The sequence below is a fragment of the Aristolochia californica genome, unplaced genomic scaffold, assembly GCF_029961685.1.
Source record: "Aristolochia californica isolate CCGP_79_NKW_82.1479 unplaced genomic scaffold, dmAriCali1.0.hap1 SCAF_8, whole genome shotgun sequence".
In the NCBI taxonomy this organism is placed as follows: domain Eukaryota; kingdom Viridiplantae; phylum Streptophyta; class Magnoliopsida; order Piperales; family Aristolochiaceae; genus Aristolochia; species Aristolochia californica.
In genome coordinates this window covers 16,489,391-16,561,479 of record NW_027182279.1, presented here as the reverse complement: position 1 = coordinate 16,561,479, position 72,089 = coordinate 16,489,391, and positions in this window count along the sequence as shown.

The following is a 72,089-nucleotide window of genomic DNA, read 5'->3' as shown; positions in this document are numbered from 1 at the left end:
TTATAATTGTTCAACACTAATAGCTCGGAATTTCATAAGAAATAGATTTTTCTAGACATGTTTTAAAAAATATATTTGCTTGCTTGAAACTTGTTAAAGATGCAAATGACCTATGGAACCAAAACTTTTAAAGAGAATAACATTAAATTCTCAAGGGAACGTGCGGTGGGATATTTACTCGAGTCAAACAAGCCATTATTTTCCCCATTTACAAAAAGTGGACCTAATGATCATAGATGATTGTAAAGTGATCTATCATGCATAACGGGCTATTTTTTTTAAGGAATGACTTATATATTTGGAGTCAACACTCAGTTAAAAATCCCCTGTGTCCGCCTTTTCCCGACGATTGTAGAACCTGATAAATAAAAACTAAAAAGAGTTTACTATCCCTAAATATTACAGACACTTTTTGGAATTATCTCTCTCTACATTTGTGCATTGTGCATTTCCATTTTCGATGTATACTTTTTTTCTAAAATCAAAACTTGAGTTTTTACTTTCCCTTCATCTCATAAAAAAAAAGATATAAAAGGCAAATAGATTTCAACAAAATGAAAATTTTAGAGTTTAACTGTGAAAAGAATTTAATACAATAAAAAAATGTAAGTCAAGAAAATTTATTCACACACCACAAATGAATACAAAAGTTTTGTTATCAAAGTTTGGGAAATTCCACTAGTTCAAACCTAATAGCATGGAATTTTACAAGAAAGAGATTTTTCTACACAAGTTTAAAAAAATGTATATGCATGCTTGAAACATGTTAATGATGCAAATGACCAATGGATCCAAGCCTTTTAAAGAGAATAACATTAAATTCTCAAGTGAACGGGCGGTGGGATATTTACCCAAGTCAAACAAGCCATTATTTTGCCCATTTACAAAAAGCTGACCTAACGATCATAGATGATTGAAAAGTGATTTATCATGCGTAACGGGCTATATTTTTTTAAGGAATGACTAATGGATTGGGAGTCAACACTCAGTTAAAAATCACCGCCTCCCCCTTTTCCCTACTATTGTAGAATCTGATATATAAACACTAAAAAGAGTTTACAGTCCCTAAAAATTAAAAACACTTTTTGGAATTATCTTTGTCTACATTTATGCATTGTGCATTTCCATTTTAGATGTATAATTTTTTAATAAATAAAAACTAGAGTTTTCACTTTCCCTTTATCTCGTAAACAAAAAAAAAGAGATAAACGGCAAATAGATCACAACAAAATGAAAATTTTAGAGTTGATGTATTGAAAGAATTTAAAGCAATAAACAAATGTAAGTAAACAAAATTTATTCATACACCACAAAGGAACACAAAAGTTTTGTTATCCAAGTTTGGGAAATTTAACTTGTTCTACCCTAATAGCTCATAATTTTATACGAAAGGGATTTTTCTACACATGTTTTAAAAAATGGATATGCATTCTTGAAACATGTTAAAGATGCAAATGCCCTACGGATCCAAACCTTTTAAAGAAAATAACACTAAATTCTCAAGTGAACGTGCGGTGGGATATTTTCCTGAGCTAAACAAGCCATTATTTTGCCCATTTACAAAAAGCTGACCTAACGATCATAGATGATTGTGTAGTGTTTTATCATGCGTAATGGGCTATATTTTTGTAAGGAATGACTAATGGATTGGGAGTAAACACTCAGTTAAAAATCCCCTGCATCCTCCTTTTCCCAACTATTACAAAACCTGATATATAAACACTTAAAAGAGTTTACAATCCCTAAAAATTACAGACACTTTTTGGAAATACTCTCTCTACATTTGTGCATTATGCATTTCCATTTTAGCTGTATACTTTTTCGTTAAATAAAAACTTGAGTTTTCACTTTCCCTTCATCTGGTAAACAAAAAAATGAGTTGATGTATGGAAAGAATTTTTTGCAATAAACATATCTAAGTAAAGAAAATTTATTCACATACCAAAAATGAACAGAAAAGTTTTGTTATCCAAGTTTGGGAAATTCCACTAGTTCAACCCTAATAGCTCGGAATTTTATAAGAATGAGATTTTTCTACACACATTTTAAAAAATGGATATGCATGTTTGAAATATGTTAAAGATGCAAATGACCTATGGATTCAAACCATTTAAAGGGAATAACAATAAATTCTCAAGTGAACGTGCGGTGGGATATTTACCCGAGTCAAACAAGCCATTATTTTGGCCATTTACAAAAAGCTGACCTAACGATCATAGATGATTGTAAAGTGATTTATCATGCGTAACGGGCTATATTTTTGAAAGGAATAACTTATGGATTGGGTGTCAACACTGAGTTAAAAATCCCCTGCCTCCCTCTTTTCTCGACGATTGAAGAACCTGATCTATAAAAACTAAAAAGAGTTTACAATCCCGTAAAATTACAAACATGTTTTGGAATTATCTCTTTCTGCATTTTTGCATCGTGCATTTTCATTTTGGACGTATATTTTTTCTTAAATCACAACTTGATTTTCACTTTCCCTTCATCTCTTGAACCAAAAAAAAAAAGATAAAAGGCAAATAGATCACAAAAAAAATAAACTTTTAGAGTATATGTATGGAAATAATTTAAAGGAATAAACAAATGTAAGTAAAGAAAATTTATTCACACTCCACAAATGAATAGAAAATTTTTGTTATCCAAGTTTGGGAAATTCCACTAGTTCAACCCTAATAGCTCGGAATTTTATAAGAAAGAGATTTTTCTACATGTGTTTTAAAAAATTGATATGCATGCCTGAAACATGTTAAAGATGCAAATGACCTATGGATCCAAACCTTTTAAAGAGAATAACATTAAACTCTCAAGTGAACATGTGGTGAGATATTTACCTGAATCAAACAAGCTATTATATTGCCCATTTACAAAAAGCTGGCCTAATGACCATGGATGATTGCTAAGTGATTGATCATGCGTAACGGGCTATATTTTTGTAAGGAATGGCTAATGGATTCCGAGTCAACACTCAGTTAAAAATCCCCCGCCACCCCCTTTTCCCAACGAGTGCGGAACCTGATATATAAAAACTAAACAGAGTTTACAATCCCTAAATATTACAGACACTTTTTGGAATTATCTCTCTCTACATTTGTGCACTGGGCATTTCCATTTAAAATGGATAGTTTTTTCTTAAATAAAAAATATAGTTTTCACTTTCCCTTCATCTCGTAAACAAAACAATGAGATAAAAGGCAAATAGATCACAACAAAATGAAAATTTTAGAGTTGTTGTATTGAAAGAATTTAAAACAATAAAAAAATATAAATAAACAAAATTTATTCACACACCAAAAATGAACACAAAAGTTTTGTTATCCAAGTTTTAAAAAATCCACTAGTTCAACCCTAATAGCTCGGTATTTTATAAGAAAGAGATTTTTCTACACATGTTTTAAAAAATCGATATGCATGCATGAAACATGTTAAAGATGCAAAGGACCTATGGATCCATACCTTTTAAGGAGAATAACCTTAAATTCTCAAGTGAACGTATGGTGGGATATTTACCTGAGTCAAAGAAGCCATTATTTTGCCCATTTACAAAAAGTTTACCTAACGATCATAGATCATTGTAAGGTGATTTATCATGTGTAACAGGCTATATTTTTTTAAGGAATGACTTATGTATTCGGAGTCTACTCTCAGTTAAAAATCCCCCCCCCCCCCCCCCCCCCCCCCCCCTCCCCCTTTTCCAGACGATTGCAGAACCTGATATATAAATACTAAAAAGAGTTTACAATCCCTAAAAATTACAGATAATTTTAGGAATTATCTCTCTCTACATTTGTGCATTGTGCATTTCCATTTTATATGTACACTTTTTTCTTGAATCAAAACTTGAGTTTTCACTTTACCTTCATCTCGTAAACAAAAAAAAAAAAAAAAAGGCAAATAGGTCTCAATAAAATGAAAATTTTATAGTTTCTATATGGCAAGAATTTAAAGCAATAAAAAAATATAAGTAAAGAAAATTTATTCAAATGCCTCAAATAAACACAAAAGTATTGTTATCCAAGTTTGGGTAATTCCACTAGTTCAACCCTAATAGCTTGGAATTTTCTAAGAAAGAGATTTTTCAACAAATATTTTAAAAAATGGTTACGCATGCTTGACAAAAGTTAAAGATGCAAATGACCTATGGATCCAAACCTTTTAAATAGAATAACTTTAAATTCTCAAGTGAACGAGAGGTGGGATATTTACTCGAGTGAAACATGGCATTATCTTGCCCATTTACATAAAGCTAACCTAACGATCATAGATGATTGTAAAGTGATTTATCATGCATAATGTACTATATTTTTTTAAGGAATAACTTATGGATTGGGAGTCAACACACAGTTAAAACTTCCCCGCCTCCCCCTTTTCCCAACGATTGCAGAACCTAATAAATAAAAATTAAAAAGAGTTTACAATCCCTAAAAATTACCGACACTTTTTGGAATTATCTCTCTCTACATTTGTGCATTGTGCATTTCCATTTGATATGTATGCTTTTTTCTTAAATCAAAACTTGAGTTTTCACTTTTCCATCATCACAAAAACAACAACAAAAGAGATAAAAGGAAAATATATCACAACAAAATGAAAAATTTTCAGTTTATGTATGGAAAGAATTTAAAGCAAAAAACAAATAAGTAAAGAAAATTTCTTCACACACCACAAATTAACACAAAAGTTTTGTTATCCAAGTTTGCGAAATTCCACTTGTTCAACCCTAATAGCTATGCATGCTTAAAACATGTTAAAGATGCATGCTTGAAACTTGTTAAAGATGCAAATGACCTATGGATCCAATCTTTTTAGAGAGAATAACATTAAATTCTCAAGTGAACATGCGGTGGGATATTTACCCGAGTCAAACAAAAAGCCACTATTTTGCCCATTTAAAAAAAGCTGACCTAACAATCATAGATGATTGTAAAGTGATTTATCAGGCGTAACGGGCTATATTTTTGTAAGGAATGACTTATGGATTGGGAGTCAATACTCAGTTAAAAATACCCCGCCTCCCCCTTTTCCCGACGATTGAAGAACCTGATATATAAAAACTAAAAGAGTTTACAATCCCTAAAAATTAGAAAAACTTTTTGGAATTATCTCTCTCTAAATTTGTGTATTGTGCATTTCCAGTTTAAGTGTATACATTTTTCTTAAATAGAAACATGAGTTTTCACTTTCCCTTCAACTCGGAAACAAAAAAAGAGATAAAAGGCAAATAGATCACAAAAAAATGAAAATTTTATAGTTTATGTATGGAAGGAATTTAAAGCAATAAACAAAATATAAGTAAAGAAAGTTTATTCACAAACCACAAAATGAACACAAAAGTTTTGTTATCCAAGTTTGGAAAATTGCACTAGTTCAGCCCTAATAGCTCGGAATTTTATAAGGAAGAGATTTTTCTACACATGTTTTAAAAAATGGATATGCATGCTTGAAACATGTTAAAGATGCAAATGACCTATGGATCCAAACCTTTTTAAGAGAATAACATTAAAATCTCAATTGAGTGTGCGGTGGGATACTTACCTGAGTCAAATAAGCCATTATTTCGCCCATTTACAAAATGCTGCCCGACCGATCATAGATGATTGTAAAGTGATTTATCATGCATAACGGGCAAATTTTTTGTAAGTCATGACTTATGGATTGGGAGTCAACACTCAGTTAATAATCCCCCGCCTCCCCCTTTCGTGATGATTGCAGAACCTGATAAATAAAAAAAAAAGAGTTTACAATCTCCAAAAATTACAAACACTTTTAAGAATTATCTCTCTCTACATTTGTGCATTGTGCATTTCCAATTTAGATGTATGCTTTTTTCTTAATTCAAAACTTGAGTTTTCACTTTCCCTTCATCTCGTCAACAAAAAAATGAGATTAAGGGCAAACCGATCACAACAAAATGAAAATTTTAGAGTTGATGTATGGAAATAATTTAAAGCAATAAAAAAATAAAAGTAGAGAAAATTAATTCACACACCACAATTGAACACAAAAGTTTTGTTATCCAAGTTTATAAAATTCCACTAGTTCAACCCTAATAGTTCGGAATTTTATAAGAAAGAGATTTCTCTACACTTGTTTTAAAAAATGGATGTGCATGCTTGAAACATTTTAAAGATGCAAATGACCTATGGATCCAAACCTTTTAAAGAGATTAACATTAAATTCACGAGTGAACATGCGGCGGGATAATTACCCAAGTTAAACAAGCCATTATTTTGGACATTTACAAAAACCTAACTTAACGATCATAGATGATTGTAAAGTGATTTATCATGCATAACGGACGGACTATATTTTTGTCAGGAATGACATATGGATTGGGAGCCAACACTTAGTTAAAAATCCTCCACCTCCCCATTTTCCCGACGATTGCAGAACTTGATATATAAAAACTAAAAAGAGTTTACAGTCCCAAAAAATTACATAAACTTTTTGGAATTATCTCTCTCTAAATTTGTGCATGGTGCATTTCTATTTTAGATGTATACTTTTTTCTTAAGTCAAAACTTGAGGTTTCACTTTCCCATCATCTCGTAAACAAACAAAAGAGATAAAAGTCAAATAGATCACAAAAAAATGAAAATTTTAGAGTTGATGTATGGAAAGAATTAATTGCAATATACAAATGTAAGTATAGAAAATTTATTCACACACCAAAAATTAACACAAAAGTTTTGTTATCCAAGTTTGCGAAATTCCACTTGTTCAACATTAATAACTCGGAATTTTATAAGAATGAGATTTTACTCCACATGTTTTAAAAAATGGATATGCATGTTTGAAACATGTTAAAGATTCAAATGACCTATGGATCCAAACTTTATAGAGAGAATAACATTAAATTCAGAAGTGAACGTGTTGTGGGATATTTACCCAAGTCCAACAAAAAGTCACTATTTTGCCCATTTACAAAAAGATGACCAAACGATCATAGATGATTGTAAAGTGATTTATCATGGGTAACGGGCTATATTTTGGTAAGGAATGACTTATGAATTGTTAGTCTACAATTAGATAAAAATCCCCCACCCTCTCCCTTTTCCCGACGATTGCAAAACCTAATATATAAAAACTAAAAAGATTTTACAATCCCTAAAAATTACTAACACTTTTTGGAATTATATCTCTCTACATTTGTGCATTGTGCATTTCCATTTTAGATGTATACTTTTTTCTTAAATCAAAACTTGAGTTTTCACTTTCGTTTCATCTTGTAAACAAAAAAAAGAGTAAAAAGGAAAATAGATCACGACAAAATGAAAATTTTAGAGTTTATGTATGGAAAGAATTTAAAGAAGTAAACAAATGTAAGTAAAGAAAATTTATTCACACACCACAAATGAACACAAAAGTTTTGTTATCCAAGTTTGGGAAATTCTACTAGTTCATCCCCAATTGTTCGAAATTTTATAAGATAGAGATTTTTCTACACATCTTTTAAAAAATGGATATACATGCTTGAAACATATTAAAAATGCAAATGACCATGGATCCAAACCTTTTAAAGAGAATAAAATTAAATTTTTAGGTGAATGTGCGGTGGGATATTTATCCGAGTCAAACAACCCATTACTTCGCCCATTTTCAAAAAGCTTACCTAACGATCATAGAAGAATGCAAAGTAATTTATCATGCGTAACTGGCTATATTTTCAGAAGAAATGACTTATGGATAAGGAGTCAACATTCAATTAAAAATCCCCCGCCTCCCCCTTTTCTTGTCGATTGTAAACCTGATCAATAAACTCTAAAAAGAGTTTACCATCCCTAAAAATTACAGATACTTTTTGGAATTATCTCTCTCTTCATTTGTGCATTGTGCATTTCCATTGTAGATGTATACTTTTTTCTATAATCAAAACTTGAGTTTTCACTTTCCCTTCATCTCTTAAACAAATAAAAGAGATAAAAGGCAAATAGATCACAACAAAATGAAAATTCTAGAGTTGATGTATGGAAAGAATTTAAAGCAATAAACAAATGTAAGTAAAGAAAATTTATTCACACACCAAAAATGATCACAAAAGTTTTGTTATCCAATTTTGGGAAATTCCACTAGTTCAAGCCTAATAGCTCAAAATTTTATAAGAAAGAGATTTTTCTACATATGTTTTAAAAAATGGATATGCATGCTTGAAACATGTTAAAAATGAAAATGGCCTATGGGTCCAAACCTTTTAGAGAGAATAACATTAAATTCTCATGTGAACGTACGGTGGGATATTTACCAGAGTCACACAAGCTATTATTTCGCCCATTTACAAAAAGTTGACCTCACGATCATAGATGATTTTAAAGTGATTTATCATGCATAACGGGCTATATTTTTGTAAGGAATTACATATGTATAGGGAGTCAACATTCAGTTACAAATCCCACACCTCCCCCTTTTCCAGACGATTGGAGAGCCTGATATATAAAAACTAAAAAGAGTTTACAATCCCTAAAAATTACAAACACTTTTTGGAATTATCTCTCTCTAAATTTGTACAATGTGCATTTCCATTTTAGATGAATACTTTTTTCTTAAGTCAAAACTTGAGTTTTCACTTTCCCTTCATCTCATAAACAAAAAAAAGAGATAAAGAGGCAAATAGATCACAACAAAATGAAAATTTTAGAGTTTATGTATGGAAAGAATTTTAAAAAATAAACACATGTAAGTAAAGAAAATTTATTCACACACCACAAATGAACACAACAGTTTTGTTATCCAAGCTTGGGAAATTCCACTAGTTCATCCCAAATTGCTCTAAAGTTTATAAGAAAGTCATTTTTCTACAAATGTTTTAAAAAATGGATATGCATGCTTGAAACATGTTAAAGATGCAAATGATCTAAGAATCCAAACCTTTTAAAGTGTATAACATTAAATTCTCAAGTGAACATGCAGTGGGATATTTACCGGAGTCAAACAAGCCATTATTTTGCCCATTTACAAAAAGCTGACCAAACGATCATAGATGATTGCAAAGTGATTTATCATGCGTAATATGCAATTCTTTTTTAAGGAATGACTAATGGATTGGGATTCAACACCTAGTTAAATAACCCCCGCCTCCCCTTTTTCCCGATGATATCTGAACCTAATATATAAAAACTAAAAAGAGTTTACAATCCCTAAAAATTTCAGACACTTTTTGGAATTATCTCTCTCTATATTTGTGCATTGTGCAATTCCATTTTAGATGAATACTTTTTTATTAAATCAAAACATGAGTTTTCACTTTCCCTTCATCTCGTAAACAAAAAAAAAGCGATAAAAGGCAAATAGATCACAACAAAATGAAAATTTTAGTGTTTATGTATGGAAAGAATTTAAAGAAAAAACAAAAGTAAGTAGAGAAAAATTATTCAAAAACCACAAATTAACACAAAAGTTTTGTTATCCAAGTTTGGGAAATTTCACTAGTTGAACCCTAATAGCTCGATATTTTATAAGAAATAGATTTTTCTACACATGTTTTAAAAAAGGGATATGCGTGCTTGAAACATGTTAAAGATGAAAATACCTATGGATCCAAACCTTTTAAAGAGAATAACATTAAATTATCAAGTGAACGTGTGGTGGGATATTTCCTTGAGTAAAACTAGCAATTATTTTGTCCATTTACAAAAAGCAGACCTAACGATCATAGATGATTGCAAAGTGATATATCGTGCGTAATGAGATCTATTTTTTTTAACTAATGACTAATGGATTAAGAGTCAACACATAGTTAAAAAACCCCCGCCTCCCCCTTTTCCCCACGATTGCAGAACCTGATATATGAAAACTAAAAAGAGGTTACAATCCCTAAAAATTACAGAGACTTTTTGGAATTATCTCTCACTAAATTTATGCATTGTGCATTTCCATTTTAGATGTATACTTTTTTATTAAATCAAAACTTGTGGTTTAAAACACTCAGTTAAAATTACCTCGCCTCCCCCTTTTCCCAACTAGTGAAGAAGCTGATAAATAAAAACAAAAAAGAGTTAACAATCCCTAAAAATTATAGACACATTTTGGAATTATCTCTCTCTACATTTGTGCATTTCCAGTTTTGATGTATGCTTTTTTATTAAATCAAAACTTGAGTTTTCACTTTCCCTCATCTCGTAAACAAACAAAAGAGATAAAAGGCAAAAAGATCATAACAAAATGAAAATTTTAGAGTTGATGTATGGAAATAATTTGAAGCAATAAACAAATTTAAGTAAATAAAATTTATTCACACACCACAAATGAACACAAAAGTTTCTTTATCCTAGTTTGGGAAATTCTACTACTTCAACCCTAATAGCTCGGAATTTTATAAGAAAGAGATTTTTCTACCCATGTTTTACAAAATAGATATGCATTCTTGAAACAAGTTAAAGATGCAAATGACCTATGGATACAAACCTTTTAAATAAAATAACATTAAATTCTCAAGTGAACATGCGGTGGGATATTTACCCAAGTCAAACAAGCCATTATTTTGGCAATTTACAAAAAGCTGACCCAACGATCATAGATGATTATAAAGTGATTTATCATGTGTAACGGGCTATATTTTGGTAAAGAATGGCATATGGATTGGGAGTCAATACTGAGTTAAACATCCTCCACATTTTCCCCATAATTGCAAAACCTGATAAATAAAAACTAAAAAGATTTTATAATCCCTAAAAATTATAGAGACTTTTTGGAATTATCTCTCTCTAAATTTGTGCATTGTGCATTTCCTTTTTAGATGTAAGCTTTTTTCATAAATCAAAACTTGAGTTTTCACTTTCCCCTCATCTCGTAAAAAAAAAAAAAAAAAGAGATAAAAGACAAATAGATCACAACAAAATGAAAATTTTAGAGTTGATGAATGGAAAGAATTTAAAGCAATAAACAAATGTATGTAAAGAAAATTTATTGACACACCACAAATGAACACAAAAGTTTTGTTATCCAAGTTTGGGAAATTCCACTAGTTCAACCCTAATAGCTTGGAATTTTATAAGAAAGAGATTTTTCTACACATGTTTTAAAAAATGGATATGCATGCCTGACACATGTTAAAGTTGGAAAGAACCTATGGATCCAAACGTTTTAAAGAGAATAACATTCATTCTCAAGTGAACGTGCTATGGGATATTTACCCAAGTCAAACAAGCCATTATTTCGCCCATTTACAAAAAGCTGACCTAATGATCATAGATGATTGTAATGTGATTTAACATGCATAACGGACTATTTTTTGGAGTCAACACTCAGTTAAAAATCCACTGCCTCCCCCTTTTTCCGACGATTGCCGAACCTGATAAATAAAAACTAAAAAAAGTTTAAAATCTCTAAAAATTAGAGACACTTTTTGGAATTATCTCTCTCCACATTTGTCCATTGGGGGTATTCCATTTTAGATGTATGCTTTTTTTCTTAAATCAAAATTTGAGATTTCAATTTCTGTTCATCGTAAACAAAAAAAAGAGATAAAATGCAAATAGTTCACAACAAATTGAAAATTTTATAGTTGATGTATGGAAATAATTTAAAGCAATAAAAAAATGTAAGTAATAAAAATGTATTCACACACCACAAATGAACACAAAAGTTTTGTTATCCAATTTTGGGAAATTCCACTAGTTCAACCCTGATAGCTCGGTATTTTATAAGAAAGAGATTTCCCGAGACATGTTTTAAAAAAAGGATATGCGAGCTTGACACATGTCAAAGATGTAAATGACCTATGGATCCAAACTTTTTAAAGAGAATAACAGTAAGTTCTCAATTGAACGTGTGGTGGGATATTTACTAGAGAAACAAGCCATTATTTGGCCCATTTATAAAAAGCTGGCCTAACGATCATAGATGATTGTAAAGTGATTTATCATGCATCACGGGCGATATTTTTGTAAGGAATGACTAATGGAATGGGAGTCAACACTTAGTTAAAAATCCCCCCGCCTCCCCCTTTTCCCGACGATTGCAGGACTTGATATTTAAAAACTAAAAAGAGTTTACAATCCCTAAAAAGTAGAGAACCTTTTTGGAATTATCTCTCTCTACCTTTGAACACTGTGCATTTATATTTTAGATGTTTACTTTTTTCTCAAATTAAAACTTAGTTTTCACTTTCCCTTCATCTCGTAAACAAAAAAAAGAGAAAAAGGTAAATAGATCACAACAAAAGGAAAATTTTAGAGTTTCTATATGGAAAGAATTTTAAACAATAAACAAATGTGATTAAAAATAATTTATTCACACACCATAAATGAACCCAAAATTTTTGTTATCCAAGTTTGGGAAATTCCATTAGTTCAACCCTAATAGCTCATTATTTTAAAAGAAAGAGATTTTTCTACACAAGTTTTAAAAAATGGATATGCATGCTTTAAACATGTTAAAGATGCAAATGACCTATGGATCCAAACCTTTAAAAGAGAAGAACGTTAAACTCTCAAGTGAATGTGCGGTGGGATATTTACCCGAGTCAAACAAGCCAATATTTTGTCCAATTACAAAAAGCTGACCTAACGATCGTAGATGATTCCAAAGTGATTTATCATGCGTAACGGGCTATATTTTTGTAAGGAATGACTAATGGATATGGATTCAACACTCAGTTAAAAATCGCCCACCTCCCCCTTTTCCCGAGGATTGGAGAACATGATATATAAAAACTAGAAAGAGTTTACAATCCCAAAAAAATTACAGACACTTTTTGGAATTATCTCTCCATACATTTGTGCATTGTGTATTTTAATTTTAGATGAATAATTTTTTTTTAAATCAAAATTTGAGTTTTCACTTTACCTTCATCTCGTAAACAAAAAAAAGAGATAAAAGGCAAATAGAACACAACAAAATGAAAATTTTAGAGTTTATGCATGGAAATAATTTAAAGCAATAAACAAATGTAAGTAAAGAAAATTTATTCACACACCACAAATGAACACAAAAGTTTTGTTATCCAAGTTTTGGAAATTCCACTAGTTCAACCGTAATAGCTTGAAATTTTATAAGAAAGAGATTTTTCTACACATGTTTTAAGAAATGAATATGCTTGCTTGAAACATGTTAAAGATGCAAATGACCTATATATCCAAACCTTTTAAAGAGAATAACATTAAATTCTCAAGTAAACATGCAGTGGGATATTTACCCGAGTCAAATAAGCCATTATTTTGCCCATTTAAAAAAAGCTAACCTAAAGTTCATAGTTGATTGCAAAGTGATTTATCATGCATAACGAGCTATATTTTTGTAAGCAATGACTAATGGATTGGGAGTCAACATTCAACTAAAAATTCCCCACCTCCCCCTTTTCCTGACGATTGTAGAACCTGATATATAAAAACTAAAAAGATTTTACAATCCCTATAAATTACAGATAGTTTTTGGAATTTTCTCTCTCTACATTTGTGCATTGTGCATTTCCATTTTAGATGTAATCAAAACTTGATTTTTCACTTTCCATTCATATCGTCAACAAAAAAACAGAGATAAAAGGCAAAATGACCACAAAAAAATGAAAATTTTAGATTTGATGTATGGAAAGAATTTAAAGCAATAAACGAATGTAAGTAAATAAAATTTATTCACACACCAAAAATGAACACAAAAGTTTTGTTATCCAAGTTTGGGAAATTCCACTAGTTCAACCCTAATAGCTCAGAATTTTATAAGAAAGTGATTTTTCTACCCTTGTTTTAAAAAAATGGATATGCATTCTTGAAACAAATTAAAGATGCAAATGACCTATGGATCCAAACCTTCTAAAGAGAATAACATTAAATTCTCAAGTGAACATGCGGTGGGATACTTACCCGAGTCAAACAAGCCATTATTTTGGCCATTTACAAAAAGCTGACCTAACGATCATAGATGGTTATAAAGTGATTTATCATGTGTAATGGGCTATATTTTTTTAAGGAATGGCATATGGATTGGGAGTCAATACTGAGTTAAACATCCTCCTCCTCCCCATTTTCCCCATGATTGCAGAACTTGATAAATATAAACTAAAAAGATTTTACAATCCCTAAAAATTATAGAGACTTTTTGGAATTATCTCTCTCTAAATTTGTGCATTGTACATTTCCATTTTAGATGTAAGCTTTTTTCTTAAATCAAAACTTGAGTTTTCACTTTCCCCTCATCTCGTAAACAAAAGAAAGAGATAAAAGACAAATAGATCAAAACAAAATGAAAATTTTAGAGTTGATGTATGGAAAGAATTTAAAGTAGTAAACAAATGTAAGTAAAGAAAATTTATTGACACACCACAAATGAACACAAAAGTTTTCTTATCCAAATTTGGGAAATTCTACTAGTTTAACCCTAATAGCTTGGAATTTTATAAGAAAGAGATTTTTCTACACATGTTTTAAAAAATGGATATGCATGCTTGAAACATGTTAAAGATGAATTTGACCTATGGATCCAAACCTTTTAAAGAGAATAACATTAAATTCTCAAGAGAGCGTGGGGTGGATGTTTACCAAAGTCAAACAAGTCATTATTTTTCCCATATACAAAAAGCAGACGTAACAATCATAGATGATTACAAAGTGATTTATCATGCGTAATGGGCTATATTTTTGTAGGGAATGACTATTGGATATGGAGTCAACACTCAGTTAAAAATCCCCCGCCTCCCGTTTTTCCCGACGATTGCAGAACCTGATATATAAAAACTAAAAAGAGTTTACAATTCCAAAAAATTACTGACACTTTTTGGAATTATCTCTCTCTACATTGGTGCATTGTGAATTTCCATTTTAGATAAATAATTTTTTATTAAATCAAAACTTGAGTTTTCACTTCCCTTTCCTCTCGTAAACAAAGAAAAGAGGTAAAAGGCAAATAGATAACAAAAAAATGAAAATTTTAGAGTTGATGTATGGAAAGAATTTAAATCAATAAACAAATATAATTAAAGAAAATTATTCACACACCACAAATGAACTCAAAAATTTTGTTATCCAAGTTTGGAAAATTTCACTAGTTCAACCCTAATAGCTCAGAATTTTATAAGAAAGAGATTTTTCTACAAATGTTTTAAAAAATGGATATGCAAGCTTGAAACATGTTAAAGATGCAAATGACCTATGCATGCAAACCTTTTAAAGTGAATAACATTAAATTCTCAAGTGAACGTGCGGTGGGATATTTACCCGAATCAAACAAGCCATTATTTTGCCCATTTTCAAAAAGCTGACCTAACGATCAGAGATGATTCGAAAGTGATTTATCATGTGTAATGGCCTATATTTTTATAAGGAATGACTAATTGATTTGGAGTCAACACTCAGTTATAAACCCCCCACCTCCCCCTTTTCCCGACAATATCAAAACCTGATATATAAAAACTAAAAAGAGTTTACAATCCCTAAAAATTACAAACACTTTTTGGAATTATCTTTCTCTTCATTTGCGCACTATGTATTTGAATTTTAGATGAATACTTTTTTATTAAATCAAAACTTGAGTTTTCACTTTCCCTTCTTCTCGTAAACAAAAAAATGAGATAAAAGGCAAATAGATCACAACAAAATGAAAATTTTAGAGTTGATGTAGGGAAATAATTTAAAGCAATAAACAAATGTAAGTAAAGAAAATTTATTCACAAACCACAAATGAACACAAAATTTTTGTTATCCAAGTTTGGGAAATTCCACTAGTTCAACGTAATATCTCCATAGTTTATAAGAAAGAGATTTTTCTACCCTTGTTTTAAAAATGGATATGCATGCCTGAAACATGTTCAAGATGCAAATGACCGATGGATCCTAACCTTTTAAAGAGAATAGCATTAACTTCGAAAGTGAACATGCGGTGGAATATTTACCCGAGTCACACAAGCCATTATTTTGGCCATTTACAAAAAGCTAACCTAACGATCATTGACGATTGGAAAGTGATTTATCATGCATAACGGGCTATATTTTTTTAAGGAATGGCATATGGATTGGGAGTCAACACTTAGTCAAAAATCCTCCCCCTCCCCATTTTCCCGATGATTGAAGAACTTGATATATAAAAAATAAAAAGAGTTTACAATCCCTAAAAATTATAGACGCTTTTTGGAATTATCTCTCTCCAAATTTGTGCATTGTGCATTTTAATTTTAAATGTATACTTTTTTCTTAAATCAAAACTTGACGTTTCACGTTCCCTTCATCTAGTAAACAAACAAAAGAGATAAAAGCCAAATAGATCATGACAAAATGAAAATATTAGAGTTGATATATGGAAAGAATTAAAAGCAATAAACAAATGTAAGTAAAGAAAATTTATTCACACCCCACAAATTAACACAAAAGTTTTGTTATCCAAGTTTGGGAAATTCCACTTGTTCAACCCTAAAAGCTCAGAATTTTATAAGAAAGAGATTTTTCTCCACATGTTTTAAAAAATGGATATGCATTCTTGAAACATGTTAAAGATGCAAATGACCAATGGATCCAAACCTTTTTGAGAGAATAACAATAAATTCTCAAGTGAACGAGCGATGGCAAATTTATCCGAGTCAAACAAGCCAATATTTTGCCCATTTACAAAAAGCTGACCTAACGATCATAGATGATTGTAAGTGATTTATCATGTGTTACGGGCTATATTTTTGTAAGGAATGGCTTATTTATTTGGAGTCTACACTCATATAAAAATTCCCCGCCTCTCCCATTTCTCGACGATTGTAGAACCTGATATATAAAAGCTTAAAAGAGTTTACAATCCCTAAAAATTATAAACACTTTTTGGAATTATCGCTCTCTACATTTGTGCATTGTGCATTTCCATTTTAGATATAAAATTTTTTCTTAAATCAAAACTTGAGTTTTCACTTTCCGTTCATCTCGTAAACAAAAAAAAAAAAAAGAGATTAAATGCAAATAGATCAAAAAAAAAAAAAGTGTTTATGTATGGAAAAAATTTAAAGCAATAAATAATTGGAAGTACAAAAAATCAATTAACACACCATAAATGAACACAAAAGTTTTGTTATCCAAGTTTGGGAAATTCCACTAGTTCAACCCTTATAGCTCGGAATTTTAATAGAAAGAGATTTTTCTACACATGTTTTAAAAAATGGATATGCATGCTAAAAACAAGTTGAAGATGCAAATGACATATGGATTCAAACCTTTTAAAGAGAGTAACAATAAAATCACAAGTGAACGTCCGGTGGTATATTTACCTGAGTCAAACAAGCCATTATTTTCCCCATATACAAAAAGCTGACCTAACGACCATAGTTGATTGTAAAGTGATTTATCATGTGTAACGGGATATATTTTTTTAAGGAATGACTTATGGATTGGGAGTCAACACTCAGTAAAACATCCCCCGCCACCCCCTTTTCCCGACCATTGCAGAACCTGATATATAAAAACTAAAGAGAGTTTACATTCCCTAAAAGTTACAGACACTTTTTGGAATTATTGCTGTCTACATTTTTTCATTGTGCATTTCCATTTTAGATGTATACTTTTTTCTTAAATCAAAACATGAGTTTTCACTTTAGCATCATCTCGTAAACAAAAAAAAAGAGATAAAAGGCAAATAGATCACAACAAAATGAAAATTTTAGAGTTTATGTATGGAAAAAATTTAAAGCAATAAAAAAATGTAAGTAAAGAATACTTATTCACACACCACAAATGCACACAAAATTTTTGTTATCCAAGTTTGGGAAATTCCACTAGTGCAACCCTAATAGCTTTAAATTTTATAAGAAAGAGATTTTTCTACGCATGTTTTAAAAAATGGATATACATGCTTGAAACATGTTTAAGATGCAAATGACCTATGGATCCAAACCTTTTAAAGAAAATAATATTAAATTTTTAAGTGAACGTGTGGTGGGATATTTACCCGAGTCAAACAAGCCATTATTTTGCCCATTTACAAAAAGTTGACCTAACGATCTTAGAAGATTTTAAAGTGATTTATGACGCGTAACTGGATATATTTTTGTGAGGAATGACTTATGGATTCGGAGTCAACACTTAGTTAAAAATCCCTCGCCTCCCTCTTTTCCCGACTATTGTAAACCAGATCAAGGAAAACTAAAAAGAGTTTACAATCCGTAAAAATTATAGACACTTTTTTGAATTATCACTCTCTACTTTTGTGCTTTGTTTATTTCCATTTTAGATAGAGACTTTTTTCTTAAATAAAAACTTGAGATTTGACTTTCCCTTCATCTCGTAAACCAAAAAAAGAGATAAAACACAAATAGATCACAACAAAATGAAATTTTTAGAGTTTATGTATGGAAAGAATTTAAAGCAATAAAAAAATGTATGTAAAAAATTTATTCACACACCACAAATGAAAACAAAAGTTTTGTTATCCAAGTTTGGGAAATTCCATTAGTTCAACTCTAATAGCTCAGAATTTTATAAGAAAGAAATTTTTCTACACATGTTATAAAAAATGGATATGCTTGCTTGAAACATGTTAAAGATGAAAATGACCTATGGATCCAAGCCTTCTAAAGAGAATAGCATTAAATTCTCAAGTGAACATCCGGTGGGATATTTACCCGTAAAAAAAGCCATTATTTCGCCCATTTACAAAAAGCTGAGCTAACGATCATAGATGATTGTGATGTGATTTATCATTCGTAACGGGCTTTATTTTTTTATGGAATGACTTATGGATTGGAAATGAACACTCAGTTAAAAATCCCCCGCATCCCCCTTTTCCATACGATGAGCAAACTTGATAAATAAAAACAAAAAAGTCCCTAAAAATTATAGACACTTTTTATATTTATCCCTCTCTACATTTTTCCATTGTGCATTTCCATTTTAGATGTGTGCTTTTTTCTAGAATCAAAACTTAAGTTTTCACTTTCCCTTCATCTCGTAAACCAAAAAAAAGAGATAAAAGGCAAATAGATCACAACAAAATGAAAATTTTAGAGTTGATGTATGGAAAAAATTTAAAGCAATAAACAAATGTAAGTAAAGAAAATTTATCGACACACCACAAATGAACACAAAAGTTTTATTATCTAGGTTTAGGAAATATCACTTGTCCAACCCTAAAAGTTCAAAATTTTATAAGAAAGAGATTTTTCTACACATGTTTTAAAAAATGGATATGCATGCTTGAAACATGTTAAAGATGCAAATGACCTATGGATTCAAACCTTTAAAAGAGAATAACATTAAATTCTCAAGTGAATATGAGGTGGGATATTTACCCGAGTCAAACAAGCCATTATTTCACCCAGTTACAAAAAGCTGACCTAACGATCATGGATAATTGTAAAGTGATTTATCATGCGTAACGGGCTATATTTTTGTAAGGAATGACTTATGGATTGGGAGTCAAAAGTTAGTTAAAATCCAACGCCTTCCCCTTTTCCCGACAATTACAGAAACTCATATATAAAAACTAAAAAGAGTTTACAATCCTTAAAAATTACAGACACTTTTTGGAATTATAACTCTCTACAATTGTGCATTGTGCATTTCCATTTTAGATGAATACTTTTTTCTTAAATCACAACTTGAGTTTTCACTTTCCCTTCATCTCGTGAAACAAAAAAAGAGATAAAAAGGCAAATAGATCACAACAAAATGAAAATTTTAGAGTTTATGTATGGAAAGAATTTAAAGCAATTAAAAAATGTAAATAAAGAAAATTAATTCACACACCATAAATGAACTCAAAAGTTTTGTTATCCAAGTTTGGGAAATTCCACTAGTTCAACCCTAATAGCTCGGAATTTTATAAGAAAGAGATTTTTCTACACATGTTTTAAAAAATGGATATGCATGCTTGAAACATTTTAAAGATGCAAATGACCTATGGATCCAAACCTTTTAAAGAGAATAACATTGAATTCTCAAGTGATCGTGTGGTGGGTTATTTACCCCAGTCAAACAAGCCATTATTTTGCCCATTTACAAAAAGCTGACTTAACGATCATAAATGATTGTAAAGTGATTTATCATGCATAACGGGCTATATTTTCATAAGGAATGACTTATGGATTGGGAGTCAACACTCAGTTAAAAATCCCCTACCTCCCCCTTTTCCCGATGATTGCAGAACTTGTTAAATATAAAATAAAAAGAGTTTACAATCCCTAAAAATTGGAGACACTTTTTGGAATTATCTCTCTCTACATTTGTACATTGTGCATTTCCATTTTAGATGTATGCTTTTTTCTTAAATAAAAACATGAGTTTTCACTTTCCCTTCATATCCTAAACATTAGAAAGAGATAAAAGGCAAATAGATCACAACAAAATGAAAATTTTAGAGTTTATGGATGGAAATAATGTAAATTAATAAACAAATATTAGCAAGAAAATTTATAGACACACCACAAATGAACACAAAAGTTTGTGTTATACAAGTTTGGAAAATTCCACTAGTTCAACCCTAATAGCTCGAAATTTATAGGAAAGAGATTTTTCTACAAATGTTTTAAAAAATTGATATGTATGCTTGAAACAACTTAAAGATGCAAATGACCTATGAATCCAAACTTTTTAAAGAGAATCAAATTAAATTCTCTAGTGAACGTGCAGTGGGATATTTACCCGAGTCTAACAAGCCATTATGTTGCCCATTTAGTAAAGCCTGACCTAAAGATCATAGATGATTGTAAAGTGATTTATCATGCATAACCTGCTATATTTTATGTAAGGAATGACGGATGGATTGGAAGTCAACACTCAGTTAAATATCCCCCGCCTCCCCCTTTTCCCGACGATTGAAGAACCTGATATTTAAAAACTAAAAAGAGTTTACAATCCCTAAAAATTACAGACACTTTTTTGAATTATCTCTCTCTACATCTGTGCATTGTGCATTTCCATTTTAGATGTATACTTTTTTCTTGAATCAAAACTTGAGTTTTCACTTTCCCTTCATCTTGTAAACAAAAAAAAGCGATAAAAGGCAAATAGACCACAACAAAATGAAAATTTTAGAGTTTATGTATGGAAAGAATTTAAAGCAATAAAAAAATGTAAATAAATAAAATTTATTCACACACCACAAATGAAGAAAAAAAATTTTTATCCAAGTTCGGAAAATTCTATTAGTTCAACCTTAGTAGCTCAGAATTTATAAGAATGAGATTTTTCTTCACATGTTTTAAAAAATCGATATGCATTCTTGAAAAATGATAAAGATGCAAATGACCTATGGATCCAAACCTTTTAAAGAGAATAAAATTAAATTCTGAAGTGAACGTTCAGTGAGATATTTACCAGAGTAAAACAAGCAAATATTTTGCCCATTTACACAAAGCTAACCTAAAGATCTTAGACGATTTCAAAGTGATTTATCATGGGTAACGGGCTATATTTTTGTAAGGAATGACTAATGGAATTGGAGTCAACATTCAGTTAAAATCCCCAGCCTCCCTCTTTTCTCGTCGATTGCATAACCTGATATATAAAAACTAAAAAGAGTTTACAATCCCTAAAAATTACAGACACTTTTTGGAATTATCTCTCTCTACATTTGTACATTGTGCATTTCCATTTTAGATCTATTATTTTTTCTTAAATCAAAACTTGACTTTTCACATTCCCTTCATCTCATAAACATTAAAAAGATATAAAAGGCAAATAGATGACAACAAAATGAAAATTTTAGAGTTGATGTATGGAAAGAATTTAAATCAATAAATAAATGTAAGTAATGACAATTTATTCACACACTACAAATGAACAAAAAAGTTTTGTTATCCAAGTTTGGGAAATTCAACTAGTTCAACCATAATAGCTCGGAATTTTATAGGAAAGAGACCTTTCTACACATGTTTTAAAAAATGGATATGGATTCTTGAAACATGTTAAAGATAAAAATGACCTATGGATCCAAACCTTTGAAAAAGAATAACATTCAATTTTCAAGTGAACGTGCGGTGGGATATTTACCCGAGTCAAACAAGCCGTTACTTTGGCCATTTACAAAAAGCTGACCTAACGATCATAGATGATTGTAAAGTGATTTATCATGTGTAACGGGCTATATTTTTTTAAGGAATGACTTAAGGAGTGGGAGTCAACACTCAGTATCCTCCGCCTCCCCCTTTTCCCAACGATTGCAAAACCTGATATATATAAAAACTAAAACGAGTTTACAATCCCTAAAAATTACAGACACTTTTTGGAATTAACTCTCTACATTTGTGCATTTTGCATTTCCATTTTAGATGTAAACTTTTTTCTTAAATCAAAACTTGATTTTTCACTTTCCGTTCATCACGTAAACAAAAAAAAGAGATAAAAGGTAAATAGATCACAAAAAAATGAAAATTTTAGTGTTTATGTATGGAAATAATTTCAAGAAATAAAAAAATGTAAGTGAAGAAGATTAATTAACACACCACAAATGAACACAAAAAATTTGTTATCCAAGTTCGGAAAATTCCACTAGTTCAACCCTTATAGGTCGGAATTTTAAAAGGAAGATTTTTGTACACATGTTTTAAAAAATAGATAAGCATGCTTTAAACATGTTAAAGATGCAAATGACATATGCATCCAAACCTTTTAAAGAGAATAACATTAAATTCTCAAGTGAACGTGCGGTGGGAAATTTACCCGAGTCAAACAAGCCATTATTTTTGCCATTTTTAAAAAGTTGACCCAACGATCATAGATGATTGTAAAGTGATTTAACATGCGTAACGGGCTATATTTTTTAAGGAATGAGTTATGGATTGGGAATCAACACTTAGTTAAAAATCCATCGCCTCCCCCTTTTCCCAGCGATTGCAGAACCTAATATATAAAAACTAAAAAGTGTTCACAATCCCTAAAAATAAAAACACTTTTTCGTATTATCTCTCTCTAAATTTGTGCATTGTGCATTTCCATTTTAGATGTATACTTTTTTCTCAATTTAAAACTTCAGGTTTCACTTTATCTTCATCTTGTAAACAAAAAAAGAGATAAAAGGCAAAATAGATCACAACAAAATGAAAATTTTAGAGTTGATGCATGGAAATAATTTAAACTAATAAACAAATATAAATAAATAAAATTTATTCACACACGACAAATGAACAAAAAAATTTGTTATCCAAGTTTGGGAATTTCCACTAGTTCAACCCTAATAGCTCTGAATTTTGTAAGAAAGAGATTTTTCTACACATGTTTTAAAAAATGGAAATGCGTGCTTGAACCATGTTAAAGATGCAAATGACCTATTGATCGAAACCTTTTAAAGAGAATAACATTAAATTCTCAAATGAATGTGCGGTGGGATATTTACCCAAGTCAAACAGGCCATTATTTTGCCCATTTTCAAAAAGGTGACCTAACAATCATAGATTATTGTTAAGTGATTTATTATGCGTAACGGGCTATATTTTTGTAAGGAATGACTTATGGATTGGGAGTCAACACTCAGTTAAAAATCCCCCGCGTCCCCCTTTTCCCGACGATTCGAGAAGCTGATAAATAAAAACTAAAAAGAGTTTACAATCCCTAAAAATTACCGAAACTATTTGGAATTATCTCTCTCTATGTTTGTGCATTGTGCATTTCCATTTTAGATGTATGCTTTTTTCTTACATCAAAGCTTGATGTTTCACTTTCCCTTCATCTCGTAAACAAAAAAAAGAGATAAAAGGCAAATAGATCACAACAAAATGAAAATTTTAGAGTTGATTTATGGAAATAATTTAAAGCAATAAACAAATGTAAGTAAAAAAAATTTATTCACACACCACAAATGAACACAAAATCTTTGTTATCCAAGTTTGGGAAATTCCACTAGTTCAACCCCATTAGTGTGAAATTATAAGGAAGAGATTTTTCTACACAAGTTTTAAAAAAATGGATATGCATACTTTAAACATGTTAAAGATGTAAATGACCTATGGATCCAACCCTTTTAAAGAGAATAACATTAAATTCTCAAGTGAACGTGCGTTGGGATATTTCCCCGAGTCAAACAAGCCATTATTTCAGCCATTTACAAAAAGCTGACCTAACGATCATAGATGATTGTAAAGTGATTTATAATGTGTAACTTGCTATATTTTTTTAAGGAATGATTTATGGATTGGGAGTCAACACTCAGTTAAAAATCCCCCACCTCCCCCTTTTACCGACGATTGTAGAACCTGATAAATAAAAACTAAAAAGAGTTTAAAATCTCTAAAAATTACTAAAACTTTTTTGAATTATCTCTCTCTACATTTGTGCATTGTGCATTTCCATTTTAGATGTATGCTTTTTTCTTAAATCAAAAATTGAGTTTTCACTTTCCCATCATCTTGTAAATAAAAAAAAGAGACTGAAGGCAAATAGATCACAACAAAATGAAAATTTCAGAGTTGATGTATGGAAAGAATTTAAAACAATAAACAAATGTCAGTAAAGAAAATTTATTCACACACCACAAATGAACACAAAAGTTTTGTTATCCAAGTTTGGGAAATTCCATTAGTGATCTATGGATCCAAACCTTTTGAAGAGAATAGCATTAAATTCTCAAGTGAACGTGCGATGGGATATTTACCCGAGTCAAACAAGCCATTATTTCGCCCTTTTACAAAAAGCTGACCTAACGATCACTGATGATTGTAAAGTGATATATCTTTCGTAACGGGCTTAATTTTTGTCAGGAATGACTTATGGATTGGGAGTTAACACTCAGTTAAAAATCCCTTGCCTCCCCCTTTTCCCAACGATTGTAGAACGTGATAAATAAAAACTAAAAAGATTTTACAATCCCTAAAAATTATGGACACTTTTTAAAATTATCTCTCTCTACATTTGTACACTGTGCATTTCCATTTTAGATGTATGCTTTTTTCTTAAATACAAACATGAGTTTTCACTTTCCTTTCATCTCTTAAACCAAAAAAAGAGGTAAAAGGCAAATAGATCACAAAAAAATGAAAATTTTAGAGTTGATGTATGGAAAAAATTTAAAGCAATCAACAAATGTAAGTAAATAAAATTTATTCACACACCACAAATGAACACAAAAGTTTTGTTATCCAAGAATGGGAAATCCACTAGTTCAACCCTAATAACTCTGAATTTTATTAGAAAGAGATTTTTCTACACATGTTTTGAAAAATGGATAAGCTTGCTTGAAACATGTTAAAATATGCAAATGACCTATGGATCGAAACCTTTCTAAGAGAATTCTCAAGTGAACGAGCAGTGAGATATTTACCCGAGTTAAAGAAGCCATTATTTTGCCCATTTACAAAAAGCTGACCTAACGATCATAGATGATTGTAAAGTGATTTATCTTGCGTAACGGGCTTTATTTTTGTAAGGAATGACTTATTGATTGAGAGTCAACACTTAGTTAAAAATCCCCAGCCTCCCCCTTTTCCCGACGATTGCAGAACCTGATAAATAAAAACTAAAAAGAGTTTACGATCCCTAAAAATTATAGATACTTTTGAGAATTATGAATTATATCTCTCTACATTTGTGCATTGTGCATTTCCGTTTTAGATGTATGTTTTTTTTTTAAATAAAAACTTGAGTTTTCACTTTCCCTATATCTCGTAAACAAAAAACAAAGAGGTAAAAGGCAAATAGATCACAACAAAATGAAAATTTTAGAGTTGATGTATGGAAATAATTTAAATAAATCAACAAATTTAAGTAAAGAAAATTTATTCACACACCACAAATGAACACAAATTTTTTGTTATCCAAGTATGGGAAATCCACTAGTTCAACCCTAATAACTCTGAATTTTATTACCAAGAGATTTTTCTATACATGTTTTGAAAAATGGATAAGCATTCTTGAAAAATGTTAAAAGATTCAAATGACCTATGGATTGAAACCTTTTCAAGAGAATAACATTAAATTCTCAAGTGAACATGCAGTGGGAAATTTACCCGAGTCAAACAAGGCAATATTTCGTCCATTTACAAAATGCTGACCTAATGATCATAGATGATTGTAAAGTGATTTATCTTGCCTAACGGGCTTTATTTTTTTAAGGAATGACTTACGAATTGGGAGTCAATACTCAGTTAAAAATCCCCCGCTCCCCCTTTTTCCCGACGATTGCAGAACCTGATAAATAAAAACTAAAAAGAGTTTAAAATCCCTAAAAATTATAGAAACTTTTTAAAATTATCTCTCTACATTTGTGCATTGTGAATTTCCATTTTTGAAATATTTTTTTCTTAAATATAAACTTGAATTTTAACTTTCCCTACATCTCGTAAACAAAAAAAAGAGGTAAAAGGCAAATAGATCACAACAAAATGAAAATTTTAGAGTTGATGAATGGAAATAATTTAAAGCAATAAACAAATGTAAGTAAAGAAAATTTATTCACACACCACAAATGAACACAAAAGTTTTGTTTTCCAAGTTTTGGAAATTCCACTAGTTCAACCTTAATAACCCTGAATTTTATATGAAAGAGATTTTTCGACACATGTTTTAAAAAATGGATAAACATGCTTGAAACATGTTAAAGTTTCAAATGACCTATGGATCCAAATCTTTTAAAGAGAATAGCATTAAATTCTCAAGTGAACGTGCGGTGGGATATTTACCTGAGTTAAAGAAGCCATTATTTCTCCCATTAACAAAAAGTTGATCGTTATGATTGTAAAGTGATTTATCATGCGTAATGGGCTTTATTTCTCTAAGGAATGACTTATGGATTGGGAGTCAACTCTCTATTAAAAATCTCCCGCCTCCCCCTTTTCCTGACGATTGCAGAACCTGATAAATAAAATCTTAGAAGAGTTTAAAATCCCTAAAAATCACAGAGACTTTTTGGAATTATCTCTACATTTGTATATTGTGCATTTCCATTTTAGATGTATGGCTTTTTCTTAAATCAAAACTTGAGTCTTCACTTTCCCTTCATCTCGTAAATAAAAAAAAAAGATAGAAGACAAATAGATCTCAACAAAATGAAAATTTTAGAGTTTATGTATGGAAATAATTTAAAGCAATAAATAAATGTAAGTAAAGAAAATTTATTTTCACACCACAAATGAACACGCAAGTTTTGTTATCCTAGTTTGGGAAGTTCCACTAGTTTAACCCCAATAGCTCGGAGTTTTATTAGAAAGAGAATTTTCTACACTTGTTTTAAAAAATGGATAGGAATGCTTGAAACATGTTAAAGATACAAATGACCTATGGATCCAAACCTTTTAAAGTGAATAACATTAAATTCCAAAGTGAACGTGCGGTGGGATATTTACCAGAATCAGACAAGCCATTATTTTGCCCAATTACAAAAAGTTGACGTAACGATCATAGATGATTGTAAAGTGATTTATCATGCGTAACAGGCTATTTGATCGTAAGGAATGACTTATGGATAGGGAGTCAACCCTCAGTTAAAAATCCCTCGACTCCTCCTTTTCTCGACAATTGCAGAACCTCATATATAAAAACTAAAAAGAGTTTACTATCAATAAAAATTACAGAGACTTTTTGGAATTATCTCTCTCTACATTTTTGCATTGTGCATTTCCATTTTCGATGTATGCTTTTTTCTTAAATCAAAACTTGAGTTTTCACTGTCCCTTCATCTCGTAAACAAAAAAAAGAGGTAAAAGCCAAATAGATCACAACAAAATGAAAATTTTAGAGTTTATGTATGGAAAGAATTTAAATCAATAAACAAATGGAAATAGGAAAATTTATAGACACACCACAAATGAACACAAAAGTTTTGTGATCCAAGTTTGGGAAATTCCACTAGTTCAACTCTAATAGCTCGGAATTTTATAAGAAAAAGATTTTTCTACAAATGTTTTAAAAAATGGATATGCATGCTTGAAACATGTTAAAGATACAAATGACCTAACGATCATAGATGATTGTAACGTGATTTATCAATTTAAACGGGCTATATTTTTGTAAGGAATGACTTATAGATTGGTAGTCAACACTTTGTTAAAAATCCCCCGCCTCCCCCTTTTCCCGACAATTGAAGAACAAGATATTTAAAAACTAAAGAGAGTTTACATTCCCTAAAAATTACAGACACATTTTGAAATTATCTCTCTCTACATTTGTCCATTGTCCATTTCCATTTTAGATGTATGCTTTTTTCTTAAATCAAAACATGAGTTTTCACTTTCCCTTCATCTCATCAATAAAAATTTGAGATACAAGGAAAATAGATCACAACAAAATGAAAATTTTAAGAAATTTAAAAGCAATAAACAAAATTTAAGTAAAGAAAATTTATTCACACACGACAAATGAACACAAAAGTTTTGTCATCCACTAGTTTGGGAAATTCCACTAGTTTTTCTATACATGTTTTAAAAAATAGATATACATGCTTGAAACAAGTTAAAGATACAAATGACCTATGGATTCAAACCTTTTAAAGAAAATAACATTAAATTCTCCAGACAACGTGCGGTGAGATATTTACCCGAGTCAAACAAGCCATTATGTCGCCCATTTACAAAAAGCTGACCTAACGATCATAGATGAGTGTAAAGTGATTTATCTTGCATAATGGGCTTTATTTTCGTAAGGAATGACTTATGGATTGGGAGTCAACACAGTTAAAAATCCCCCGCCTCCCCCTTTTCACGACTATTGCAGAACCTGATAAATAAAAACAAAAAAGAGTTTACAATCCCTAAAAATTATAGATACTTTTTGAAATTATCTCTCTCTACATCTGTGCATTGTGCATTTCCATTTTAGATGTAAGTTTTTTTCTTAAATAAAAACTTGAGTTTTCACTTGCCCTTCATCTCGTAAAATAAAAAAAGAGGTAAAAGGCAAGTAGACCACAACGAAATGAAAATTTAGAGTTGATATATGGAGAGAATTTAAAGCAATAAACAAATGTAAGTAAAGAAAATTTATTCACACACCACAAATGAATACAAAAGTTTTGTTATCCAAGTTTGGGGAATACCACTAGTTCAACCCTAATAACTTTGAATTTTATACGAAAGAGATTTTTCTACATATGTTTTAAAAAATGGATAAGCATGTTTGAAACATATTAAAGATGCAAATGACTTAAGGATCCAAACCTTTCAAAGAGAATAGCATTAAGTTCTCAAGTGAACGTGCAGTGCGATATTTATCCGAGTTAAGAAGCCATTATTTCCCACATTTACAAAAAGCTGACCTAACGATCATAGATTATTGTAAAGTGATTTATAATACGTAACGAGCTTTATTTTTGTAAGGAATGACATATGGATTGGGAGTCAACACTCTGTTAAATATCTCCTGCCTCCCCCTTTTCCAAATGATTGCAGAATCTTAAAAATGAAATCTAAAAAGAGTTTAAAATCCCTAAAAATTACAGAGACTTTTTGGAATTATCTCACTCTAAATTTGTGCATTGTGTATTTCATTTTAATTGTTTGCTTTTTTCTTCAATCAAAACTTGAGTTTTCACTTTCCCTTCATCTCGTAAACAAAAAAAAAAGAGATAAAAGGCAAATAGATCACAACAAAATGAAAATTTTAGAGTTGATGTAGGGAAAGAATTTAAAGCAATAAACTAATGTAAGTAAAGAAAATTTATTCACACACCACAAATGAACACAAAAGTTTTGTTATCCAAGTTTCGGAAATTCACCTAGTTCAACCCTAATAGCTCGGAATTTCATAAGAAAGAGATTTTTCTTCATATGTTTTAAAAAATGGATATGCAGGTTTGAAACAAGTTCAAGCTGGAAATGAACTGTGGATCCAAACCTTTTAATGAGAATAACATTAAATTCCAAAGTAAACGTGCAGTGGGATATTTACCAGAGTCAGACAAGCCATTATTTTGCCCAATTACAAAAAGCTGAACTAACGACCATAGATGATTGTAAAGTGATTTATCATGCGTAACAGGTTATATTTTCGTAACGAATGACATATGGATTGGGAGTCAACATTCAGTTAAAAATCCCCCACCTCCCCTTTTCCCAACAATTGCAGAACCTCGTATATAAAAACTAAAAAGATTTTAAAATCCCTAAAAATTACAGAGACTTTTTGGAATTATCTCTCTCTACATTTGTGCATTGTGCATTTCCATTTTTGATGTATGCTTTTTCCTTAAATCAAAACTTCAGTTCTCACTTTCCCTTCGTATTGTAAACAAACAAAAAAACGTGGTAAAAGGCAAATAGATCACAACAAAATGAAAATTTTAAAGTTTATCCATGGGAAGAATTTAAATCAATGAACAAATGTAAGTAAGAAAATTTATAGACACACCACAAATGAACAAAAACGTTTTTTTAGCCAAGTTTGAGAAATTCCACTAGTTCAACCCTAATAGCTCAAAAATTTATAAGAAAGAGATTTTTCTGCACATGTTTTAAAAAATGGATATACAAGCTTGAAACAAGTTAAAGATGCAAATGACCTATGGATCCGAACCTTTTATAGAAAATAATATTAAATTTTCAAGTCAACGTACGGTGGGATATTTACCCGTTTCAAACAAGCCATTATGTTGCCCATTTAGAAAAAAGCTGACATACCGATCATAGCATATTGAAAAGTGATTTATCATGTGTAACTGGCTATATTTTTATGAGGAATGACTTATAGATTAGGAGTCAACCCTCAGTTAAAAATCCCCTGCCTCCCCTTTTTCCCGACGATTGTAAACCAGATCAATCAAAACTAAAAAGAGTTTACAATCCCTAAAAATTACAGACACTTTTTAAAAATATCTCGCTCTACTTTTGTGCATTGTGCATTTTCATATTAGATGTACACTTTTTTCTTAAATAAAAACTTGAGTTTTCACTTTCCCTTCATCTTGATAACAAAAGAAAGAGATAAAACGCAAATAGACCACAACAAAATGAAAATTATAGAGTTTATGTATAGAAAGAATTTAAAGCAATAAAAAAATATAAGTAAAGGAAATTTATTTACACACCACAAATGAACACAAAATTTTTGTTATCCAAGTTTGGGAAATTCCACTAGTTCAACCCTAATAACTCTGAATTTTATAAAAAAAATGATATTTCTGCACATGTTTTAAAAAATGGATATACATGCTTGAAACAATGTAAAATTTGCAAATGACCTATGGATCCAAACCTTTTTAAGAGAATAGCAGTAAATTCTCAAGTGAAAGTGCGGAGGGATATTTACCCAAGTCAAACAAGCTATTATTTCGCCCATTTACAAAAACTTGACCTAACGATCACAGATGATTGTAAAGTGATTTATCTTGTGTAATAGGCTTTATTTTTTTAAGGAATGATTTATGGATTGGGAGTCAACACTCAATTAAAAATCCCCCGCCTCCCCCTTTTCCCAACGATTGCAGAACCTGATAAATAAAAACTAAAAAGAGTTTACAATCCCTAAAAATTACAGACACTTTTTAAAAGTATCTCTCCCTACATTTGTGCGATGTGCATTTCCATTTTAGTTGTATATTTTTTTCTTGAACAAAAACTTGAGTTTTCACTTTCCCTTCATCTCGTAAACAAAAAAAAGAGGTAAAAGGCAAATAGATCACAACAATATGAAAATTTTAGAGTTGATGAATGGAAATAATTTAAAGCAATCAACAATTGTAAGTAAATAAAATTTATTCACACACCACAAATGAACACAAAAGTTTTGTTATCCGAGTATGGGAAATCCACTAGTTCAACCCTAATAACTTTGAATTTTATAAGAAAGAGATTTTTCTACACATGTTATGAAAAATGGATAAGCATGCTTGCAACATGTTAAAAGATCCAAATTACCTATGGATCGAAACCTTTTCAATAGAATAACATTAAATTCTCAAATGAACGTGCGGTGGATATTTGCCTGAGTCAAACAAGCATTTATTTCGCCCATTTACAAAAAGCTGACCTAACGATCATACATGATTGTAAAGTGATTTATCTTGCGTAACGGGCTTTATTTTTGTAAGGAATGACTAATGGATTGGGAGTCAACAATCAGTTACAAATCCCCCGCCACCACCATTTCCCGACGATTGAAGAACTTGATAAATAAAAACTAAAAAGAGTTTAGAATCCCTAAAAATTGCAGACACTTTTTAAAATTATCTCTCTCTACATTTGTACACTATGCATTTCCATTTTAGATGTATGGCTTTTTCTTAAATCAAAATTGGAGTTTTCACTTTCCCTTCATCTCTTAAACAAAAAAAAAGATAAAAGGCAAATAGATCTCAACAAAATGAAAATTTTAGAGTTTATGTACGGAAAGAATTTAAAGCAATAAATAAATATAAGTAAGGAAAATTTATTTTCATACCACAAATGAACACGAAAGTTTTCTTATCCATGTTTGGGAAATTCCACTAGTTCAACCCTAATAGCTCAGAGTTTTATAAGAAAGAGATTTTTCTACACATGTTTTAAAAAATGGATATGCATGCTTGAAACATGTTAAAGATGCAAATGACCTATGGATCCAAACCTTTTAAAGAGAATAACATTAAATTCCAAAGTGAACGTGTGGTGAGATATGTACCAGAATCAAACAAGCCATTATTTTGCCAATTACAAAAAGTAGACCTAACGATCATAGATGATTGTAAAGTGATTTATCATGCGTAACGGGCTATATTTTTGTAAGGAATGATTTATGGATTGGGAGTCAACACTCAGTTAAAAATCCCCTGCCTCCCCCTTTTGCTGAAGATTGCACAACCTCATAAATAAAAACTTAAAAGAGTTTACAATCTCTAAAAATTACTGATACTTTTTTGAATTATCTCTCTCGACATTTGTGCATTGTCCATTTACATTCTAGATTTATGCTATTTTCTTAAATCAAAACATGAGTTTTCACTTTCCCTTTATCTCGTAAATAAAAAAAAAACACAAGGAAAATAGATCACAAGAAAATGAAAATTTTAGAGTTGATGTATGGAAAGAATTTAATGCAATAAACAAAATTTAAGTAAAGAAAATTTATTCACACACGACAAATGAACACAAAAGTTTTGTTATCCAAGTTGGGGAAATTCCACTAGTTCAACCCTAATAGCTCGAAATTTAATAAGAAAGAGATTTTTCTACACATGTTTTAAAAAATGGATATACATGCTTGAAACAAGTTAAAGAACCAAATGACCTATGGATCCAAACCTTTTAAAGAAAATAACATTAAATTCTCAAGAGAACGTGCGGTGGGATATTTACTCGAGTCAAACAAGCCATTATTTCACCCATTTACAAAAATTTGGCCTAACGATCGTAGATGATTGTAAAGTGATTTATCTTCCATACCGGGCTTTATTTTCTAAAGGAATGACTTATGGATTAGGAGTCAACACTAAATGAAAAATCCCTCGCCTCCCCCTTTTCACGACGATTGCAGAACCTGATAAATAAAACTAAAAAGAGTTTACAATCCCGAAAAATTACAGACACTTTTTGAAATTATCTCTCTCTACATTTGTGCTTTGGGCATTTCCATTTTAGATGTAAGTTTTTTTCTTAAATAAAAACTTGAGTTTTCACTTTCCGTTCATCTCGTAAAATAAAAAAAGAGGTAAAAGGCAAATAGATCACAACGAAATGAAAATTTTAGAGTTGATATATGGAAAGAATTTAAAGCTATAAACAAATGTAAGTAAAGAAAATTTATTCACACACCGTAAATGAATACAAAAGTTTTGTTATCTAAGCTTTGGAAATACCACTAGTTAAACCCTAGTAACTCTGAATTTTATATGAAAGAGACCTTTCTACACATGTTTTAAAAAATGGATAAGCATGTTTGAAACATGTTAAAGATGCAAATGACTTATGGATCCAAACTTTTGAAAGAGAATAGTATTAAATTCTCAAGTGAACGTGCGGTGGGATATTTACCCGAGTCAAAGAAGCAAATATTTCGTCCATTTACAAAAAGCTGACCTAACGATCATAGATTATTGTAAAGTAATTTATAATGCGTAACGACCTTTATTTTTGTAAGGAATGACTTAAGGGGTCAACACTCTGTTAAAAATCTCCTGCCTCCCCCTTATCCCGACGATAGCAGAGCCTTAAAAATGAAATCTAAAAAGAGTTTACAATCCCTAAAAATTATAGAGACTTTTGGAATTTTCTCTCTCTAAATTTTTGCATTGTGCATTTCCATTTTAGATGTATGCTTTTTTCTTAAATCAAAACATGAGTTTTCACTTTCCCTTCATCTCCTAAACAAAAAAAAGAGATAAAAGGCAAATAGATCACAACAAAATGAAAATTTTAGAGTTGATGTATGGAAAGAATTTAAAGCAATAAACTAATGTATGTAAAGAAAATTTATTCACACACCACAAATGAAAACAAAAGTTTTGTTATCCAAGTTTGGGAAATTCCCTTAGTTCAACCCTAATAGCTCGGAATTTTATAAGAAAGAGATTTTTCATTACATGTTTTAAAAAATGGATATGCATGCTTGAAACATGTTAAAGCTGAAAATGACCTACAGATCCAAACATTTTAATGAGAATAACATTAAATTCGAAGGTGAACGTGCGGTGGGATATTTACCAGAGTCAGAGAACCCATTATTTTGCCCAATAACAAAAAGTTGAACTAACGATCATACAAAATTTTACATGCATAACGGGCTTTATTTTCGTAAGGAATGACTTATGGATTGGAAGTCAACACTGAGTTAAAAATCCCCCGCCTCCCCTTTTCCCAACAATTGCAGTACCTCGTATATAAAAACTAAAAAGAGTTTACAATCCCTAAAAATTATAGAGACTTTTTGGAATTATCTCTCTCTACATTTGTGCATTGTGCATTTCCATTTTCGATGTATGCTTTTTTCTTAAATAAAAACTTCAGTTTTCATTTTCCCTTCATCTTGTAAACCAAAAAAAAGAGATAAAAGGCAAATAAACAACAACAAAATAAAAATTTTAGAGTTTATGTATGGAAAGAATTTAAAACAATAAATAAATCTAAGTAAATAAAATTTATTCACACACCACAAATGAACACAACAATTTTGTTATCCAAGTTTGGGAAATTCCTCTAGTTCAACCCCAATAACTCTGAATTTTATTAGAAAATGATTTTTCTACAAATATTTTAAAAAATGGATAAGAATGCTTGAAACATGTTAAAAGATGCAAATGACCTATGGATCAAAGCCATTTAAAGAGAATAGCAATAAATTCTCAAGTGAACGTGCGGTGGGATATTTACCCGAGTCAACCAAGCCATTTCACCCATTTACAAAAAGCTGACCTAATGATAATAGATGATTGTAAAGTGATTTATCTTTTGCAACGGGCTTTATTTTTTTTAAGGAAAAAATTTTAGAGTTGATGTATGGAAATAATTTAAAGCAATAAACAAATGTAAGCAAAGAAAATTTATTCACACACCTCAAATGAACACAAAAGCTTTGTTATCCAAGTTTGGGAAATTCCACAAGTTCAACCCTAGTAGTTCGGAATTTTTTAAGGAAGAGATTTTTCTACACTAGTTATAAAAAATGGATATGCATACTTTAAACATGTTAAAGATGTAAATGACCTATGGATCCAAACCTTTTAAAGACATTAACATTAAATTCTCAAGTGAGCGCGTGATGGGATATTTACCCAAGTCAAATAACCCATTATTTCACCCATTTAGAAAAAGCAGACCTAACGATCATAGAGGATTGTAAAGTGATTTATAAGGTATAACGAGCTATATTTTTGTAAGGAATTGTTTATGGATTGGGAGTCAACACTCAGTTAAAAATCCTTCGCCTCCACCTTTTCCATTTTAGATGTATGCTTTTTTCTTAAATCAAGACATGAGTTTTCACTTTCCCTTCATCACGTAAATAAAAAAATGAGATACAAGGAAAATAGATCAAAACAAAATGAAAATTTTAGAGATGATGTATGGAAAGAATTTAAAGCAATAAACAAAATGTAAGTAAAGCAAATTTATTCACACACGACAAATGAACACGAAAGTTTTGTCATCCAAGTTTGGGAAATTCCACTACTTCAACCCTAATAGCTCGAAATTTAATAAGAAAGAGATTTTTCTACACATGTTTTAAAAAATAGATATACATGCTTGAAACAAGTTAAAGATACAAATGACCTATGGATCCAAACCTTTTCAAGAAAATAACATTAAATTCTCAAGAGAACGTGCGGTGGAATATTTACCCGAGTTAAACAAGCCATTATGTCGCCCATTTACAAAAAGCTGACCTAACGATCATAAATGATTCTAAAGTGATTTATCTTGCGTAACGGGCTTTATTTTTGTAAGGAATGACTTATGGATTGGGAGTCAACACTCAGTTAAAAATCCCCCGCCGCCCCCTTTACACGACTATTACAGAACCTGATAAATAAAAACCAAAAAGAGTTTATAGACACTTTTTGAAATTATCTCTCTCTACATTTGTGCATTGTGCATTTCAATTTTAGATGTAAGTTTTTTTCTTAAATAAAAACTTGAGTTTTCACTTGCCCTTCATCTCATAAAATAAAAAAAGAGGTAAAAGGCAAATAGATCACAACGAAATGAAAACTTTAGAGTTGATATATGGAAAGAATTTTTAGCAATAAACAAATGTAAGTAAGAAAAATTATAGACACACCACAAATGAACACAAAAGTTTTTTTAGCCAAGTTTGGGAAATTCCACTAGTTCAACCCTAATAGCTCAAAATTTTATAAGAAAGAGATTTTTCTACACGTGTTTTTAAAAATGGATATACAAGCTTGAAACAAGTTAAAGATGCAAATGTCATATGGATCCGAACCTTTTATAGAAAATATCATTAAATTTTCAAGTGAACGTACGATGGGATATTTACTCGTGTCAAACAACCATTATTTTGCCCATTTAGAAAAAGCTGACATACATATCATAGCAGATGGAAAAGTGATTTATCATGTGTAGCAGGCTATATTTTTATGAGGAATGACTTATAGATTAGGAGTCAACACTCAGTTAAAAATCCCCCGCCTCCCCCTTTTCCCGACGATTGTAAACCAGATCAATCAAAACTAAAAAGTATTTACAATCTCTAACAATTACAGACACTTTTTCAAAATATCTCTCTCTACTTTTGTGCATTGTGCATTTCCATTTTAGATGTACACTTATTTCTTAAATAAAAACTTGAGTTTTCACTTTCCCTTCATCTTGTAAACAAAAAAAAGAGATAAAAGGCAAATAGACCACAACAAAATGAAAATTTTAGAGTTCATGCATGGAAAGAATTTAAAGCAATAAAAAATGTAAGTAAAGGAAATTTATTCACACACTACAAATGAACACAAAAGTTTTGTTATCCAAGTTTTGGAAATTCCACTAGTTCAACCCTAATAACTTTGAATTTTATAAAAAAAAGATTTTTCTACACATGTTTTAAAAAATGGATATACATGCTTGAAAAAATGTAAAAGATGCAAATAATCTATGGATCCAAACCTTTTTAAGAGAATAGCAGTGAATTCTCAAGTGAAAGTTCGGAAGGATATTTACCCAAGTCAAACAAGCCATTATTTTGCTCATTTACAAAAAGCTGACCTAACGATCACAGATGATTTTAAAGTGATTTATCTTGTGTAATGGGATTTATTTTTTTAAGGAATGATTTATGGATTGGGATTCAACACTCAGTTAAAATTCCCCCGCCTCCCCCTTTTCCCAACGATTGCAAAACCTGATAAATAAAAACTAAAAAGAGTTTACAATCCCTAAAAATTATAGACACTTTTTAAATTATCTCTCTCTACATTTGTGCGATGTGCATTTCCATTTTAGTTGCATATTTGTTTCTTAAATAAAAACTTGAGTTTTCACTTTCTCTTCATCTCGTAAACAAAAAAAAGAGGTAAAAGGCAAATAGATCACAACAATATGAAAATTTTAGAGTTGATGAATGGAAATAATTTTAAAGCAATCAATAATTGTAAGTAAATAAAATTTATTCACAAACCACAAAGGAACACAAAATTTTTGTTATCCGAGTATGGGAAATCCATTAGTTCAACCCTAATAACTCTGAATTTTATAAGAAAGAGATTTTTCTACACATGTTATGAAAAATGGACAAGCATGCTTGAAACATGTTAAAATATGCAAATGACCTATGGATCAAAACCTTTTCAAGAAAATAACCTTAAATTCTCAAGTGAATGTGCGGTGGGATATTTACCCGAGTCAAACAAGCAATTATTTCGCCCATTTAAAAAAAGCTGACCTAACGATCATAGATGATTGTAAAGTGATTTACCTTGCATAATGGGCTTTATTTTTTTCAGGAATGACTAATGGATTGGGAGTCAACACTCAGTTAAAAATTCCCCGCCTCCCCCTTTTCCCGACGATTGCAGAACTTGATCAATAAAAACTAAAAAGAGTTTACAATCCCTAAAAATTGCAGACACTTTTTAAAATTATCTCTCTCTACATTTGTGCATTGTGCATTTCCATTTTTTATGTAAGTTTTTTACTTAAATAAAAAATTGAGTTTTCACTTTCCCTACATTTCGTAAAAAAAAAAAAAGATGTAAAAGGCAAATAGATCACAACAAAATAGAAATTTTAGAGTTGATGTATGGAAATAATTTAAAGCAATAAAAAAATGTAATTAAATAAAATTTATTCACACACCACAAATGAACACAAAAAATTTTTTATCCAAGTTTGGGAAATTCCACTAGTTGAACCCTAATAACTCTGAATTTTATATGAAAGAGATTTTTCAACACATGCTTTAAAAAATGGAAAACCATGCTTGAAGTATGTTAAAGTTTAAAATGACCTATGGATCCAAACCTTTTAAAGAGAATAGCATTAAATTCTCAAGTGAACGTGCGGTGGGATAATTACCCGAGTTAAAGAAGCCATTATTTTGCCTATTTACAAAAAGCTAACCTAACGATCATAGATGATTGTAAAATGATTTATCATGCGTAACGGGCTTTATTTTTCTAAGGAATGACTTATGGATTTGGAGTCAACTCTCTGTTAAAAATCTCCTGCCTCCCCCTTTTCCCAATAATTGCAGAACCAGAAAAATAAAATCATAAAAGAGTTTATAATCCCTAAAAATCATATAGAATTTTTGGAATTATCTCTCTCTACATTTGTACAATGTGCATTTCCATTCTAGATGTATGGATTTTTTTAAAATAAAAATTTGAGTTTTCACTTTCCCTTCATCTCGGAAACAAAAAACAAAAGATAAAAGGCAAATAGATCTCAACAAAATGAAAATTTTAGAGTTTATGTACGAAAAGAATTTAAACAAATAAATAAATATAAGTAAAGAAAATTTATTTTCACACCACAAATGAACACGAAAGTTTTGTTATCCATGTTTGGGAAAATCCACTTGTTCAACCCTAATAGCTTGAAGTTTTATAAGAAAGAGATTTTTCTACACATGTTTTAAAAAATGGATATGCATGCTTGAAACATGTTAAAGATGCAAATGACCTATGGATCCAAACCTTTTAAAGAGAATAACATTAAATTCCAAAGTGAACGTGCGGTGAGATATGTACCAGAATCAGACAAGCCATTATTTTGCCAATTACAAAAAGTAGACCTAACGATCATAGATGATTGTAAAGTGATTTATCATGCATAACGGGCTATATTTTTGTAAGGAAAGACTTATGGATTGGGAGTCTACCCTCAGTTAAAAATCCCTTGCTTCCCCCTTTTCCTGAGAATTGCCGAACCATATATACAAAAACTAAAAAGAGTTTACAATCTCTAAAAATTACAGAGACTATTTGGAATTATCGCTCTCTACATTTTTGCATTGTGCATTTCCATAAAAAATGTAAGTGAGAAAAAATGACCTATGGATCCAAACATTTTAATGAGAATAACATTAAATTTGAAAGCGAACGTGCGGTGGGATATTTACCAGAGTCAGAGAACCCATTATTTTGCCCAGTTACAAAAAGTTAAACTAACGATCATAGATGATTGTAAAGAGATTTATCATGCGTAACGGGTTATATTTTTGTAAGGAATGACTTATGGATTGGGAGTCAACACTCAGTTAAAAATCCCCCACCTCCCCTTTTTCCCAACAATTGCAGAACCTCGTATATAAAAACTAAAAAGAGTTTACAATCCCTTAAAATTACAGAGATTTTTTGGAATTATCTCTCTCTACATTTGTGCATTGTGCATTTCCATTTTAGATGTATGTTTTTTTCTTAAATCAAAACTTCAGTTTTCATTTTCCCTTCATCTCGTAAACAAAAAAAAGAGGTAAAACACAAATAGACCACAACAAAAGTAAAATTTTAGAGTTTATGTATGGAAATAATTTAAATAAATGAACAAATGTAAGTAAGAAAATTTATAGACACACCACAAATGAACACAAAAGTTTTTTTACCCAAGTTTGGGAAATTCCACTAGTTCAACCCTAAAAGCTCGGAATTTTATAAGAAAGAGATTTTTCTATAAATGTTTTAAAAAATGGATATGCATGCTTGAAACTTGTTAAAAATGCAAATGACGTATGGATCCAAACCTTTTAAAGAGAATAACATTAAATTCTCAAGTGAACGTGGGGTGGGATATTTACCCGAGTCAAACAAGACATTATTTTTGCCATTTAAAAAAAGTGACCTAACAATCGTAGATGATTTTAAAGTGATTTATCATGCGTAAAGGGCTATATTTTTTTAAGGAATGACTTATGGATTGGGAGTCAACACTCTGTTATAAATCCCCCGCCTCCCCCTTTTCCAGATGATTGAAGAAATTGATATTTAAAAGCTAAAAAGAGTTGACAATCCCTAAAAATTACAAACACTTTTTTGGAATTATATCTCTCTACATTTTTGCATTGTGCATTTCCATTTTAAATGTATACTTTTTTCTTATATCAAAACTTGATTTTTCACTTTCCTTCTTCTTGTAAACAAAATAAAGAGATAAAAGGCAAAGAAACAACAACAAAATGAAAATTTTAGAGTTTTATATGGAAAGAATTTAAAGCAATAAATAAATGTAAGTAAAGAAAATTTATTCACGCACCACAAATAAACACAAAAGTTTTTTTATCCAAGTTTAGGAAATTCCACTAGTTCAACCCTAATAACTCTGAATTTTATTAGAGAAAGATTTTTCCACAAATGTTTTAAAAAATGGATAAGAATGCTTGAAACATGTCAAAATATATGCAAATGCCCTATGGATCAAAACCATTAAAAGAGAATAGCATTAAATTCTCAAGTGTACGTGCGGTGGGATATTTACCCGAGTCAAACAAGCCATTATTTCGCCCATTTAAAAAAAAGTTGACCTAACGATCATAGATGATTGTGAAGTGATTTATCTTGCGCAACTGGCTTTATTTTTTTTAAGGAATGACTTATGGATTGGGAGTCAACACCCAATTAAAAATCCCCCGCCTCCCCTTTTCACGACGATTGCAGAACCTATAAATAAAAACTAAAAAGAGTTTACAATCCCTAAAAATTACAGACACTTTTTATAACTATCTCTCTCTACATTTGTGCATTGTGGATTTCCATTTTATATGTATTTTTTTTCTAAATAAAAACATGAGTTTTCACTTTCCCTTCATCTCATAAACAAAAAAAAGAGGTTAAAGGCAAATAGATCACCACAAAATGAAAATTTTAGAGTTGATGTATGGAAATAATTTAAAGCAATAAACATATGTAAGCAAATAAAATGGATATGCATGCTTTAAACATGTTAAAGATGTAAAGGACCTATGGATCCAAACCTTTTAAAGAGAATAACATCAAATTCTCAAGTGAGCGTGCGATGGGATATCTACCCGAGTCAAACAACCCATTATTTCACACATTTATAAAAAGCTGACCTAACGATCATAGAGGATTGTAAAGTGATTTATAAGGCATAACGGGCTATATTTTTGTAAGGAATTATTTATGGATTGGGAGTCAACACTCAGTTAAAAATCCCCTGCCTCCCCCTTTTGCCGAAGATTGCAGAATCACATAAATGAAAACTAAAAAGAGTTTACAATTTCTAAAAAATAGTGACATTTTTTTGAATTATCTCTCTCTACATTTGTGCATTGTCCATTTCCATTTTAGATGTATGCTTTTTACTTAAATCAAAACATGAGTTTTCACTTTCCCTTCATCTCGTAAATAAAAAAATGAGATACAAGGAAAATAGATCACAACAAAATGAAAATTTCAGAGTTGATGTATGGAAAGAATTTAAAGAAATAAACAAAATTTAAGTAAAGAAAATTTATTCACACACGACAAATGAACACAAAAGTTTTGTCATCCAAGTTTGGAAAATTCCACTCGTTCAACCGTAATAGCTCAAAATTTAATAAGAAAGAGATTTTTCTACACATGTTTTAAAAAATAGATATACATGCTTGAAACAAGTTAAAGATACAAATGACCTATGGATCCAAACCTTTTCAAGAAAATAACATTAAATTCTCAAGAGAACGTGCGGTGGGATATTTACCCGAGACAAACAAGCCATTATGTCGCCCATGACAAAAAGCTGACCAAATGATCATAAATGATTGTAAAGTGATTTATTTTGCGTAACGGGCTTTATTTTTATAAGGAATGACTTATGGATTGGGAGTCAACACTCAGCTAAAAATCCCCCGCCTCCCCCTTTTCACGACTATTACAGAACCTGATAAATAAAAACCAAAAAGACTTTGCAATCCCTAAAAATTATAGACACTTTTTGAAATTATCTCTCTCTACATTTGTGCATTGTGCATTTCCATTTTAGATGTAAGTTTTTTTCTTAAAAAAAAAACTTGAGTTTTCACTTGCTCTTCATCTCGTAAAATAAAAAAAGAGGTAAAAGGCAAATAGATCACAACGAAATGAAAATTTTAGATTTGATATATGGAAAGAATTTAAAGCAATAAACAAATGTAAGTAAAAAAAATTTATTCTCACACCACAAATGAATACAAAAGTTTTGTTATCCATGTTTGGGAAATACCACTAGTTCAACCCTAATAACTCTGAATTTTATATGAAAGAGATTTTTCTACACATGTTTTAAAAAATGGATAAGCATGTTTGAAACATGTTAAAGATGCAAATGACTTATGGATACAAACCTTTCAAAGAGAATAGCATTAAATTCTCAAGTGAACGTGTGGTGGGATATTTACCCGAGTTAAGAAGCCATTATTTCTCCCATTTACAAAAATATGACTTAACGATCATAGATTAAAGTAAAGTCATTTATAATACGTAACGGCCTTTATTTTTGTAAGGAATGACATATGGATTGGGAGTCAACACTCTGTTAAATATCTGCTGCCTCCCCCTTTTCCAGACGATTGCAGAATCTTAAAAATGAAATCTACAAAGAGTTTACAATCCCTAAATTTTACAGTGACTTTTTGGAATTATCTCTATCTAAATTTTTGCACTATGCATTTCATTTTAGATGTATGATTTTTTCTTAAATCGAAACTTGAGTTTTCACTTTCCCTTCATCTCGTAAACAAAAAAAAAGAGATAAAAGGCAAATAGATCACAACAAAATGAAAATTTTAGAGTTGATGTATGGAAAGAATTTAAAGCAATAAACTAATGTAAGTAAAGAAAATTTATTCACAAACCACAAATGAACACAACAGTTTTGTTATCCAAGTTTGGGAAATTCCACTTGTTCAACCCTAATAACTCTGAATTTTATTAGAAAAAGATTTTTCTACAAATGTTTTAAAAAAGGATAAGAATGCTTGAAACATGTAAAAAGATGCAAATGACCTATGGATCAAAACCATTTAAAGAGAATAGCATTAAATTCTCAAGTGAACGTGGAGTGGGATATTTACCCGAGTCAAACAAGCCATTATTTCGCCCATTTACCAAAAGCTGACCTAACGATCATAGATGATTTTAAAGTGATTTATCTTGCACAACGGGCTTTATTTTTTTAAGGAATGACTTATGGATTTGGTGTCAACACTCAGTTAAAATTCCCCTGCCTCCCCCTTTTACCGACGATTGCAGAACCTATAAATAAAAACTAAAAAGAGTTTACAATCCCTAAAAATTATAGACACTTTTTAAAATTATCTCTCTCTACATTTGTGCATTGTGGATTTTCATTTTAGATGTATGTTTTTTTCTAAATAAAAAGATGAGTTTTCACTTTCCCTTCATCTCGTAAACAAAAAAAAGAGGTAAAAGGCAAATAGATCACCACAAAATGAAAATTTTAGAGTTGATGTATGGAAATAATTTAAAGCAATAAACAAATGTAAGAAAAGAAAATTTATTCACACACCTCAAATGAACACAAAAGCTTTGTTATCCAAGTTTGGGAAATTCCACAAGTTCAACCCTAATAGTTCAGAATTTTTTAAGGAAGAGATTTTTGTACACTAGTTATAAAAAATAGATATACATGCTTGAAAAAAGTTAAAGATACAAATGACCTATGGTTCCAAACCTTTTAAAGAAAATAACATTAAATTCTCAAGAGAACGTGCAGTGGAATATTTACTCGAGTCAAACAAGCCATTATGTCGCTCATTTACAAAAAGCTGACCTAATTATCACAAAGGATTGTAAAGTGCTTTATCTTGCGTAACAGGCTTTATTTTTTTAAGAAATGACTTATGGATTGGGAGTCAACACTCAATTAAAAATCCCCCGCCTCCCCCTTTTCACGACTATTGCAGAACCTGATAAATAAAAACTAAAAAGAGTTTATAATCCCTAAAAATTACAGACACTTTTTGAAATTATCTCTCTCTACATTTGTGCATTTGTGCATTTCCATTTTAGATGTAAGTTTTTTTCTTAAATAAAAACTTCAGCTTTCACTTGCCCTTCATCTCGTAAAATAAAAAAAGAGGTAAAAGGCAAATAGATCACAACGAAATGAAAATTTTAGATTTGATATATAGAAAGAATTTAAAGCAATAAACAAATGTAAGTAAAGAAAATTTATTCACACACCACAAATGAATACAAAAGTTTTGTTATCCAAGTTTGGGGAAAACCACTAGTTCAACCCTAATAACTCTGAATTTTATATGAAAGAGATTTTTTTACACATGTTTTAAAAAATGGATAAGCATGTTTGAAACATGTTAAAGATGCAAATGACTTATGGATCCAAACCTTTCAAAGAGAATAGCATTAAATTCTCAAGTGAACGTGTGGTGGGATATTTACCCGAGTTAAGAAGCCATTATTTTGCCCATTTACAAAAAGCTGACCTAACGATCATAGATTAAAGTAAAGTGAGTTATAATACGTAACGGCCTTTATTTATGTAAGGAATGACCTATGGATTGGGAGTCAACACTCTGTTAAATATATGCTGCCTCTCCCTTTTCCAGACGATTGCAAAATCTTAAAAATGAAATCTAAAAAGAGTTTACAATCCCTAAAAATTACAGAGACTTTTTGGAATTATCTCTCCCTAAATTTGTGCACTGTGCATTTCATTTTAGATGTATGCTTTTTTCTTAAATCAAAACTTGAGTTTTCACTTGCCCTTCATCTCGTAAACAAAAAAAAAAGAGATAAAAGGCAAACAGATCACAACAAAATAAAAATTTTAGAGTTGATGTATGGAAAGAATTTAAAGCAATAAACTAATGTAAGTAAAGAAAATTTATTCACACACCATAAATGAACACACAATTTTGTTATTCAAGTTTGGGAAATTCCACTAGTTCAACCCTAATAACTCTGAATTTTATTAGAAAAATATTTTTCTACAAATGTTTTAAAAAATGGATAAGAATGTTTGAAACATGTTAAAAGTTGCAAATGACCTATGGATCAAAACCATTTATAGAGAATAGCTTTAAATTCTCAAGTGAACGTGCGGTGGAATACTTACCCAAGTCAAACAAGTCATTATTTCGCCCATTTACCAAAAGCTGACCTAACGATCATAGATGATTGTAAAGTGATTTATCTTGCACAACGGGCTTTATTATTTTTAAGGAATGACTTATGGATTGGGTGTCAACACTCAGTTAAAAATCCCCCGCCTCCCCCTTTTCTCGACGATTGCAGAACCTATAAATAAAAACTAAAAGGAGTTTACAGTCCCTAAAAATTATAGACACTTTTTAAAATTATCTCTCTCTACATTTGTGCATTGTGGATTTCCATTTTAGATGTATGTTTTTTTCTAAATAAAAAGATGAGTTTTCACTTTCCCTTCATCTCGTAAACAAAAAAAAGAGGTAAAAGGCAAATAGATCGCCACAAAATGAAAATTTTAGAGTTGATGTATGGAAATAATTTAAAGAAATAAACAAATGTAATCAAATAAAATTTATTCACACACCTCAAATGAACACAAAAGCTTTATTATCCAAGTTTTGGAAATTCCACAAGTTCAACCCTAATAGTTCGGAATTTTTTAAGGAAAAGATTTTTCTACACTAGTTACAAAAAATGGATATGCATGCTTTAAACATGTTAAAGATGTAAATGACCTATGGATCCAAACCTTTTAAAGAGAATAACATTAAATTCTCAAGTGAGCGTGCGATGGGATATTTACCCGAGTCAAACAAACCATTATTTCGCCCATTTACAAAAACCTGACCTAACGATCATAGATTATTGTAAAGTGATTTATAATACGTAACGTCCTTTATTTTTGTAAGGAATGACATATGGATTGGGAGTTAACACTCTGTTAAATATCTCCTGCCTCCCCCTTTTCCAGACCATTGCAGAATCTTAAAAATGAAATCTAAAAAGAGTTTACAATCCCAAAAAATTACAGAGACTTTTTGGAATTATCTCTCTCTAAATTTGTGCATTGTGCATTTCATTTTAGATGTATGCTTTTTTCTTAAATCAAAACTTGAGTTTTCACTTTCCCTTCATCTCATAAACAAAAAAAAAAAGAGATAAAAGGCAAATAGATCACAACAAAATGAAAATTTTAGAGTTGATGTATAGAAAGAATTTAAAGCAATAAACTAATGTAAGTAAAGAAAATTTATTCACACACCACAAATGAACACATAAGTTTTGTTATCCCAGTTTGGGAAATTCCCCTAGTTCAACCCTTATAGCTCGGAATTTAATAAGAAAGAGATTTTTCTTCATTTTTTTTAAAAAATGGATATGCAGGCTTGAAACATGTTAAAGCTGGAAATGAGCTATGGATCCAAACCTTTTAATGAGAATAACATTAAATTCCAAAGTGAACGTGCGGCGGGATATTTACCACAGTCAGACAAGCCATTATTTTGCCCAATTAAAAAAAGCTGAACTAACGATTATAGGTGATTGTAAAGTGATTTATCATGCGTAACGGGTAATATTTTCGTAAAGAATGACATATGGATTGGGAGTCAACATTCAGTTAAAAATCCCCCGCCTCCCCTTTTCCCAACAATTGCAGAACCACGTATATAAAAACTAAAAAGAGTTTAAAATCCCTAAAAATTACAGAGACTTTTTGGAATTATCTTTCTCTACATTTGTGCATTGTGCATTTCCATTTTCTATGTATGCTTTTTTTTTAAATAAAAACTTCAGTTCTCACTTTCCCTTCATCTCGTAAACAAAAAAAAGAGGTAAAAGGCTAATAAATCACAACAAAATGAAAATTTTAAAGTTTATGTATGGAAAGAATTTAAATCAATGAACAAATGTAAGTAAGAAAATTTATAGACACACTACAAATGAACATAAAAGTTTTTTTAGCCAAGTTTGGGAAATTCCACTAGTTCAACCCTAATAGCATAAAATTTTATAAGAAAGAGATTTTTCTACACATTTTTTAAAAAATGGATATACAAGCTTGAAACAAGTTAAAGATGCAAATGACCTATGGATCCGAACCTTTTATAGAAAATAACATTAAATTTTCAAGTGAACGTACGGTGGGATATTTTCCCGTGTCAAACAAGCCATTATTTTGGCCATTTAGAAAAAGTTGACATACCAATCATAGCTGATTGAAAAGTGTTTATCATGTGTAACTGGCTATATTTTTATGAGGAATGACTTATAGATTAGGAGTCAACACTCAGTTAAAAATCGCCCACCTCCCCCTTTTCCCGACGATTGTAAACCAGATCAATCAAAACTAAAAAGTGTTTACAATCCCTAACAATTACAGACACTTTTTCAAAATATCTCTCTCTACTTTTGTGCATTGTGCATTTCCATTTAGATGTTCACTTATTTCTTAAATAAAAACTTGAGTTTTTACTTTCCCTTCATCTTGTAAACAAAAAAAAGAGATAAAAGGCAAATAGACCACAACAAAATGAAAATTTTATAGTTTATGCATGGAAAAAATTTAAAGCAATAAACAAATGTAAGTAAAGGAAATTTATTCACACACCATAAATGAACACAAAAGTTTTGTTATCCAAGTTTGGGAAATTCTACTAGTTCAACCCTAATAACTCTAAATTTTATTAAAAAAAGATTTTTCTACATATGTTTTAAAAAATGGATATACATGCATGAAACAATGTAAAAGATGCAAATGACCTATGGATCCAAACCTTTTTAAGAGAATAGCAGTAAATTCTCAAGTGAAAATGCGGAGGGAATTTACCCAAGTCAAACAAGCCATTATTTCGCCCATTTACAAAAAGCTGACCTAACGATCACAAATGATTGTAAAGTGATTTATCTTTTGTAACGGGATTTATTTTTTTAAGGAATGACTTATGGATTGGGAGTCAACACTCAGTTAAAAATCCCCCGCCTCCCCCTTTTCCCAACAATTGTAGAACCTGATAAATAAAAACTAAAAAGAGTTTACAATCCCTAAAAATTACAGACACTTTTTAAAATTATCTCTCTCTACATTTGTGCGATGTGCATTTCCATTTTAGTTGTATTTTTTTCTTAAATAAAAACACGAGTTTTCACTTTCCCTTCATCTTGTAAACAAAAAAAAGAGGTAAAAGGCAAATAGATCACAAAAAAATGAAAATTTTAGAGTTGATGAATGGAAATAATTTAAAGCAATCAACAATTGTAAGTAAATAAAATTTATTCACACACCACAAATGAACACAAAAGTTTTGTTGTCCGAGTATGGGAAATCCACCAGTTCAACCCTAATAACTCTGAATTTTATAAGAAAGAGATTTTTCTACACATGTTATGAAAAATGGATAAGCACGCTTGAAACATGTTAAAATATGCAAATGACCTATGGATTGAAAGAATTTCAAGAGAATAACAATAAATTCTCAAGTAAACGTGCGGTGGGATATTTACCCGAGTCAAACAAGCAATTATTTTGCCCATTTACAAAAAGCTGACCTAACGATCATAGATGATTTCAAAGTGATTTATGTTGCGTAACGGGCTTTATTTGTTTAAGAAATGACTAATGGATTGGGAGTCAACACTCGGTTAAAAATCCCCCGCCTTCCCCTTTTCCCGACGATTACAGAACTTGATAAATAAAAATGAAAAAGAGTTTACAATCCCTAAAAATTGCAGAAACTTTTTAAAATTATCACTCTCTACATTTGTGAATTGTGCATTTCCATTTTAGATGTAAGTTTTTTTCTTAAATAAAAAATTGAGTCTACACTCAGTTAAAAATCCCCCGCCTCCCCCTTTTCCCGACAATTGCAGAACTTGATAAATGAAAATGAAAAAGAGTTTACAATCCCTAAAAATTGCAGAAACTTTTTAAAATTATTGCTCTCTACATTTGTGCATTGTGCGTTTCCATTTTAGATGTAATTTTTTTTCTTAAATAAAAAATTGAGTTTTCACTTTCCCTACATTTCGTAAACAAAAAAAAGTGGTAAAAGGCAAATAGATCGCAAGAAAATGGAAATTTTAGATTTGATGTATGGAAATAATTTAAAGCAATAAAAAAATTTAAGTAAAGAAAATTTATTCACACACCATAAATGAACACAAAAGTTTTTTTATCCAAGTTTGGGAAATTCCACTAGTTGAACCCCAATAACTCTGAATTGTATAAGAAAGAGATTTTTCTACAAATCTTTTAAAAAATATATATGCATGCTTGAAACATGTTAAAGATGCAAATGACCTATGGATCCAAACCTTTTAAAGAGAATAACATTAAATTCTCAAGTGAATGTGGGGTGGGATATTTTCCCTAGTCAAACAAGACATTATTTTGGCAATTTACCAAAAGTTGACCTAACGATCATAGATGATTGTAAAGTGATTTATCATGTGTAAAGGGCTATATTTTTTTAAGGAATGACTTATGGATTGGGAGTCAACACTTTGTTAAGAATCCCCCGCCTGCCCCTTTTCCTGACAATTGAAAAACCAGATATTTAAAAACTAAAAAGATATAACATTCAATAAAAATTATAGACACTTTTTGGAATTATCTCTCTGTACATTTGTGCATTGTGCATTTCCAATTTAAATATATACTTTTTTCTTAAATCAAAACTATACTTTTCACATTCCTTCATCTCGTAAACAAAAAAAAAAGAGATAAAAGGCAAATAGCTCATAACAAAATAAAATTTTTAGAGTTGATGTATGGAAATAATTTAAAGGAATAAACAAATGTAAGCAAAGAAAATTTATTCACACACCACAAATGAACACAAAAGCTTTGTTATCCAAGTTTTCTACACAAGTTGTAAAAAATGGATGTGCAGGCTTTAAACATGTTAAAGATGTAAATGACCTATGTATCCAAACCTTTTAAAGAGAATAACATTAAATTCTCAAGTGAACGTGCGGGTGGATATTTTCCCAAGTCAAAAAAGCCATTATTTTGCCCATTTACAAAAAGCTGACCTAACGATCATAGATGATTGTAAAATGATTTATAAGGTGTAACGGGCTTTATTTTTTTAAGGAATGATTTTTGGATTGGGAGTCAACACTCAGTTAAAAATCCCCTGCCTCCCCCTTTTGCCGAAGATTGCAGAACCTCATAAATGTAAACTTAAAAGAGTTTACAATCTCTAAAAATTACTGACACTTTTTTGAATTATCTCTCTCGACATTTGTGCATTGTCCATTTACATTCTAGATGTATGCTATTTTCTTAAATCAAAACACGAGTTTTCTTTTTCCCTTGATCTCTTAAATAAAAAAAAAGAGATAGAAGGAAAATAGATCACAACAAAATGAAAATTTTAGAGTTGATGTATGGAAAGAATTTAATGCAATAAACAAAATTAAAGAAAAGAAAATTTATTCACATACGACAAATGAACACAAAAGTTTTGTTATCCAAGTTCGGGAAATTCCACTAGTTCAACCCTAATAGCTCGAAATTTAATAAGAAAGAGATTTTTCTACACATGTTTTAAAAAATGGATATACATGCTTGAAACAAGTTAAAGATGTAAATGACCTGTGGATCCAAACCTTTTAAAGAAAATAACATTAAATTATCAAGAGAACGTTCGGTGGGATATTTGCTTGAGTCAAACAAGCCATTATTTCGCCCATTTACAAAAAGCTGACCTAACGATCATAAATGATTGTAAAGTGATTTATCTTCCGTACCGGGCTTTATTTTCTTAAGGAATGACTTACGGATTGGGAGTCAACACTGAGTTAAAAATCCCTCGCCTCCCCCTTTTCACGACGATTGCAGAACCTGATGAATAAAAACTAAAAAGAGTTTACAATCCCTAAAAATTACAGACTGAAATTATCTCTCTCTACATTTGTGCATTGTGCATTTCCATTTTAGATGTAAGTTTTTTTCTTAAATAAAAACTTGAGTTTTCATTTTCCCTTCATCTCGTAAAATAAAAAAAGAGGAAAAAGACAAATAGATCACAACGAAATGAAAATTTTAGAGTTGATATATGGAAAGAATTTAAAGCTATAAACAAATGTAAGTAAAGAAAATTTATTCACACACCACAAATGAATACAAAAGTTTTGTTATACAAGTTTGGGAAATACCACTAGTTCAACCCTAATACCTCTGAATTTTATATGAAAGAGACTTTTCTACACATGTTTTAAAAAATGGATAAGCATATTTGAAACATATTAAAGATGCAAATGACTTATGGATCCAAACCTTTGAAAGAGAATAGCATTAAATTCACAAGTGAACGTACGGTGGGATATTTACCCGAGTCAAAGAAGCAAATATTTCGTCCATTTACAAAAAGCTGACCTAACAATCATAGATTATTGTAAAGTAATTTATAATGAGCAACGACCTTTATTTTTGTAAGGAATGACTTAAGGGTCAACACTCTATTAAAAATCTCCTGCCTCCCCCTTATCCCGACGATTGCAGAGCCTTAAAAATGAAATCTAAAAAGAGTTTACAATCCCTAAAAATTACAGAGACTTTTGGAATTATCTCTCTCTAAATTTTTGCATTGTGGATTTCCATTTTAGATGTATGCTTTTTTCTAAAATCAAAACTTGAGTTTTAACTTTCCCTTCATCTCCTAAACAAGAAAAAAAGAGATGAAAGGCAAATAGATCACAACAAAATAAAAATTTTAGAGTTGATGTATGGAAAGAATTTAAAGCAATAAACTAATGTAAGTAAAGAAAATTTATTCACACACAACAAATGAGCACAAAAGTTTTGTTATCCAAGTTTGGGAAATTCCCCTAGTTCAATCCTAATAGCTCAGAATTTTATAAGAAAGAGATTTTTCTGCACAAATTTTAAAAAATGGATATGCATGCTTTAAACATGTTAAAGATTTAAATGACCAATGTATCCAAACCTTTTAAAGAGAGTAACATTAAATTCTCAAGTGAACGTGCGGGTGGATATTTACCCGAGTCAAACTATTATGCATGCAATGACATTATTATTTTAGTTGTTTTATTTAATTTACTTTATTTTATTTCAGTTTTAGGCCATAAGGGTATTTTTGGAATATTTTATTCATAGGGATATTTCTGTAATATTTTATTAAACCCTAACAGGGTGAACCCTATTTAAGGGGTAAGAGTAATGAGAAAAGGAAGCATTTGAAGTATTAAGAATTAGGATAAATTTAGTGTAAAGAGGCTTAGAGTTCTCCTCAACGAGCTCTAGGGTTTTCAAGCTTCCCTTTGGCTTGATCTTTCGTTTTCGTTCTCCATGTCTTCCTAATATCCCTACGGTAATGCCTGGAAGACCCGTAACCCGTGGCAGACCCCAGATCCTCCCAAAGAATCCTTGTGTCAGATCCGGGACCATAACAACTGGTATCAGAGTGGGAACACAATGAATTATTCTATATCTCAACAAGGAACACAAGCTTGCATGGAGAAGGTATACAATTCCACGGACAAACTATGCAAAGAATTTGGAGAAGCACGAGTATTATATGAAATTTTCAGGGAATGCTGGACAATGGAGCCACGCATTTCCGTAAAACAGGTCACACGACTTGAATTCGCCGAGCACGACAGCCGCACAGAAGATGCAGAAGCTCCCTTGGACGAACAGAAGACTGTCTCGATAAAGCTCTCCAAAAATCCAAAATCCGACGGCAGATACACCAGAATTTCAAAAATAGAAGAGGCTCACCCTTTCCCAATGGATGTCGTGCGTATCTCCACACCGAAGCTGCAGCGGGGAGGTGATTTCCTAATAGAGGAAATCCCGAAATCGTCGGCACCAGAGGATTTTGGGATGACCGAAAATCTGAAATCGGAGAGGAATAAAAAATCCGTCGGCGCCATAGGCGAAATTTCTGAAGGAATTTCTGCTGGGCTCTGTTCCGGGGGGCTGAGAAATAGAGGTTCTCTGTCTCGGCAATGCTCCCAGGGGCGAAGCCCCAACGGGCTTCTCATCGCCACCGCCGAAGCAGGATAGTTCGTCGGCATCATAAGCAACTTTTCCGCAAGGGATCTCGATTCCGGGAGGCTGAGTAACGACAATTCACGATTTTCCGAGATCCCTCTGTCTCGGAAACTATCCAGGCGGCGAAACCCCGACGGGCTGCAATTCGCCACCAGAACATTAGGCGATTCCGTCGGTGCCAGGAGAGAGGAAGGAGACGCCCGTCGCTGGACTTCATCGGTGCCGTGAGAAATGGAACCGCCGGCCGCAGAGTTCGGGAGCCGAAGGAAGAAGACGACTCCCGATTAAATTTTCCTAACATAGGAAAATTTAATCGGCCCGGTCCACTAAGTCGCACGCCGGACCGGGTTCATGAACCGATTGAACATAGGTTAACTCGAACCAGTCCAAAAAAAAAAAATTGGCGTCCAGAAGAGGGTTGTGCGCCGGACCGGGTTCCGGAATCGAGTCAACCTAGGTTAACACGGACCGGCCCAAAAAAAATAAAAAAAAATGGCGTCTTGAAGGGTGTCATAGCTATCGCAGATGCTACTTCGGCACTGATGGAGAGTCGGCATACCGACACTACTTCCGAGCTTGGGGACAAGCTTGTCTTCCAAGGGGGTGTAATGTTATGCACGCAATAACATTATTATTTTAGATATTTTATTTAATTTACTTTATTTTATTTCAGTTTTAGGCCATAAGGGTATTTTTGGAATATTTTATTCATAGGGATATTTCTGTTATATTTTATTAAACCCTAATCGGGTGAACCCTATTTAAGGGGTAAGAGTAATGAGAAAAGGAAGCATTTGAAGTATTAAGAATTAGGTTAAATTTAGTGTAAAGAGGCTTAAAGTTCTCCTCAACGAGCTCTAGGGTTTTCAAGCTTCCCTTTGGCTTGATCTTTCGTTTTCGTTCTCCATGTCTTCCTACTATCCCTACAGTAATGCCTGGAAGACCCGTAACCCGTGGCAGACCCCAGATCCTCCCAAAGAATCCTTGTGTCAGATCCGGGACCGTAACAACTGGTATCAGAGCGGGAACACAATGAATTATTCTATATCTCAAGAAGGAACACAAGCTTGCATGGAGAAGGTATACAATTCTGCGGACAAACTATGCAAAGAATTTGGAGAAGCACGAGTATTATATGAAATTTTCAGGGAATGCTGGACAATGGAGCCACGCGTTGCTGCAAAATAGGTCACACGACCTGAATTCGCCGAGCATGACAGCCGCACAGAAGACGCAAAAGCTCGCTCGGACGAATAGAAGACTGTCTCGAGAAAGCTCTCCAAAAATCCAAAATCCGACGGCAGATACACCAGAATTTCAAAAATAGAAGAGGCTCACCCTTTCCTAATGGACATCATGCGTATCTTCACACCGAATCTGCAGCAGGGAGGTGATTTCCTAACAGAGGAAATCCCGAAATCGTCGGCACCGGAGGATTTTGGGATGACCGAAAATCTGAAATCGGAGGGGAATAGAAAATACGTCGGCACCGTAGGCAAAATTTTTGACGAAATTTCTGCTGGGCTCTGTTCCGGGGGGCTGAGAAATAGAGGTTCTATGTCTCGGCAATGCTCCCAGCGGCGAAACCCCAACGGGCTTCTCGTCGCAACCGCCAGAGTAGGATAGTTCATCGGCATCGTAAGCAACTTTTCCGCAAGGGATCTCGATTCCGGGAGGCTGAGCAACGACGATTCACGAGTTTCCGAGATCCCTCTGTCTTGGAAACTATCCAGGCGGCGAAGCCCCGACGGGCTGCGATTCGCCACCAGAACATTAGGCGATTCCGTCGGTGCCAGGAGAGAGGAAGGAGACGCCTGTCGCCGGACTTCGTCGGTGCCGTGAGGAACGGAACCGCCGGCCGCAGAGTTCGGGAGCCGAAGGAAGAAGACGACTCCCGATTAAATTTTCCTAACTTAGGAAAATTTAATCGGCCCGGTCCACTGAGTCGCACGCCGAACCGGGTTCATGAACTTATTGAACCCAAGTTAACTCATACCAGTCCAAAAAAATTAAAAAAAAAAATTGGCGTCCAGAAGAGGGTCGTGCGTCGGACCGGGTTCCGGAACCGAGTCAACCCAGGTTAACTCGGACCGGCCCAAAAAAAAATGGCATTTTGAAGGGGGTCATAGCTATCGCAGATGCTACTTCGGCACTGGTGGAGAGTCGGCATACCGACACTACTTCCGAGCTTGGGGACAAGCTCGTCTTCCAAGGGGGGTGTAATGTTATGAACGCAATAACATTATTATTTTAGTTTTTTTATTTAATTTACTTTATTTAATTTCAGTTTTAGGCCATAAGGGTATTTTTGGAATATTTTATTCATAGGGATATTTCTGTAATATTTTATTAAACCCTAACAGGGTGAACCCTATTTAAGGGGTAAGAGTAATGAGAGAAGGAAGCATTTGAAGTATTAAGAATTAGGTTAAATTTAGCGTAAAGAGGCTTAGAGTTCTCCTCAACGAGCTCTAGGGTTTTCAAGCTTCCCTTCGGCTTGATCTTTCGTTTTCGTTCTCCATGTCTTCCTACTATCCCTACGGTATAGCCTGGAAGACCCGTAACCCGTGGCAGACCCCTGATCCTCCCAAAGAATCCTTGTGTCAGATCCGGGACCGTAACAACTGGTATCAGAGCGGGAACACAATGAATTATTCTATATCTCAAGAAGGAACACAAGCTTGCATGGAGAAGGTATACAATTCCGCGGACAAACTATGCAAAGAATTTGGAGAAGCACGAGTATTATATGAAATTTTCAGGGAATGCTGGACAATGGAGCCACGCGTTGCCGCAAAACAGGTCACACGACCTGAATTCGCCGAGCACGACAGCCGAACAGAAGACGCAGAAGCTCCCTCGGACGAACAGAAGACTGTGTCGAGAAAGCTCTCCAGAAATCCAAAATCCGACGGCAGATACACCAGAATTTCAAAAACAGAAGAGGCTCACCCTTTCCCAATGGATGTCGTGCGTATCTCCACACCGAAGCTGCAGCGGGGAGGTGATTTCCTAACAGAGGAAATCCCGAAATCGTCGGCACCGGAGGATTTTGGGATGACCGAAAATCTGAAATCGGAGGGGAATAGAAAATCCGTCGGCGTCGTAGGCGAAATTTCTGACAGAATTTCTGCTGGGCTCTGTTCCGGGGGGCTGAGAAACAGAGGTTCTCTATCTCGGCAATGCTCCCAGCGGCGAAGCCCGAACGGGCTTCTTGTCGCCACCGTCGAAGCTGGATAGTTCGTCGGCATCGTAAGCAACTTTTCCGCAAGGGATCTTGATTCCGGGAGGCTGAGCAACGACGATTCACGAGTTTCCGAGATCCCTCTATCTCGAAAACTATCCAGGAGGCGAAGCCCCGACGGGCTACGATTCGCCACCAGAACATTAGGCGATTCCGTCGGTGCCAGGAGAGAGGAAGGAGACGCCCGTCGCCGGACTTTGTCGGTGCCATGAGGAACGGAACTGCCGGCCGCAGAGTTCGGGAGCCAAAGGAAGGAGACGATTCCCAATTAAATTTTCCTAACTTAGGAAAATTTAATCGGCCCGGTCCACTGAGTCGCACACCGGACCCGGTTCATGAACCGATTGAACCCAGGTTAACTCGGACCGGTCCAAAAAAAAATAATTGGCGTCCAGAAGAGGGTCGTGCACCGGACCGGGTTCTGGAACCGAGTCAACCCAGGTTAACTCGGACTGGCCCAAAAAGAAAAAAAAATGGCGTCTTGAAGGGTGTCATAGCTATCGCGGATGCTACTTCGGCACTGGTGGAGAGTCGGCATACCGACACTACTTCCGAGCTTGGGGACAAGCTCGTCTTCCAAGGGGGGTGTAATATTATGGACGCAATAATATTATTATTTTAGTTGTTTTATTTAATTTACTTTATTTTATTTCAGTTTTAGGCCATAAGGTTATTTTTGGAATATTTTATTCATAGGAATATTTCTGTAATATTTTATTAAACCCTAACAGGGTGAACCCTATTTAAGGGGTAAGAGTAATGAGAAAAGGAAGCATTTGAAGTATTAAGAATTAGGTTAAATTTAGCATAAAGAGGCTTAGAGTTCTCCTCAACGAGCTCTAGGGTTTTCAAGCTTCCCTTTGGCTTGATCTTTCGTTTTCGTTCTCCATGTCTTCTTACTATCCCTACGGTAATGCCTGGAAGACCCATAACTAGTGGCAGACCCCAGATCCTCCCAAAGAATCCTTGTGTAAGATCCGGGACTGTAACACAAAGAAGCCATTATTTTGCCCATTTACAAAAAGCTGACCTAACGATCATAGATGATTGTAGAATGATTTATAAGGCGTAACGGGCTTTATTTTTTTAAGGAATGATTTATGGATTGGGAGTCAACACTCAGTTAAAAATCCCCCGCCTCCCCTTTTCCCAACAATTGCAGAACCTCATATATAAAAACTAAAAAGAGTTTTTAATCCCAAAAAATTACAGAGACTTTTTGGAATTATCTCTCTCTACATTTGTGCGTTGTGCATTTCCATTTTCGATGTATGCTTTTTTCTTAAATCAAAACTTCAGTTTTCATTTTTCCTTCATCTCGTAAACAAAATAAAGAGGTAAAAGGCAAATAGACCACAACAAAAGTAAAATTTTAGAGTTTATGTGTGGAAAGAATTTAAATAAATGAACAAATGTAAGTAAGAAAATTTATAGACACACAACAAATGAACACAAAAGTTTTTTTACCCAAGTTTGGGAAATTCCACTAGTTCAACCCTAATAGCTCGGAATTTTATAAGAAAGAGATTTTTCTAAAAATGTTTTAAAAAATGGATATACATGCTTGAAACATATTAAAAATTCAAATGACCTATGGATCCAAACCTTTTAAAGAGAATAACAATAAATTCTCAAGTGAACGTGGGGTGGGATATTTACTCGAGTCAAACAAGACATTATTTTTGCCATTTACAAAAAGCTGACCTAACGATCGTAGATGATTTTAAAGTGATTTATCATGCGTAAAGGGCTATATTTTTTTAAGGAATGACTTATGGATTGGGAGTCAACACTGTTATAAATCCCCCGCCTCCCCCTTTTCCTGACGATTGAAGAACTTGATATTTAAAAAATAAAAAGAGTTTACAATACCTAAAAATTACAGACACTTTTTTGGAATTATATCTCTCTACATTTGTGCATTGTGCATTTCCATTTTAATGTATACTTTTTTCTTCTATCAAAACTTGAGATTTCACTTTCCTTCTTCTTATAAACAAAAGAAAGAGATAAAAGGCAAATAAACAACAACAAAATGAAAATTTTAGAGTTTATGTTTGGAAAGAATTTAAAGAAATAAATAAGTGTAAGGAAAATTTATTCACACACAACAAATGGACAGAAAAGTTTTGATATCCAAGTTTGGGAAATTCCACTAGTTCAACCCTAATAACTCTGAATTTTATTAGAAAAAGATTTATCTACATATATTTTAAAAAATGGATAATAATGCTTGAAACATGTTAAAAGATGTGAATGACCTATGGATCAAAACCATTTAAAGAGAATACCATTAAATTCTCAAGTGAACGTGCGGTGGGTTATTTACCCGAGTCAAACAAGCCATTATTTCACCCATTTACAAAAAGCTGACCTAACGATCATAGATGATTGTAAAGTGATTTATCTTGCGCAACGGGCTTTATTTTTTTTAAGGAAAGACTTATGGATTGGGAGTCAACACTCAGTTAAAAATCCCCCCCCCCCCCCCCCCCCTCCTTTTCCTGACGATTGCAGAACCTATAAATAAAAACTAAAAAAAATTTACAATCCCTAAAAATTACAGACACTTTTTAAAATTATCTCTCTCTACATTTGTGCATTTTCGATTTCCATTTTAGATGTATGTTTTTTTCTAAATAAAAAGATGAGTTTTCACTTTCCCTTCATGTCGTAAACAAAAACAAAGAGGTAAAAGGCAAATAGATCGCCACAAAATGAAAATTTTAGAGTTGAGGTATGGAAATAATTTAAAGCAATAAACAAATGTAAGTAAAGAAAATTTATTCACACACCACAAATGAACACAAAGGTTTTGTTATCCAAGTTTGGGAAATTCCACTAGTTCAACCATAATAACTCTGAATTTTATATGAAAGAGATTTTTCTACACATGTTTTAAAAAATGGATAACCATGCTTGAAACATGTTAAAGTTGCAAATGACCTATGGATCCAAACCTTTTCAAGAGAATAACATTAAATTCTCAAGTGAACGTGCGGTGGGATATTTACCCGAGTCAAACAAGCCATTATTTCGCCCATTTACAAAAAGCTGACCTATCAATCATTGAGGATTGTAAAGTGATTTATCAAGCGTAACGGGCTTTATTTTTGTAAGGAATGACTTATGGAATAGGAGTCAACACTCTCTTAAAAATCTCCTGCCTCCCCCTTTTCCTGTCAATTGCAGAACCTAATAAATAAAATCTAAAAAGAGTGTACAATCCCTAAAAATTACAGAGACTTTTTGGAATTATCTCTCTCTACATTTGTGCATTGTGCATTTCCATTTTAGATGTATGTTTTTTTCTAAATGAAAAGATGAGTTTTCATTTTCCCTTCATCTCGTAAACAAAAAAAAGAGATAAAAGGCAAATAGATCACAACAAAATAAAAATTTTAGAGTTGATGAACGGAAAGAATTTAAATCAATAAACAAATGTAAGAAAAGAGAATTTATTCACACACCACAAATGAACAAAAAAGTTTTGTTATCCAAGTTTGGAAAATTCCACTAGTTCAACCCCTATAGCTCGGAGTTTTATAAGAAAGAGATTTTTCTACGCATGTTTTAAAAAATGGATATGCATGCATGAAACATGATTAAGATGCAAATGACTTATGGATCCATACCTTTTAAAGAGAATAACATTAAATTCCAAAGTGGACGTGTGGTGGGATATTTACCAATGTTAGACAAGCCATTATTTTACCCAGTTACAAAAAGCTGACCTAACGGTCATAGATGATTCTAAAGTGATTTATCATGCGTAACGGGCAATATTTTCGTAATGAATGACTTATGGATTGGGAGTCAACACTCAGTTAAAAATCCCCTGCCTCCCCCTTTTCCCGACAATTGCAGAACCTCATATATAAAAACTAAAAAGAGTTTACAATCCCCAAAAATTACAGAGACTCTTTGGAATTATCTCTCTCTACATTTTTGCATTGTGCATTTCCATTTTCTATGTATGCTTTTTTCTTAAATCAAAACTTGAATTTTCAATTTCCCTTCATCTCGTAAATAAAAAAAAGAGGTAAAAGGCAAATAGATCACAACAAAATGAAAATTTTAGAGTTTATGTATGGAAAGAATATAAATCAATAAACAAATGTATGTAAAAAAATTTATAGATACAGCACAAATGAACACAAAAGTTTTGTTATCCAAGTTTGGGAAATTCAACTAGTTCAACCCTTATAGATCAGAATTGTATAAGAAAGAGATTTTTCTACACATGTTTAAACAAATTGATATGCATGCTTGAAACATGTTAAAGATGAAAATGACCTATGGATCCAAACCTTTTAAAGAGAATAACATTAAATTCTCAAGTGAACGTGAGGTGGGATATTTACCCGAGTCAAACAAGACATTATTTTGGCCATTTAAACAAAGCTGACCTAACGAACATAGATGATTGTAAAGTGATTTATCATGCGTAAAGGGCTATATTTTGGTAAGGAATGACTGATGGATTGGGAGTCAACACTCTATTAAAAATCCCCCGCCTCCCCCTTTTCCCAACTATTGAAGAACCAGAAATTTAAAAACTAAAAAGACTTTACAATCCCTAAAAATTACAGACACTTTTTGGAATTATCTCTCTCTACATTTGTGCAATGTGAATTTCCATTTTAAATGTATACTTTTTTCTTAAATCAAAACTGTAGTTTTCACTTTCACTTCATCTCGTAAGCAAAACAAAAAGAGATAAAAGGCAAATAGATCACAACAAAATGAAATTTTAGAGTTGATGTATGGAAATAACTTAAAGCAATAAACAAATGTAAGTAAATAGAATTTATTCACACACTACAAATGAGCACAAAAGCTTTGTTATGCAAGTTTGGGAAATTCCACTAGTTCAACCCTAATAGTTTGGAATTTTATAAGGAAGCGATTTTTCTACACAAGTTTTAAAAAATGGATATGCATGCTTTAAAAATGTTAAATATTTAAATTACCTATGGATCCAAACCTTTTAAAGAGAATAACATTAAATTCTCCAGTGAACGTGCGGTGGGATATTTACCCAAGTCAAACAAGCCATTATTTCGCCCATTTACAAAAAGTTGATGTAACGATCATAGATTATTGTAAAGTGATTTATAAAGCGTAACGGGCTATATTTTTATAAGGTAGATTTATGGATTGGGAGTCAACACTCTGTTAAAAATTTCCCACCTCCCCCTTTTACCGACAATTGCAGAACCAGATATATAAAAACTAAAAAGAGTTTACAATCCCCAAAAATTACTAACACTTTTTTGAATAATATCTCTCTACATTAGTGCTCGTCCATTTCCATTTTAGATGTATGCTTTTTTCTTAAATCAAAACTTGAGTTTTCACTTTCCCTTCAACTCGTAAATACAAAAAAAAATACAAGGCAAATAGATCACAACAAAATTAAAATTTTAGAGTTATTGTACACAAAGAATTTAAAAAAATAAACAAAATTTAAGTAAAGAAAATTTATTCACTGAACACAAAAGTTTTGTTATCCATGTTTGGGAAATTCCACTAGTTCAACCCTAATAGCTCGAAATTTTATAAGAAAGAGATTTTTCTACACATGTCTTAAAAAATGGATATACATGCTTGAAACAAGTTAAAGATGCAAATGACCTATGGATCCAAGCCTTTTAAAAAAAATAACATTAAATTTTCAAGTCAACGTACAGTGAGATTTTTACCTGAGTCAAACAAGCCATTATTTTGCCCATTTAGAAAAAGCTGACATAACGATCATAGCAGATTGTAAAGTAATTTATCAATGTGTAACTGGCTATATTTTTATGAGGAATGACTTATGGATTAGGAGTCAACACTTAGTTGAAATTCCCCCGCCTCCCCCTTTTCCCGACGATTGTAAACCAAATCAATAAAAACTACAAAGATTTTACAATCCCTAATAATTACAAACACTTTTTAAAATTATCTCTCTCTACTTTTGTGCATTGTGCATTTCTATTTTAGATGTACACTTTTTTCTTAAATCAAAACTTGAGTTTTCACTTTCCCTTCATCTTGTAAACAAAAAAAAAAAAAAAAGATAAAAGGCAAATAGACCACAATAAAATGAAAATTTTAGAGTTTATGTATGGAAAGATTTTAAAGCAAAAAACAAATGTAAGTTGAGAAAATTTATTCACACACCACAAATGGACACAAAATTTTTGTTATCCAAGTTTGGAAAAATTCCACTAGTTCAACCCTAATAACTCTTAATTTTGTAAGAAAGAGATTTTTCTGCACATGTTTTAAAAAATGTATCAGCATGCTTGAAATATGTTAAAAGACGCAAATTACCTATGGATCCAAACATTTTCAAGAGAATAGCATTAAATTCTCAAGTGAACGTGCGATGGGATATTTACCTGAGCCAAACAAGCCATTATTTCTTCCATTTTAAAAAAATCTAACCTAACGATCATAGATGATTGTAAAGTGATTTATCATGTGTAACGGGCTTTATTTTTGTAAGGAATGACTTATAGATTGGGAGTCAACACTCAGTTAAAAATCCCCCACCTCCCGCTTTTCCCAACGATTGCAGAACATGACAAAATAAAAACTAAAAAGAGTTTACAATCTCTAAAAATTACAGACACCTTTTAAAATTATCTCTCTCTACATTTGTGCATTGTGCATTTCCATTTTTGTTGTATGTTTTTTTTTAAATAAAAGCTTGAGTTTTCTCTTTCCTTTCATCTCGTAAAAAAAAAAAAAAAAGAGGTGAAAGGCAAATAGATCACAACAAAATGAAAATTATAGAGTTGATGTTTGGAAAGAATTTAAAGCAATAAACAAATGTAAGTATAGAAAATTTATTCACTCACTACAAATGAACGCAAAATTTTTGTTATCCAAGTTTGGGAAATTCCACTTGTTCAACCCTAATAACTCTGAATTTTATATGAAAGAGATTTTTCTACAAATGTTTTAAAAAATGGATATACATGATTGAAACATGTTTAAGATTCAAAAGACCTATGAATCCAAACCTTTTAAAGAGAATAGCATTAAATTCTCTAGTGAACGTGCGGTGGGATATTTACCCCAGTCAAACAAGCCATTATTTCACCCCTTTACAAAAAGCAAACCTATCGATCTTAGATGATTGTAAGGTGATTTATAATGCATAACGGGCTTTGTTTTTGTAAGGAATGACTTATGGATTGAGAGTCAACACTGTTAAAAATCTCCCGCCTCCCCCTTTTCCCAACGATTGCAGAACCTGATAATTAAAAACTAAAAAGAGTTTACAATCCCTAAAAATTACAGACCCTTTGTGGAACTATCTCTCTCTACATTTTTGCATTGTGCATTTCCTTTTTAAATGTATACTTTTTTCTTAAATCAAAACTTGAGGTTTCATTTTCCCTTCAACTCGTCAACAAAAAACAAGAGATACAAGGCAAATAGATCACAGCAAAATGAAAATTTTAGAGTTTATATATGGAAAGATTTTAATTTTATAAACAAATGTAAGTAAGAAAATTTATAGCCACACCACAAATGAACACAAAAGTGTATTTATCCAAGTTTGGGAAATTCCGCTAGTTCAACCCTAATAGCTCGGAATTTTATTAGATAGAGATTTTTCTACAAATGTTTTAAAAAATTGATATGCATGCTTGAAACATGTTAAAGATGCAAATGACCTATGGATCCAAACCTTTTCAAGAGAATAATATTAAATTCTCAAGTGAACGTGGGGTGGGATAATTACTCGAGTCAAACAAGACATTATTTTGGCCATTTACAAAAAGTTGACCTAACGATCATAGATGATTGTAAAGTGATTTATCATGCGTAAAGGGCTATATTTTTTTAAGGAATAACTTATGGATTGGGAGTCAACACTCACTTAAAAATCCCCTGCCTCCCCCTTTTCCCGACGATTGAACAACCTGATATTTCAAAACTAAAAAGAGATTACAATCCTTAAAAAATTCAAACACTTTTTGAAAATTATCTCTCTTTACATTTTTGCATTGTGCATTTCCATTTTAAATGTATACTTTTTTCTTAAATCAAAACTTGAGTTTTCACTTTCCCTTCATCTCGTAAACAAAAAAAGAGATAAAAGGCAAATAGATCATAAAAAATGAAAATTTTACAGTTTATGTATGGAAATAATTTTAAGCAATAAAAAAAGTAATTAAAGGAAATTTATTCACACACCATAATGAACACAAAAACTTTGTTATCGAAGTTTGGGAAATTCAACTAGTTCAACCCAATTAGTTAGGAATTTTATATGGAAGAGGTTTTTCTATACAAGTTTTAAAAAAAGGATATGCATGTTTTAAACATGTTAATGATGTGAATGTCCTAAAGATCCAAACCTTTTAAAGAGAATAACATTAAATTCTCAAGTGAACGTACGGTGGGATATTTACCCGAGTCAAACAAGCCATTATTTCGCCCATTTACAAAAAGCTGACCTAACGATCATAGAGTAAAGTGATTTATAATGCATAACGGGCTATATTTTTGTAAGGAATGACTTATGGATTGGGAGTCAACACTCTGTCAAAAATCGCCCGCCTCCCCCTTTTTTTGACGATTGGAGAACCTGACAAATAAAAACTAAAAAGAGTTTAAAATCTCTAAAAATTACTGAAACTTTTTAGAATTATCTCTCTCTACATTTGTGCATTGTGCATTTCCATTTTAGATGTATGTTTTTTTCTTAAATCAAAACTTGAGTTTTCACTTTCCCTTCATCTCATATATAAAAAAAGAGATACATGGCAAATAGATCACAACAAAATGAAAATTTTAGAGTTGATGTATGGAAAGAATTTAATGCAATGAACAAAATGTAAGTAAAGAAAATTTATTCATACACCACAAATGAACACAAATTTTTTTTTCTCCAAGTTTATGGAAATTCAACTAAGTCAACCCTAATAGCTCGGAATTTTATAAGAAAGTGATTTTTCTACACATGTTTTAAAAAATGAATATTCATGCTTGAAACAATTTGAAGATGCAAAAGACCTAAGGATCCAAACCTTTTAAAGAAAATAACATTAAATTTTCAAGTGAACGTGCGGTGGGATATTTACCCGTGTCAAACAAGCCATTATTATGCCCATTAAGAAAAAGCTGCCCTAACGATCATAGAAGATTGGAAAGTGATTTATCATGTGTTACTGGCTTAATTTTTGTGAGAAATGACTTATGGATTAGGAGTCAGCACTCAGTTAAAAATCCCCTACCTCCCCCTTTTCCCGACGATTGCAAACCTGATCAATAAAAACTAAAAAGAGCTTACAATCTCTAAAAATTACAGACACTTCTTAAAATTCTCTCTCTCTACATTTGTGCATTGTCCATTTCCATTTTAGAAGTATGTTTTTTTCATAAATAAAAACTTGAGTTTTCGCTTTCCATTCATCACGTAAATAAAAAAAGAGATAAAAGGCAAATAGATCACAACAAAATGAAAATTTTAGAGTTTATGTATGGTAAGAATTTAAAGCAATAAACAAATGTAAGTAAAGCAAATTTATTCACACACCACAAATGAACACAAAACTAAAAGGCAAATAGATCACAACAAAATGAAAATTTTAGAGTTTATGTATGGTAAGAATTTAAAGCAATAAGGAAATAATTTAAAGCAATAAACAAATATAAGTAAAGAAATTTTATTCACACACCACAAATGAACACAAAAGTTATGTTACTCAAGTTTTGGAAATTCCACTAGTTCAACCCTAATAGCTCGGAATTTTAAAAGAAAGAGATTTTTCTACACATGTATTAAAAAATGGATCTACATGCTTGAAACTGGTTAAAGAAGCAAATGACCTATAGATCCAAACATTTTAAAAAGAATAACATAAACTTCTCAAGTGATCGTGGGGAGGGATCTTTACCTGAGTCAAACAAGCCATTATTTTGCCCATTAACAAAAAGTTGACCTAACGATCATAGATGATTGTAAAGTGATTTATCATGTGTAACGGGCTATATTTTTGTAAGGATTGACACATGGATTGGGAGTCAACACTCAGTTAAAAATCCCCACCTCCCCCTTTTCCCGATGATTGCAGAACCTGATATATAAAAACTAAAAACAGTTTACAATCCCTAAAAGTTACAGAAACGTTTTGGAATTATCCCTTTGTACATTTGTGCATTGTGCATATCCATTTTAGTTGTAAACTTTTGTCTTAAATAAAAACTTGAGTTTTCACTTTCCCTTGATCTCGTACACAAAAAAAGTGATCAAAGGCAAATATATCACAACAAAATGAAAATTTTAGAGTTTATATATGGATAAAATTTAAGGCACTAAACAAATGTAAGTAAAGAAAATTTATTCACACAACACAAATGAACACAAAAGTTTTGTTATCCAAGTTTGGGTAATTCCACTTGGTCAACCCTAATAGCTCGGAATTTTATAAGAAAGAAATTTTTGTACACATCTTTTAAGAAATGGATATGCAAACTTGAAACATGTTAAAGTTTCAAATCACTTATGGATCAAATCCTTTTAAAGAGAATAACATTAAATTCTCAAGTGAACATGCGGTGGGATATTTACCCGAGTCAAACAAGCCATTATTTTACCCATTTACAAAAATCTAACCTTACGATCATAGATAATTGTAAAGTGATTTATCATGTGTAACGGGCTATATTTTAGTAAGGAAGGACTTATGGATTGGTAGTCAACACTCAGTTAAAAATCCCCCACCTCCCCCTTTTCCCGACGATTCTAGAACCTTGATATATAAAAACTAAAAAGATTTTACAATCGCTAAAAATTACTGACACTTTTTTGAATTATCACTCTCTACATTTGTGCGTTGTGAATTTCCATTTTAGCTGTATACTTTTTTCTTAAATACAAACTTGAGTTTTCACTTTCCCTTCATCTCTTAAACAAAACAAAAAAAAAAAAAACGGATAAAAGGCAAAAAGATCACAACAATATGAAAATTTTAGAGTTTATTTATGGAAAGAATTTAAAGAAATAAACAAATGGAAATAAATAAAATTTATTCACTCACCACTAATGAACAAAAAACTTTTGTTATCCAAGTTTGGGAAATTCAACTAGTTCAACCCCAATAACTCGGAATTTGATAAGAAAGAGATTTTACTACACATGTTTTAAAAAATGGATATTCATGCTTGAAACATGTTAAAGATTCAAATGACCTATGGATCCAAACCTTTTAAAGAGAATAACATTAAATTCTCGTGTGAATGCGTAGTGGGATATTTACCCGAGTCAAACAAGCCAATATTTTGCCCATTTACAAAAGCTGACCTAACAATCATATAAGATTGTAAAGTGATTTATTATGCGTAACGTGCAATATTTTTTTAAGGAATGACTTATGGATTGGGAGTCAACACTAAGTTAAAAATCCCCTGCCTCCCCCTTTTCTCGACGATTGCAGAACTTGATATGTAAAAACTAAAAAGAGTTTACATTCTCTAAAAATTAAAAACACATTTTAGGATTATCACTCTCTACATTTGTTCAATTTGAACTTTCATTTTATATGTATACATTTACTTAAATCAAAACTTGAGTTTTCACTTTCCCTTCATCTCGCAAACAAAAAATTACTTACACTTTTTAAAACTTTATCTCTCTAAATTTGCGCATTGTGCATTTCCATTTTATATGTATGTTTCTTTCTTAAATAAAAAACTTGAGTTTTCACTTTCCCTTCATCACGTAAACAAAAAAAAGAGAAAAAAGGCAAATTGATAACAACAAAATGAAAATTATAGAGTTGATTTGTGGAAAAAATTTAAAGCAATAAGAAAATATAAGTAAAGAAATTTTTTTCACACACCACAAATGAACACTAAAGTTTTGTTATCCAAGGTTGGGAAATTCCACTAGTTCAACCCTAATAAGTCTGAATTTCATATGAAAGAAATTTTTCTACACATGTTTTAAAAAATGGACAAGAATGCTTGAAACATGTTAAAGATTCAAATGATCTTTGTATCCAAACCTTTTAAAGACAATAGCATTAAATTCTCAAGTGAACGGGCGGTGGGATATTTACCCGACTCAAACAAGCCATTATTTTGCACATTTACAAAAAGTTGACCTAACGATCATAGATTATTGTAAAGTTATTCATCATGCGTAATGGGATTTATTTTTGTAAGGGATGACAGATGGATTGGGAGTCAACACTCTGTTAAAAATCTCCTGCCTCCCCTTTTTCTTGACGATTGCAAAACCTGATAAATAAAAACTAAAAAGAGTTTACAATCCCTAAAAATTACAGAAACTTTTTGGAATTATCTCTCTCTACATTTGTGCATCATGCATTTCCATTTTAGATCTATTTTTTTTCATTAATCAAAACTTGAGTTTTCACTTTCCCTTCATCTCGTAAAAAAAAAAAAGAGGTAAAAGGCAAATAGATCACAACAAAAAGAAAATTTTAGAGTTGATGTATGGAAAGAATTTAAACCAATAAATGAATGTTAGTAAAGAAAATTTAATCACACACCACAAATGATCACAAAAGTTTTGTTATCCAAGTTTGGGAATTCCACTAGTTCAACCCCAATAGCTCAGAATTTTATAAGAAAAAGATTTTTCTACACATGTTTTAGAAAATGGACTTGCATGCTTCAAAACATTTTAAAGATGCAAATGACCAATGGATCCAAACCTTTTAAAGAGAATAACATTAAATTCCAAATTGAACGTGCGGTGGGATATTTACCAGAGTTAGACAAGCCATTATTTCGCCCAATTACTAAAAGATGACCTAACGATCGTAGATGATTGTAAAGTGATTCATCATTCGTAACGGGCTTTATTATTGTAAGGAATGACTTATGGATTGGGAGTCAACACTCTGTTAAAAATCTCCCCCCCTTTTCTCGACAATTGCAAAACCTAGTAATTAAAAACTAAAAAGAGTTTACAATCCCTAAAAATTACAGAGACTTTTTGGAATTATAACTCTCTACATTTGTGCATTGTGCATTTCCATTTTAGATGGATGCTTTTTTCATAAATCAAAACTTGAGTTTTCTCTTTCCCTTCATCTCATAAATAAAAAAAAAAAAGAGATACAAGGCAATTAGATCACAACAAAATGAAAAATTTACAGTTGATGTATGGAAAGACTATAAATCAATAAAAAAATGTAAGTGAAGACAATTTATTCATGCACCACAAATGAACACAAAAGTTTTGTTATCCAAGTTTGGGAAATTCCTCTAGTTCAAGTCTAATAGCTCGGACATTTATAAGAAAGAGATTTTTCTACACATGTTTTAAAAAATGGATATAGATGTTTGAAACATGTTAAAGATGCAAATGACCTATGGATCCAACCCTTTTAAAGAAAATAACATTAAATTTCATGTGAACGTGTGGTGGGATATTTACCCAAGTCAAGCAAGCCATTATTTTGCCCATTTTTAAAAAGCTGACTAAACGATCATAGAAGATTTTAAAGTGATTTATCATCGGTAACTAGCTATATTTTTGTGAGGAATGACATATGGATTAGGACTCAACACTCAGTTAAAATACTCCGCCTCCCCCTTTTCCCGACGATTGTAAACCTGATCAATAAAAACTAAAAAGAGTTTACAATCTCTAAAAATTATAGACACTTTTTAAAAATCTCTCTCTCTACATTTGTGCATTGTGCATTTCCATTTTAGATGTATGTTTTTTTCTGAAATAAAAACTTGAGTTTTCACTTTCCATTCATCACGTAAACAAAAAATAAAAGATAAAAGGCAAATAGATCACAACAAAATGAAAATTTTAAAGTTTATGGATGGTAAGAATTTAAAGCAATAAATTAATGTAAGTAAAGAAAATTTATTCTCACACCACAAACGAACACAAAGGTTTAGTTATCCAAGTTTGGGAAATTCTCCTAGTTCAACCCTAATAGCTCTGGATTTTATAAGAAAGAGATTTTTCTACACATATTTTAAAAAATGGAGATGCATGTTTGAAACAAGTTAAAGTTGCAAATGACCTACGGATCCAAACCTTTTAAAGACAATAACTTTAAATTCTCAAGTGAACGTGCAGTGGGTATTTACCTGAGTCAAACAAGCCATTAATTTTTCCAAATACAAAATGCCAACCTATAGGATGTAGATGATTGCAAAGTGATTTATCATGTGTAACAGGCTATATTTTTGTAAGGAATGACTATTGGATTGGGAGCAAACACTCAGTTAAAAATCCCCCGCCTCCCCCTTTTCCCGACAATTGCAGAACCAGATATATAAATACTAAAAAGAGTTTACAATCCCTAAAAATTACAGTCACTTTTTGGAATTAGCTCTCTCTACATGTGTGCATTGTGCATTTCTGTTTTAGATGTAGACTTTTTTCTTAAATCAAAACTTGAGTTTTCACTTTCCCTTCATCTCGTAAACATTAAAAAGAGATAAAAGGCAAATAGATCACAACAAAATAAAAATTTTAGAGTTGATGTATGGAAAGAATTCAAAGCAATAAACAAATTTAAGTAAATAAAATTTATTCACACACCACAAATGAACACAAAATGTTTGCTTTCCAAGTTTGGGAAATTCCACTAGTTCAACCCTAATAGCTCGGAATTTAATAAGAAAGAGATTTTTCTAAAAATGTTTTAAAAAATGGATATGCATGCTTGAAACATGTTAAATATTGAAATGACCTATGGATCCACACCTTTTAAAGAGAATAACATTAAATTCTCAAGTGAACGTGTGGTGGGTTATTTACCCGAGTCAAACAAGCCATTATTTTGGCCATTTACGAAAAGCTAACCTAACGGTCATAGATGATTATAATGATATCTATCATGCGTAATGGGCTATATTTTTTTAAGTAATGACTTATGTATTGGGAGTCAAAACTCAGTTAAAAATCCTAAGCCTCCCCCTTTTGCCGACGATTGTAGAACCTAATATATAAAAACTAAAAAGAGTTCACAATCCCTAAAAATTACAGACACTTTTTGGAATTATGTCTCTCTAAATTTTTACATTGTACATTTCCATTTTAAAAGTATACATTTTTCTTAAATCAAAACTTGTGGTTTCACTTTCTCTTCATCTCATAAACAAAAAAAAAAAAGTGATAAGAGGCAAATAGATCAAAACAAAATGAAAATTTTGGAGTTGATGTATGGAAAGTATTTAAAGCAA